The sequence below is a fragment of the Neofelis nebulosa genome, chromosome 2 (assembly GCF_028018385.1).
Source record: "Neofelis nebulosa isolate mNeoNeb1 chromosome 2, mNeoNeb1.pri, whole genome shotgun sequence".
NCBI classification, from domain to species: Eukaryota; Metazoa; Chordata; class Mammalia; order Carnivora; family Felidae; genus Neofelis; species Neofelis nebulosa.
Genome location: NC_080783.1, coordinates 6,050,420 through 6,122,138, shown reverse-complemented (window position 1 = coordinate 6,122,138; position 71,719 = coordinate 6,050,420). Strand labels below are relative to the sequence as shown.

The following is a 71,719-nucleotide window of genomic DNA, read 5'->3' as shown; positions in this document are numbered from 1 at the left end:
GCAACGAGGATGAGCCCAGAGAAGAGGGGTCCAGAGATGGGCTGAAGGGCTGGAGTCTTTCTGGAGACAGTTGAAGCAATATGGCCAGAGGCACTGCTGGCTGGAAAGGAGCCAGGGGACAGCACTCAGCATTCCTTCTCCCTGTTCTCCCTCAGGATCCCACTCTACTGACGTCTCCTTCTACTTCTGTACCATCGAGGTTCCCCCAACTGGCTCTTTCCAGTTAGTATTTGAATGGACTTAGTTCTCTCTAGTCTCAAATAAATTCCTCTCCTGACTACACACACCTCTCCTTCTTACTTCCAGTCCCATTTTTTTTCCCTTGGCAGCCTTTTAAAAAAGTTTTTAAAAATTTATTTATTGCGGTGTCTGGGTGGTTCAGTTGAGCATCGGACTTTGGCCCAGGTCATAACCTCATGGTGCGTGAGTTTGAGCCCGCGTTGGGCTGTCTGCTGTCCGCATGGAACCTGCTTGAGATTCGCTGTGTATCTCTCTGTCTCCCTCTCTCTGTCTCTCCCTCTCCCTCTCTCTCTCTCTCTCTCTCTCTCTCTCTCTCTCTCTGCCCCTGTTAGTGCAGAGCCAGATGTGGGACTTGATCCCATGAACTGGGACCTGAGCTGAAATCAAGAGTTGGATGCTTGACTCACTTAGCCACCCAGGTGCCCCATCCCCTGGCAGTGTTGAAAGGGGCGTCTACACCCTCTGTCACCACTTCCTCACCTCCCACTTTTTCCTCAGCTCTTACAAGGTCACTTCTGTTTCTACTACCATGGAGCCAGTGCGTTCCACTTCCACCCCATCCACCAGATGCCACATGTCACTTGCTCTGGAATTAATCTCTCTGGCATGATGACTATCCATATTTCCGAAGGTTAACTTGGATCCTTATTGTAGGACAAGCCTACGTGCTCCCAGGATATAACACCATTCCTTCCGCAACCGCCTCCTCGATGCGCCGGTGGACTGGGGTGGAGGTTTGGTGGGGTGACTGAGACTTCTCCAGTTTTACACTCTGGAAATTCCTGATACGTTTTGAAGAATGTTAGAGGTGGGGCTTGTCTCCATCCGTTCCCCTCCCACCGCTCCAGGGACGAGGGTTGACTGTGGAGTCTTGGACATTCCTATATTGGAGACTCAGCCCCACCCCTGCTGTCTCCTCCTTCATGTCTCAAAAGATGCGATGTCCCTCTTTCTATTTAAGGACATTGCCTCACCTGTGCTTTGGATCACAGCCTTTCTGGGAAGATGCTCCATAAGAAGGGTGACAACACAATGTATGATCCAAATTGGGACACTGTGGGGAGTGAAATATGGCACCAACTCAACTGGATGCTGTGACAACTGGCACATCTAAGGACAGTCCCAGGAAACTGGGAGGTGTGGCCACCATATCCAAAGGGATCTCCTCCTTTTTAGTGCCTACTGTCTGGTCTCTGAACAGGCTCTTTTCCTTCCACAAATAAGTCTGGCCATACTGTTCTCACCTTTGTGCCTCTGTTCTCTCTCCCAGCCTTTCCTTTTCCTCTTCTCATCCAAACTCATTGACCCCCTTTCAGTGTCTCATTTCTTTATCTCCTACTCTCTCCGCAATCCGGTGCAATTTGTTTTCTACTTCTGCTCCTTGAAACTGCATTTACTAAGGTTATAAATCACACCCTAATTGCTGAATCAAATGAAGACATTTTCATGCTTATCTTACTGAGTTTGAGACTACTGCTCGTTCCTTTTTTTTGTCTAGACACTCTCTTATCCTTAGCCCTTCATTACACAGCTATCTCTGAATTCTCTGTGACCCATGGTGGCTTTGCTATTAGGAAGTTAGGGATCAGTTGTGTGTATTACAGCTGTGTATTATGCAATGAATGCTTTTCTGACATGCTTGAACTATTGCCTTTGTCATACATTTAATTCTTTTTTAGAACTTATTTATTTAAAAATTTTTAAAGTTTATTTATATTTGAGAGAGAAAGTGAGAGAGAGGGCAGGAGGGGCAGAGAGAGAAGGAGAGAGAATCCCAAGCAGGCTCCTCACTGTCAGCTCAGAGCCTGATGTGGGGCCCAGACTCATGAATGTGAGATCATGACCTGAGCCAAAACCAAGAGTCAGACACTTAACCAACTGAGCCACCCAGGCGCCCCACATTTAATTCTTAAAATGTACTGGAATCTATCACAAAATTTGCTATTTTCTTTCACTGATCTTTTCATTCTTTTCTTAAATACTCTCCATATATAAAAAAAATCTTAATACATCCCCCAGAAATAAAAATTGTCTACATTATCTAACTATAATGAAAAAGAAAATCAAGAATTGTTAACAAACTACCAACAATAAAAATACAAACAGTTGGAGGGAGAAAAAGCCTTCTCATGCCAAAGAGAAGTCACAGTTTCAGTGCAACTATGTAGGAAATAGTAATCAGCCCACTTGTGGAACAGTTTAATCCAATAGAACCAAGCAACTGGAAGATGTCAGGAGAAAATCTTGGCATGCAAGGAGGCATTCTCTGTATTCATTAAAAGATACATTATGGGGCGCCTGCGTGGCGCAGTCGGTTAAGCGTCCGACTTCAGCCAGGTCACGATCTCGCGGTCCGTGAGTTCGAGCCCCGCGTCAGGCTCTGTGCTGACAGCTCAGAGCCTGGAGCCTGTTTCCGATTCTGTGTCTCCCTCTCTCTCTGCCCCTCCCCCGTTCATGCTCTGTCTCTCTCTGTCCCAAAAAAATAAATTAAAAAAAAACGTTGAAAAAAAAAATTAAAAAAAAAATAAATAAAAGATACATTAATTGGGACAACTGAGCTGTTATAAGAAATAAACCTCAAATTCCCAGCGCAAAAACTTAGAAAATAGTGATCAGAATACTGCATATGAAAATAGATGTAATTCAGCCAAAATTTTTCCTAGAGGTAAATTCATAGCATTCAACATGTTCGTTAACTTTAAAATGCATTAAAAACGACACCTTCGGCTCAAGAAGTGGGAAAACAGTAAGAACAAAACAGAAGGAGAATCAATAGAGAAAACAGAAAAGCGGAAGAGTGAGTGAAGAAATCTAAAAAATCTAATAAATCTAATAAACCGATAAAATAGAGAAAACAGTATTGATTCTAACAAAGAATAAATGAAAGAGGAGCTGGAGATTGTTAAGCGTTCTTGTCATACTTAATGGTTGTGTCAAGTATTAACCACGTCCTGCACAATACTTCTGAGTCAGGAGCACAGCACTTACTTCGAAACGTTGGTGGATTCATTGCTTTATTATGTCCAGGTACTAAGACCGGCTCCTGGCACATAGTTGGAGCTCAACAACCACGGCGATTTCACGTACACGAGCACCTGTAATTGTTACGCAGGGTGGTAAGTCCTGCCCACTCGAGCAGTCGTAGACTAGCTAAGGCATACAGTGAAAATGGAAAAAGCAGTGAGGGGGAAATCCTGGAAAAGCACGTGTATCTCTGACAGAGGAGAATGGAAAATCACCGCGTAGTCAAATAGAACGCCAAGAAGCCATTAGAAGCGAGGACGATCTACACAGACCGACCTAGAAATATGTCCATGATGTTAAAAGAAGTCAGTCTATTTGTACATATGCAAACACCAGACACACACACACACACACACACACACACACACACACACATGCCAGGATTCTGTTTTATATAAATGTGTCTGCCTATGGGTATAAATAGATCTGAATGAATTTAGGACACATTCAAGAAGGCAACCCACCACCTGTTAAGAGTGGCCATGTGCTAGGCAACAGATTGGGAGGGTGAAGTCGTGTTCCTTCCATTTCTTACTTTCTGTAACTAAATTTGAAACCAAGAAGGGGTACGGTGGGTGATTTTCAAAATAAAAGAACAGAAGTAGCAAGACGTGGGTCAGGCTCCAAAAAAGGAGCTGCTATTAAGCCATGCGACAGCCATGTGGGCCACCACCGGCTGCCTGTCCATGGGGGGTGTGGCGCTAACCACGCCCCCTCCCCAGGCTCTCGGGAATCAGGTTTGGGCTCCCGAGCTGGCCCAGAGGTCGGCACATCAGAGGCCCTCAGTGAAGGCCAGGTCCTGAGGGGTCTCGGCTTGTCGTCAGGAGAGCGGCAGAAACCCCACACGCGGGCAGTGGGATGTGGAAAGATCCGGCGTGAGACAGGGCTGTCCCCTCCCTGCGCTGAGTGTGGAAGTCCCTGCCCTCCCGGATCTCAGAGGCTCCTATAGCCTTTCCTCCCCGTGTCCCCAAGAATCCTGAACGGCAGGCAGAAGCAGGTTATCGATCGTGTGTGGACATTAGCAATCCCGTGCCTAAAATGACACGGGCAGGTGGTCTTCCCTCGGAGAAACTCAGAAACAATGAAAATTTAAAAAGAGTCTTTTTTTCCTTGCCTTTTACGCCACGTCTCATCACATGAGAGCCCTGGAGTTTTCGACACCAGAAGCTTCTTCCTCGGAATTATTTCTTCCCCTCAAATAAGACCTTAAAATATCTCATAGCAGCACAAAACAGAAAAATAAACCCACACACTCAGCAATTAAGCTTTTCCATCTCCTGTGAGAAATTGGAAGAGAATTAAAATTAAACAATTTATAAAGCCCCTTCTTCCCCGGCACAAGCCAGATGGGAGGTGCTGAGTATGTTCATCGCAGGGGTGAACCCTTCACTCCTGAAGGGATCAGACTTAACGGCGGGCTTGTGAGCTGGTCAGGGGTCGTCCGATCAGGCCACCACCGTACCCCGGGGTTCTGGCGAGCATGTGATCGAAGTGCCTTCCCGTTAGAAGGGAGCTGGCGAGTGGCGCACGGGGTTAAGGTGCACGGTGGGCGAGCGAGTGGGCTCTGAGATTTTGCAGATCACCCTCAGGATAACTCTTCATCACTGTCAAAATACAGGGGCAGGGGCGCCCGGCAGGCAGTCGGTCGAGCAGGCGACTCTTGATGTCAGGGCTGTGAATCCGAGCCCCATGTTGGTGCGGACCCTACTTAAAAAAATACACGGGCTTGTGTGTTGCATTTCATGCCCAACATGAGGCTGTAACATGGGCAGGGAAGCTGTCTTTATCTCTGAAGGGTTACCTTGAAGCTACTTGCTTCAAGATGCAGAGATAGGGGGAGCTCGCTTACACTTTCTCATTTTTTTATGTTTATTTTTATTTATTTTGAGAGAGAGAGAGAGAGAGCAAGCAGGGGAGGGGCAGAGAGAAATGGAGACAGACAGAATCCCAAGCCGGCTCTGAGCACACAGCACCGAGCCTGACGTGGGGCCCGAACCCACAAACTGTGAGATCCTGACCTGAGCCGAGATCAGGAGTCGGACGCTTAACCCACTGCGCCGCCCAGGCGCCCCAAATTACACTTGGTTCGTAGGGTTTCCCAGTATCCAATTTGTCCTCGAGTCTTTTATTTGTTGTTTAACTTTCCCACCAGGCCGTAACGGCATCAGCAAGAACATCTACTTTGTTAACTGCTGCTTCCTCCGCATGCAGAAGGGAGCCTGGTACCCGATCGTCCCGAGGGAAGGCTTTCTGCAGAAAAGGCATCTGAGCTGAGGTGGAGGGCGAGGAGCAGTGAATACAACCAAGGGGAATGCACAGAGGCTTCCAGGCAGATGGACCCGCACGTGTAAAGGCCCGGGGGCAGGTAGGAGCTTGGAAGAGAAAGCATCCGGGAAAGGCGGCGGGGGCCGAGACAGGGAGCACTGGGTCTGGAAAGGGGACCGGACTCCTCTGTGACTCCGCGTTACCCGTTCTTCCCGCACCTGCTCTCACAACGTTCACGGGCTGTGGCGCTAGCTGGCCGCCTGGTCCCACCCCCCACACACCCTGCTCTGTGGCCAAAGCCAACTTTTAAAAATTCAGACATGTGCAAATTCTGCTCTTCAAAATGTCCCATAAGGCCTTCTCGACCCACCACCCAAGGCCCTGCCGGGCCTGCCCGTCTCCCAGAACAGCCACGGCGATCCAGCCCGGCGACCGGCCGCCAGCTCTCGTAACCTACTAAGCTGTCAACAGAAGGATGTAATACCGACACGCAGGAGGATGGACAGACGGACCGATGGGGTAGAATGACATCCAGAAACAGACCACACAAGCACAGCCATTGGTTATATGATAAAGGTGACAGGACAGGCAAAAGAGTTGGGGATTAATAAACTGTTCAGTAAATTTTGATGCAAAAAATTAATCCTGACGCCTCTCCTAGAGCCCACATCAAAAACTCGCTCCTAGGGGCGCCTGGGTGGCTCAGTCGGTTAAGCGTCCGACTTTGGCTCAGGTCATGATCTCGCGGTTCGTGAGTTCGAGCCCCGTGTCGGGCTCTGTGCTGACAGCTTGGAGCCTGGAGCCTGCTTCGGATTCTGTGTCTCCTTCTCTCTCTGCCCCTCCCCTGCTCACGCTCTGCCTCTCTCTCAAAAATAAATAAACATTAAAAAAAAAAAAAAAACTTGCTCCCAGGTACATTGCAGAGCCACAAGTGAAGGAAAACGTCGTAACACGTTTAGATGAAAACAAGAGTGCATCTTCGTGGGCTGGGAAGAGTCACAGATTTGTTAAACACGACGGATAAAACACATTTTCACCCCAGGGTCAAACATCCAGCGGCCCTAATACACCCTGACTGATCACGTAGGTAAAGAGACACTAATTACATCAGCAGAGCGGCTTTTTAGCACATCTCTGGAGCCTCTATAAAAGGCACAGAAATCTAACACCGGGGTCCCCCCTCCGTGCCGTCAGTGTCCCTGGGGGGGTGAGCGAGCCAGGGGTACCGCGTGTAAAGCTCGGAGGACAGCGACTGTCAAAGAGATTTCGTGCTTAATTAGCCCAAAGAGAATTAGAATTTCCACGGCCCTTCGTCCCCAGCACATGTGCAACAGCTTAGTGCTTACAAAATTAACATTTACTCTTGTGAACCGTATAGAGCACCGGGTGTGATATCTATCTATCACTCCCTGCCCACCCCAAGTCCTTTTACGGTTCAGATATGCTCTTTGTTTTCCAGAACATGCTGCGGGCTCTTTAGAGCAGGGCAAAGTCTTCTCCTCCACCGCAACTTTCAGAAAAACCAACCGGTTTTATTTTACTGAATTTCCGCACCAAGCTATTTAGTGCACACATGTAGTTTGTGATTTAGCTGAGGCGTGAATGGTTCTTTAATCTACACGTCAAACGACCGTCGGTCCTACTCGGTGTTTTCTGCCTAAAACTCTTTGCCTGGAATTAATTTTGCCCCACCCGTCTTTCTAAAAATTATTATTATTCTGTTATTGCTGGTTTTGGTCTAGAGTCTATGTTGAACCTTCCGTTTCTCCTAAATGGAGTTTTTCTAGAAAGCTAGTTAATGAAGGTTTCATGATATAATACGAATCATGCTAGTCAATAGAGAACGAAAGCACTTTTATTGCCATGATATTTTGCTGGGTCTTTTCCAATCTCGTGTATAACTTCTTGCTCTTTCTGTTTCGCTTTTTTTCCTCCGTCTTTTGTTACAAACACTGCTCTATTTGCTTTCGCTTCTTTCCAACCTGGAAGTTTAAAATAGGATTTTAGGTTCACTAGCCTTTACGTTATAGCTTTTCGAAAAGATCTTGACGCTAAGTTCGGGTATTTTCATGCTGAAAAAAGACAGTAAGCACGTTTTCCTTTCTTTTGCGGGACATGAAGGTCATCAGGCTTTTTTTTACTTATTCCAGTGCCTCCCAATCTCCTGTGATTTTATCTGAGGTTGTAAAGTACATCCTATCATTGTGTAGATTTTTGCTATTAATTTTTCATTATTAATTTTATTTATTATTTGTTCTGATTTCAGATTCATGTGCAAATTTGAAAGAATTACCTGGGCCCCTGGGTGGCTCAGTCGGTTGAATGTCTGACTTTTGGTTTCAGCTCAGGTTATGATCTCACGGTTCGTGAGTTCGAGCCCCAGGTCAGGCTCTGTGCTGACAGTGCAGAGCCTTCTTGGGATTCTCTCTCTCTCTCTCTCTCTCTCTGTCTCTCTCTCTCTCTCCTTCTCTCTTTCTCTCTCTGCCCTTCCCCTGCTCATGCTGTCTCTCTCTCAAAAATAAACTTTTTTTTAATATAGGATAATTACTGTGAATTATCTACATATTGAATTGACCTCATCACCTACCCAGTTTCCTTCAACAACACTTCATCATGCTTAAATACAATTCTTCTGGAATCTTAAGAACGTTTATAAGTTATTATTTTGGAAGAGCATTATGATGTCACATTACAAGAGAGGATATGTATGAAGAATGTTTTTCAGCTTCTTCCTGGCAAATATCAATCACACACTCTCCAGATAAAAAATGATTAAGGGGTTGGGGCGCCTGGGTGGCTCAGTCGGTCAAGCGTCTGACTTCGGCTCAGGTCATGATCTCACGGTTCTCGAGTTCGAGCCCTGTGTCGGGCTCTGTGCTGACAGCTCAGAGCCTGGAGCCTCCTTCAGATTCTGTGACTCCCTCTCTCTCTCTGCCTCTTCCCTGCTCATGCTCTGTCTCTCTTTCTCTCTCAAAAATAAATAAACATTAAAAAAATTTTTTTTAAATGATTAAGGGTCACATATGACTGCTTTTTTTTTTCTTCCAAAGCAAGTTACTTTTATTAGATTGAACTGGCAAAGAAGTTTGTGATTAATCTAAGTTTTATTTTTTGAAGGTAATACATTACCTATTTGGGTTTTTCCTCCTCCCTGAATATCTGTAAAACTCTTTTACAGCATCTGACTTTTTTTTAAGTTTATTTTTATTTTGAGAGAGAGAGAAAGAGAGAGAGAGAGAGAGAGAGAGAGAGAGAGAGAATCCCAAGCAGGCTCTACACAGTCACTGTCAGTGCAGAGCCTGATGCAGGGCTTGAGCTCACAGACTGTGAGATGATGACCTGTGCCGAGATCAAGAGTCAGACACTTAACTGACTGAGCCACCCAGGCACCCCTACAGCATCTGACTTTTTAAAACTATAGTTCACGTAAGTCTGGGTGTTACCAGCTTGTCATTAAGTGTGTGAAATTTGGTTGGCCAGATTGCTCAGATTCAAGCCTTATTAGGTCTGAAAAGTTGGTTTAAAAAATCTTTTTCCTATGTTCAAATACCATTTCTGCCTCATTTATTCTTTTTCTTCATGGGCATATTGTTAGACTCATTTTCTGTTCAAATTCTTGCATGTCTGTGGTGCCTGGGTGGCTCAATCGGTTAAACATCTGACTCTTGGTTTCAGCTCAGGTCATGATCTCATGGTCTGTGGGATCGCACTCCATGTCGGGCTCTGTGCTGACAGCTCGGAGCCTGCTTGGGATCCTCTCTCTCCCTCTCTCTCTGCCCCTCCCCGGCTTGCTCTCTTTCTCTCTCAAAATAAATAAATACACTTAAAAAAATTCTTCCATGTCTGTTATCTTGTCTGTCTTTTCACTTCTGTATTCCCTATTCTGTGTTCTGATTTTCAAGATTTTCTTCCACGTGAATGAAGGTGCTTTTCTATTGGGAACAGATCTTTGTTCATTGCCTTTGATATAAGTTTTCATTTAGCTTTGATTCGCAGGCAGCTCCTGTACTTATCTTCCTGTAATCATCCTCTTGCATAATTAATATAAAAATAAATTTTTCCTAAACTTTCTTTTGCTTTTCAATAAATAAGAGAGATTTATATTCAGAGGGTGCCATCATCTTTGAGAGCTTTATGGGTGCTACATAATCACTGTGACTCAGCGTCTGTGAGAGGTCTCTGATTGCTGTGGGTCCCCCGAAGGCCGTTCCCAGCGGTGGGGCCAGACTCCGCTGTCTCTTGTTGGGGCTGATGGCACGGTCAGGTGGTAACTGCAGAGCTCTTAGTTTGGGGGTTCAAATTAACCTTTAAAGTAGAGGTCTCACAGATTGAGTTTCTACTTCTCCAGCTATTTTTATGTTCTTTGCATCTGCACAGACGCGAACACTAGCGTGTAGACTGTGGAACACAAACGGACTCGGCAGTTTGCATCTTTGCGCACCCGGTACGACAAGAAGAGGTTGGCACCTTGCTGAGTCCTTCCTGCTCTTGCTCCCCCCCCACCCCCGCCGCCGCCCGCGGAAGTCATTTCCCCTGGTTTTCAGGCTCTAGGAAACATCTCTCTCCCCAGCTGCTTTTTCAAGAGTTAAAACCCTTTGCCCTTGGGCATTTATCTCAGAGAAATGAAAATGTACATTCATGCACAAACCTGTACACAAACATTCCTAACAGCTTTACTCATAATAGCAAAAAATTGGGAACAACCCAGATGTTGTTCAAGGGGTGGGTGGTTACACAAGTGTAATATACCCGTGTCACCGAGGGAGGTGGTCCTCTACCTTGGAGGTACACCTGTACCAAGGAACACCGCCAGTGATGACAAGGAATGAACTAGTGACACACAAACAACCTAAATGAAACTCCAGACAATTATGCTGAGTAACGACATACGCACGGTTGTATACTATGATTCCCTTCATATAACATCCTTAAGTTGACAAAAATCACAGAAATGGAAACAGATTAGCGGTTACCAGGGGCTAAGAATCAGGCAGGAGGAGGAAGGGAGCGGGTGGGACTATAGAAATGCAACACGAGGGGCTCCTGGTCGTGATGAAATGTTCTGCATCTTGACCCCATCAGTGCCAATGTCCTAACTGCAACAGCGTGCTCTAGTTGAGGGATGCCACCATGGGAGGGCATTTTTTTCAACTTCCTGTGAATCTACAGCCAACTCAAGATAGAAAATTAAAAAAAAAAAAAAAGACCCTTTGCCTAATGCCTTTCAGAGACTCCACTTTTTGGTGTTTTTTATCCCCATTTTCATTGCCATTACCTTACACGTGTGCAATAAGTTATAACCAACACGAATATAATCTCGTTGAACGAGACTGGTTCATTGGGATCCGTGCCAACTACTCACTCTACCTCACATCATCATGCTTTTTTTTCTTTTTTTTTTTTTTTTTGTGCAAGATGGCGCTTTAGTAGATGTGCACCCTTCAATGTGCACAGAGATACGGTGTTCTCTCTCAAGGAACTGACGTTACAAATCGATCACAGAGTAGTTAGGGTACAAGCATCACGGGGATGGAGTGAAATGTGTCCCGTTCCAGGTCTGGGTGCCATGAAGCTGAAAGCCAGAGTTTCCAAATAGCCCATATCCTGAAATGGGTTGCCAACTCGGAAGGCTGCCTGAGGCTTTCAAGGGGATCTGACTCAGTCAGCCACAACGCCAGGCTCCTGGGGAATTTGGGCTGCTGCTCCCACCCTCTTCCTGAGGGCTGTTTCTCCCAAAAGGCTGGGGAAGAAGTGGACGCAAAGTCCATGTCTGGCTCTTCTCTGGAGGTCAAGAGGTAGAACGATGTCCGGAGAAACGTGTTGTAGCAGGGCAGGTAGAGAACCAGTGGGGACAAAAGCCAAAGGCTCTTTTCCCTTCTCCCCTGCCCTGAGGATGTGCCTGCGACAAGGCAAGGACTGAAGAATTTCAGGGAGCGGAGGAGCAGTGTGACTCAACTTGGCCGACGCTGTTCTGATTGGGCTCCACAGATATGGAGAGAAAGAGAGAGAGAGAGTTCAATAAGGTGAAAACCAAAGCCAGGTTGCAAAGGAATAAGGGAAGGCAGGAAGAGAACTGCCACCTTTTCTGTTCTGATGCTGTTTTTATGAAAGGAAAGGAAGCAAAAGAAGCAAAGACCGGGCAGTTGGATTTAGTGTGGTTCGTGCAGTGCGAGACCTGGATACCCGTCCTTGCAGCTTCCTCTGAGTTAGAGAAGGAGAAAGACGCCAAGCTAGAAAAGAGTGGACCAAGTCAGTTGGCCACACCGGACAGCCGTGGGCTCTGTGGTCTAAGCTCTGCCACCAACAAACTAGCTTGTCCTTGGACAGCTTAGGTAGCCTTTCTGGGCCTCAGTTTCCTCACTAGCAAATAAGTGTGTTACAGGGTTGGCAGAGGATTCCAATGAGATAAGTTGATAATCGAAAAGCGTGCCTGGCGCTGAGCACCCAGAGCGTGGTGGCTCTCGGCTTCCTCCCAGCGTGTCGGCCTTTGCGGTGGAGCAAAGGTGGAAGCTTCTGGCAACTTCTGATGGGGGGTGGGGGGCGCCTCCAGTACTGGAACGAATGCAGCCTTCTGATCCCTGTGCTGCTGTTGATTATCCAGAAAGCGTTTCCTGCGCATGAGACCGAAGCTGCACGAATCGATTCCGTCTCGCTCAGTCCTTCGAATTTTTGGCCTCACGGCAGCCGCGGAAGTATTGCCACGCTGAGAGGGAACTCTAAAGAAGTAAGAGAAAGAGGAAGAGACAAACGCAAGAAAACTTTTTACAAAATGTCTCCAGGCTTGGGGCGCCTGAGTGGCTCCGTCGGTCGGGCGACCAACTTCGGCTCAGGTCATGATCTTGCAGTGTGTGAGTTCGAGCCCCCGCGCTGGGCTCTGTGCTGATGGCTCGGAGCCTGGAGCCTGCTTCGGATTCTGTGTCTCCCCCCTCTCTGCCCCCTCCCCTGCTCACACTCCGTGTCTCTCTGTCTCTCAATAATAAATAAACATTAAAAAAAAATTTTTTTTTTTTTAAATTTTTTTTCAACGTTTTTTATTTATTTTTGGGACAGAGAGAGACAGAGCATGAACGGGGAGGGGCAGAGAGAGAGGGAGACACAGAATCAGAAACAGGCTCCAGGCTCCGAGCCGTCAGCCCAGAGCCTGACGCGGGGCTCGAACTCACGGACCGCGAGATCGTGACCTGGCTGAAGTCGGACGCTTAACCGACTGCGCCACCCAGGCGCCCCTAAAAAAATTTTTTTAATTAAAAAAAAAAAATAAAAAATGTCTCCAGGCCAAACACACGTCTGCCCGGCTGGGAGCCTCTCCGCGGAGCGCCGAGCAACGTTCCTGTCCCTCCTTTGTGGTGGCTCCCCAGAGGAGTGTAGGGGCAAGGCATGGAGCGGAATTGCAGGGGTGTGCATCTCAGGTTCTCCTCCACCCCTGGAGACACTCAGATCCAGATCGCTCCTCTCTCAGGCCTTGGACTCGGTGAGTCAGGTTGCTACAGATTATAATTAAAAAAAAAAAAAAATCTCGTTGCGTTCTTATCTTTGGATGAATACAGAAAGAAGTAGAAACAATCTACTCCATCACGCTCACCGTGCCTGAAAGCCAGGGAGAAGAAGTCTGAGTGATTGTTTTCCCCAGAATTTTGGACCCGGATCCACCTCTCCATCTGCCCCAGGTCACATGGGTGGCCCTGGTGTGTCCCCTGCTCACCCTAAAACGTGTGTTTTGTCCACTGCTTGGTAGCTGCAGGGGCAGCCGGTATGTGAGGCTCACCCACTGCTGACTCCCCTCTGTTCCCCACCCTCTGTCCTGCACCTCCAACTTTCTTTTGTTTATTTGATCCAAAATGTGATTGTTCCTCCCCATTCAGCCTTTTCCTCTCCCCGTCCCCCAGTTTGGCTTTCCCATTAAATATGGTGAAGGCTGAAGGAAGAAAACAGAGGAAGACACCCCCTTCGTGGCAGGTACGGCAGGCAGGGGAGGGCGCCAGACGGGACAGCCTGGATCTTCTCTCTAGAGTGAGCACACCTCCCAGGAACACCTGAAGTCAGGAGCCACAGGATGATCACAGAGCTATGTGGCAGGTGCCACTGCTGTTGTGGCCTCTGAAGCTCACATGTGCCCAGAGCCGGCCCTAGAGGGTCCTTAAACTGTGCAGATCTGGGACCTTGGGGCCATACTTGCCTGGTACCAGCACTGAGTTGTCGTTGATGTTGTTATGGCATAAAGTGTCTATTGGTTGGTTTTTAAAAAATTGTAATGGGGAGGGGGTAGAAAGAGAGAGAGAGAGAGAGAGAGAGAGAGAGAACGAGAATCCCAGGCAGGCTCCACACTCATCACAGAGCCCAACACGGAGTTCAATGCCACGATCCTGGCATAATGACCCGAGCCTAGATCAAGAGCTGGACACTTAACCAACTGAGCCACCCAGGCCTCCTACTTGGTTTTAGTGGACACAGCCATTCATTGTGGAGAGGAGTGTTGAGGTGAGCAAGCCTTGGAGTCTGGAAGCTTGTGTCCAGAATCAGGACTGAAGGTCTTTTGCCTGAGGGACCCACCCCCTCCACCCCTCCCTGCTCAGTCTAAGCTGCGTCACCAACAAACTAGCTTGTCCTTGGACGGCTCAGGTAGCCTTTCTGGGCCTCAGTTTCCTCACTAGCAAACGAGTACGTTGCAGGGTTGGTGGAGGACTCCCGTGGAGAAGAGGGGGGAGTCTTGGGGAAGCCGCCAGGCTGGTACAGGGAGGAACTGGGGGTTTGCGGGGACCCCCGAGCCCACCTGCCATGCGCAAATGGCCCGTGTTCCTCCCTTGCCCGTTTCAGTTAATTTCCAAAGCCTCCCTGTCCCGGACGCCGCTCGTAATGACCATGCAAGCCCCCAGAGTCTTGGCCTCCGAACCTTGCTTTTACATAACTGGGCACACCCATCGATTGGAGAAATAAGGCCTCTTTGTGTCTGTTTCGGATGTCAGCGGTAAGAGCACCCAGCCCGGAGTCAGGGGCAAGTTCGCACTCCAGCCCTCGCACTGACTGGGCGAGAGGACTTTGAGGAACCACCCGCCAGGTGCCCACACGGATTCCCATCCTGCCTCCCTCACTAGCTGGTTTTAAGGATCAAATGAACAATGTGCGTTTGCTTTCAAACACTAGAACATTCGACACACGGGACAGCTTTTTATCTTTATCTTAACCCTTGGTCCTTCAGGGCTCCCTAGTACCAGGAATATGGGAGAGAACATAATTTAAATTTTTTTAATGCTTTTTTTATTTTTGAGAGAGAGAGAGGCAGACAGAGCGTGAGCAGGGGAGGGGGAGAGAGAGAGGGAGACACAGAATGCAAAGCGGGCTCCAGGCTCCGAGCTGTCAGCACAGAGCCCGACGCGGGGCTCGAACTCATTAACTGTGAGATTGTGACCTGAGCTGAAGTCGGACGCTTGACCGACGACGGGGTCACCCGGGCATCCTGGGAGACAAAATAATTGAAAGCCTGAATATTAACGTGGGAGTTAAAATTAGACCTCTGCTCCCCAGACTGTAACAGCAGTGAGTCTGAGGGGTTAACTGAGGATCTGGGATCTTCTATCCCTAGGATTCTGTCAAGCAGGGCCTAGGGTGGCACCTTCTTTGACAGGGGCCAGCCCTTGCTCTCCCCACCCTCTGTCACCTTCAAGTGTCCACCCCTCCGTGAGTGGAGTCAAGATGTTCACAAGCAGCAGGGCAGAGAAGAAGAATGTGCCGTGTCTGAAGGAGGCCGAGACCCGTAGTTCTGGACCTTCCCAGGGCCTTTCTGGTTCTACTTCATTAGAATTCCCAGGGGCACCTGGGTGGCTCAGTCGGTTAAGCCTCCAACTTTGGCTCAGGTCACGATCTCGCGGTTTGTGAGTTCGAGCCCCACGTCGGGCTCTGTGCTGACAGCTCGGAGCCTGGAGCCTCCCTCAGATTCTGTGTCTCCCTCTCTCTCTCTGCCTCTCCCCCTCTCCCCCTCTTGCACTCTGTCTCTGTCTCTGTCTTTGTCTCTCTCTCTCTCTCAAAAATAAATAAACAAACAAAAAAAGAATTTCCAGAAGAATTTCCAGCCTCCGTGGACCGATGTCGACTTGCTCGAGAAATGGATGCTTGCAGGCCTGCTGATATCCACTCTCTGCAGATACTGGGGAAGATATTTCTGACATATCAGAATCTTCCTCTTCAAAACTGTATGCTATCCATGCTGAGTGTCAGTGACCACGAGCCTCCTCAAAGCTGTTGACCGACCAGGAGCCCAAGGACCCTGTCTCTGTCCCTGGAAGGGACCTTCTGCTCACTTCCACTCACCTGCAGACTTCTTCTTACCACTGCTTTGGCATCGAGATCCCCGTGCGATGAGGGACACACCCAGGGGGCCAAATCACTCATGACACTTCCTGCTCCTGCCCGGAAGTTACCCACGTCTCCAGGAGCCTCTCGCTCAGAGAAGGCACTCAATATGTTTTGTAGACTGAACGGATCATTTTTAACTTCATAATTCATATTAATATCTGGTAAGAAACATATTCCTTTAATATTTTTCTTTTTCAGAAATGTCCTGGGGGCGCCTGGGTGGCTCAGTCGGTGAAGCACCCAATTCTTGATCTCGGCTCAGGTCATGATCTCACGGTTTGTGGGTTCGAACCCCGCGTCGGGCTCCGCACTGTCAGCTCAGACCCTGCTTGGGATTCTCTCTCTCCCTCTCTCTCTGTCCCTCCCCTGCTCGCACTCTCTCTGTCTCTCTCAAAGTAAATAAACAAAGTTAGAAAGAAAGAAAGAAAGAAAGAAAGAAAGAAAGAAAGAAAGAAAGAAAGAAGAAAAGAAAGAAAGAAAGAAAGAGAAAGAAAGAAAGAAGGAAGGAAGGAAGGAAGGAAGGAAAGAAAGAAAGAAAGAAAGAAAGAAAGAAAGAAAGAAAGAAAGAAAAAGAAATGTCCTGGCTATCCTGCACATATATTTTTTTCCTACAAGTTAAACCTAAAATTATTTGGCCAAGTTTCAGAGATTCTGTCAGGCTACGGATTGGATCCTATCTAACATAGGTGAGAGTAACTAACTTTTTTTATAATGTTGGGTTTCTGTCCTATGTCTTTTATTTATTTAAGTAATCTCTACACCCAGCATGGGGCTTGAACCCACAACCCCGAGATCAAGAGTCACACGCCCTACCGACTGAGCCAGTCAGGTGCCCCTCTATGTCTCTGTTTAGCAGGTTTTTCTCTTAATATCCATCAGCAGAGTTTATATATAGTTTTCTTCGTATAAACCTTACACCTTCTTATTTATCTTATTTCTAATTATTCCGCCTTGTTGCTACCGTGAATGGAAGTTGTCTCCTCAATATTTTCTACCTGGGTTTTGAGCTCAGTAACACACTATCGATTTTTGTGCCATAACCGTACTTTAAATAAGCACACGTAGGGGCTGCGATCACAACACAGACTAGTTCTTGTCTCCCCCTGCCCTTTAACATCCACTTAGTGGGGGAAGCTTTTCCTTGGCCTGTGAGAAAACCCTTGTGGGTTATGTGTTTACTCTTCCGTGAAGACAGCCCCGGGGCCGCTTTTCGTGAGAAGACATAGTTGTGAATCAGAATTTCGGGTAGCCTGTCGCCTGGAATGTCCAAAACACTGACCTTGATTTAGAGAACATTCTCCTTTTCTTGACTAACGCTGGTAAATAAAAGCAGTGAAAAATGGACTCATTTTTTCAATGTGAAAGGAATGCTTTCAACACCTCCCCATCTAGGAAGACATTTGTTCCATATTTTTCACAGGTACACTTTACTACATCAAAGAAATCTCTTTCAAAATTTCGACTTTTAAAATAAAATCGTATTTGGGTGTTTTCTTGTATCATGATATTCTGAATTTGCCAAAATTATCAGAGTGTTTTCTCTTTTGACTGTAAATTATATAGATGCCTTTTATAATATCAAACCATTTTTGCATAACCGGTATAAATACAAATGTATCGTGTGGGATCATTTTTATCTATGTTTTCAGGTTCCATTTTCCAGTATTTTGTGTCTACAGCCATGAATTACATAGGCCTGAATATTCCTTTTATGTGATGTCATTGAATTGTATTAGTATCAGGCTATGATGACTTCATGGAATGAGTTTCGAAGTAATCCCCGCCTTTTTTTTATTGTCTAACTGAATTTGTATAAAATGTGTTTCTTAAAGTTTTGGTAGAATTAGCCTCTGACCACATGGGACGGACGTGTCTAAATTTTAAATATGTTAGCTTTTTTTAAAAAATAAAAGTTTATTATTTTTTGAGAGAGAGAGAGAGAGAGAGAGAGAGAGGGAGAACGAGGGAGGGGCAGAGATAGGATCCCAGGAAGGCTCCACTTATCAGCACAGAGCCCAATGCGGGGCTTGAACTCACAAACCCTGAGATCATGACCTAAGCTGAAATCAAGAGTAGGATGCGTAACCGATGGAGAAATCCCAATTTTATTCTATTGATATAAAAAGCACAACGTACAAAGGTTTGTGCATAAAGATATTTACTTGTAGAGAGGACAAACTATCGTGAAACATCTCTTAACTCTATGCTTACATCTGCAAAGACGTCCAAATCTGTTGAGCAAAACAAGTAACGTTGCTCTAGAGAAAGAAACAAGAAAGAAAAGGTGGACTATGGCCGTGTGTTTAAGCAAAGAGCATGGACATCTACGTAAACTTTGCCCAGAAGGATTAGCAGAGCAGAGGTTCTGTGACCAAGGGGCTGTAGGGCCAGAGACCGATGCTGCGATCCCAGCTCTGACGGGTACTAACTCTGGGACCTTGGGCAACTTCCTACCTTCTCTGTGCCTCAGTTTCCGCCCCTGTGAAACAGGGGTGAGAAGAGCCCCTGTCGGTGCCACTTTGTGGATTAGGTGAGTTCACCCGTATTCCTGGCACAGAGTAAGCACTTCACGAACGGCGGCATTTATTACTGTGAAAGTGTTCGTTAAGTGACATTATTCAAGGCATTTGTTTTTCCTTATGTGAGTACTTAATTTTATTTCAGCATGACTGTTTTGAAAAGTTGACAGGAGGAGAGAATAGCTGGCCACGAACTATTTTTTCAATCCATTACTGTAGCTTTTTCAAAATTTCAGTGGTTTACTTTCGTAACTGAAGAAACAAAGAAAGAAAATGCAGAGGAAAGGGGTGACCGACTGTATCGAGGGTGAGAACAGTCTCTGGGAACAGCGGAATCCCCGGGGCAGACAGATGTATTTGTGGCAGCTTTGATGTGTCTCAAAACCCAGCATTCAGCTGAGTCACAGCCTCGCTTGTAGCTTTTTGTCATTCTTCAGTTGGAATCGGAATCACTCCGACCAGAAACCATCGGCGGTGGCTCACTCACTTCCTGGCATCGTCATTAGGAGCCCACATAAGTAAGCATTCTTCTTTCCCAAATGCTGGGCTCCGGGACGGGAGCCCTGCGCCAGGATTCCTGACTGCAGGGTGACACGGCCTTTGCGGACATAGCGACCGGGGTCAGACCCCCCAGGCCCCGCCACTCGTGCACCTGATGCTCCGTGCTTTGGAGAATCGTTTCTTCCTTAGAGGGTCCGCTGGGACGATTTCACGAGAGCTATACACACGGCTCCCACAGAATTGCCCGGCATTGAGACCTCGCTCAACCCCAATAGAGAAGGCAACGGTGGCCGATCTCCAGGGCTGGAATGGCATGCAAGAAAAACAAACAAACAAAAAGGTATATTGGGAGAAATCATAACCTAAACGCTTTCGTAATTCATAGACATTGTAAATAAGAGGAAAAGACCAACAAACTTTTAAAAATGACTCGGTGGGGGCGCCTGGGTGGCTCAGTCGGTTGAGCGTTCGACTTCAGCTCAGGTCACGATCTCGCGGTCTGTGAGTTCGAGCCCCACATTGGGCTCTGTGCTGACAGCTCAGAGCCTGGAGCCTGTTTCAGATTCTGTGTCTCCCTCTTTCTCTGACCCTCGCCTGTCCATGCTCTCTCTCTCTCTGTCTGTCTCAAAAATAAATAAATGTTAAAATAATAATAATAATAATAATAAAAATAAAAATAAAAATGACTCGGTGAATCTCTTGTGCATCTCGGTCTCCACGGAAAACACGCAGAATAAACACTAATAGAAGGCGCAGGTGGCTGATAAAAGGAGTAGAGAAGTGACCCCCCTCCCCTTCACTCTCCAAATACCCTAGCTGGGGGCGGGGGGGACTTTCCCCAAATGCACTGATCTCTCCGCACCCCCTTCTCCAATGCTCCCCTGAGACAAGAGGACTCCTCGGAAAAGTGCAGAGGGGTGTCCCCGCTTCCTTTTGGGAGTCAGATGCCCGCTGGGCGTGATCACCCTCCACCCCTGCATGCTGAGACTCAGTGGACAGTGCCCAAACCAGGGAACGTGTGTCCCAGCCGCCCGTCCGTCCGTCTGTCCAGCTGGCCCTGCCCGGAATGCACGCAGGTAGCGTTGCTGAATTCTTAATTCAGCGAGAGCCCTTCAGCCCTCACACGGAGCGGCCGCCTCCGCAGAGGTGAGCTGTCCAGAAAAGACGTGATACTTTCGTCTCTCTGTATTTTTCTGCGTCCTGCACGCCATCTGCAAGGTGGACGTCCGTACTCTTTTGATAAGAAGAGAAATCATAATAAGGTCTCCAATTTATCCGGTATGAAATGCAGGCTAATAAGGCCGTGCAGGGACACAGAAGAGGCAGCGGCTGGCCTGGGTCGGTTGCCGGGGTCTGCCAGGAAGAAGGACATTTGAGCACAAAAATAAAATAAAAGGGTTCACCTGCGGGAGGAAGAGAGGAGAGTTTTCCGAAGGGAGCTGGGCTGTGCAAAACACACAGGGACCGGCTGTGGGGGAGGAGTTGACCTCTTGCTGTTTTGAGGCAGAATGTTGCCCAGGGAGGGGTGCCTGGCAGGGGGGCTCAGTCGGTAGAGCCTCGGACTTTGGCTCAGGTCATGATCTCACGGTTCGGGAGTTCGAGCCCCGGGTCGGGCTGGGTGCCGACAGCTCGGAGCCTGGAGCCCGCTTCGCATTCTGTGTCTCCCTCTCTCTGCCCCTCCCCTGCTCATGCTCTGTCTCTGTCTCTCTCTCTCAAAAATAAATAAACATTAAAAAAAAATTAAAAAAAACAACAACTAAAGAATGTTGCCCAGAGATTGAGACACACAGAGCTCTGTCTCCATGGCCAGAATCCACGTGTTAGAATGTCTTGTTTCACTGTTGCTCCCCCTACGACCTTCACCCAGGTCCCCCCGGATCAAGCCCACCTCGCCCCCTCCATCCGGCTCCGGGATCAGAGGGGCTGAGCCTCAGAAGGGAAGTTTCCTCTCTGGCCAGAAGGGGGCGCTGTGGCGCAGGGAGTTCGCCCAAGACTGCGGGCGCCGGTTCAAGTTCTCGTTTTGTCCTTTCCATAATCTGGGACATCCACGTGGGGAACGAGGGAGAAGGCTTTCATCACAGGTCTCCTATAGGATTAAATAAAGCTTTTCCACGCAAATGTTTATGAAGCAGTGGTCCGCAAAGGAAAAAAGGCCGGCGGATACGAGGGGTGGTTACTTCTTTAGCGCTTTCTTTGTGGGCGTTAGCCGCCTTGTTGATGACACCGCCCACGTCCTCCAAACTTTCATGTCCCAGGTACGTGTGGCTGTAGGCCTGCTTTGGTGGTCTGTGATCCTGCCCGTGTCCTGCTCCCGCCCTTTGGGCTTTGGGGGCCTGGTGGATTCTGCTCCTGACTCAGTCTGACCACCAGGCCGGGCTCTGGCGCCATTGGCCGCCAAGGAGGAAGGATTGTGGATCCCTGTCCCAGGTGCTCATGGGCTCAGTGGTCAGCATCTTGAGCCACGGCCTCCCTCAGGACCAAATGCCAGCAGAACCCTCCTTTCCTTTCTGGGGAAAGGCCCTGCCAGCTGCTTTGTTGTCTGGGCTCCAGACCAGCCTCCTGTTTTTGTGTCCACCACGGGACCCAGCCCATGCAATGGGACTTCTGTGTCACTATTGGTCTTTGCCCCGACTCTGGCTCAGAATGTCTCTGTACCGTTGTGCGGTCTGTGCACTGCACACCGCTAGGGGGAGCTGTTCATGCTGTAGTCTATGAGGAGCAAGGCAAGGCTGAGCAGCCACACACAGCAGCCCTGCTCTCTTGCAGCAATTACACTGTGATCCAGGCAAGTTGGCCCTGGCTTGTTCATGAAAGCTCCTGGCCTTTTCTTTTTTCCCCTTCTTTAAAATTTTTTAATGTTTATTTATTCTCTGTGAGAAACAGAGAGAGACAGAGCATGAACATGGGAGGGGCAGAGAGAAGGGGAGACAGAATCTGAAGCAGGCTCCAGGCTCTGAGCTGTCGGCACAGAGCCCGACGTGGGCTCAGACTCACAAACTGTGAGATCATGACCTGAGCCAAAGTCATGAGCTGAGCCACCCAGGGGCCCCTCTCCTGGCCTTTCTAGCTGAAGAAAGAGAAGACCTCAGGATGTCTCTGGATCTTGTTTTCCTCAACTGTGAAGTGAAGGGCTAGATTGGTTGATTTCGAAGCTCAATTACCTAGACATGCCAAACTGTACTATTTCCGGAGTTCTGGAATCTTGCAAGCCTAACTAACTTAGTCCACCGGTAACAAAGGGTTCTGGCCAATGTCTTTGATGTTACCAGATGTGTGTCAGGGCTCAGCCTCAGGATTCAAGATCCCAGCACTGTCCTTCTCCAAAGGCAGCCTTTAACCTGCTGTTGTTCCTGGTCCTGTTCTAGCACCTTCCACCCACCGTCACAGGAAGCTCTTTCTCAAGGCCTCAGTAACAGACATTTGTACCCTACAAGCTCATGCCTTCATGCTGCACCTGCTACAGAGTGGGGGGGGGGTGTCCCCATTCTATTCACAGGCAAGAAGGAGCAGGGAGGGCATGGAGACGGTTGGGAAGGTTCTAGACAGCCCAACTGGACTCAGAGAACTCATGGAGAGTACTAGTGGATATTATGGCCTGAAACCTGTGACCATATATAGGGCTATGTTTGCTCTTGTCAAGATGATTGGGGGTGCCTGGGTGGCTCAGTCGGTTGGGCGTCCGACTTCGGCTTTTAGCCTGAGGAGCCTCTAAAGGGTGTTAAGCAAAGGAGTGACCCTTTTTTTTTTAAGCTCTTTTTTAAAATGTTTATTTATTTATTTTGAGAGAGAACAAGCGTGAGCAGGGGAGCAGCAGAGAGGGAGAGGGAGAGAGAGAATCCCAAGCAGGCTCCACGCCGTGGGCGCAGAGCCCGAGGCCGGGCTCGATCCCATGAACCGTGAGGTCATGACCTGAGCCGAAATCAAGAGCCAGTCGCTTAACCGACGGAGCCACCCAGGCGCCCTGCCAAGGAGCGATCTTTAAAAGGGATCACTCTGGCTGCCTCCGGGACACAGGTCCGAGAGGGGCCGAAGGGGACCCACGAGAAAATTGGGAGGTTGTGCAGTCGTTCAAAGGATGGGTGGCCGTAGCCGACACACAAAACACGTGCATGGGCACTGGGGACACCGGATGCATCCAACCAGCCTGTGCAGGGCGCCTCCCGGGGCTCAGATGCCTGGGGAGGGCAGAAGTGTGGAGCCTGGTGCCCCAATGTGCTACAGGGTGCCTTGAGACCAGAGCCCCCCCTTCCCCCCCCCGGCAGAATCAGGAAGAGGCCAACTCAGTGACTTCGCTCCCTCTCGGCCCCACCAGCCCCCGCCCCCCGCCCCCCACCTCACAGGGGTGAGGCTGCTAACAGGCAGGGGGCCCGTCTCCACCACCCACACAGCCAGGGCCGTGTATCCGCGGTTGTCACAACAGTCAGGGACCACGCTGATTAAACCAGAATCCTCTCCGCGCGGCCTGGACTGGATCGTACCCAGGGGAACAACATCGTAGGACGCGGCCGCACGGAGCGCTCAGGGAAGATTCGTCTTTCTCTCCTTTGAGATGACGGCCGACCTGCCGCGGGCCGAACACACCGCATCCGGAGAGGAAGTGATAAAGCTCAGAGGAGCAGTGACCATAACCATGGTGACAGCCCTTGCAACCGGGAGGTCGCAAACACGAGGAGTGTTTACTTTGGAATTGCAACCGAAAAAAGAAAAGTCACAGTGACGACAAGCAGGCTGCGACCGCCGTCTCTTCTGGGCACAACTCTAAAGAAGATACAGATCATGAACCATTTCCCAGGGGCCGTGTGTAAATCCGAGATTTCCTTTTGACATCCCGGTGTAAGACGTCTTCAGTGAAGAAGATGAATAATTCAGGGTTTTTTGTTTTTTGGGTTTTTTTTTTGGTTTTTGGTGGGTTTTTTTGTTTGTTTTGGTTTTTGGTTTTTGAGCTCTTTATTTTGAGATCCTTGTAGATTCCCCTGCAGTTGTGAGAAATAACACAGAGAGACCCCATAAACCCTTCCCCGTTCAACCCCCGTAACCTTCTGCACAACTGTGATGTAACAGCACAAGCCAGAAATTGACATGGGCACCATGATTCAGTTTTGAAGCGCCACGTGGTTGCTTCTGAAAATATAAAAATAGAAAACTTCTGTATTCCAAAAACAAAAAACCAGAAAAAACCACCTGGGGGCCCCTGGCTGGCTCAGTCGGTTAAGCGTCTGACTTCGGCTCAGGTCACGATCTCGCGGTTGGTGAGTTCGAGCCCCACGTCGGGCTCTGTGCAGACAGCTCGGAGCCTGGAGCCTGCTTCGGATTCTGTGTCTCCCCCTCTCTCTCTGCCCCTCCCCTGCTCATTCTCTGTCTCGCTCTGTCTCTAAAAGAAATAAAAACATTAAAAAATTTTTTTTAAAAAACCATCTAAAATTAAATTACAAGGTAACAGGGAGAAAATGTTTTTACCTTAATCCTAGTAAGAAGTTTGTGTCCACAGAACTCATGTGTTTATAAGAAAAACATTAAGTGGCCCTTGGAAATATTTTGATGGCCTGTCAAATTATAACCAAAATGACTACAGCACAGTGATATCTAAGGAAATTTATGAGGCCGCATTGGATGTATTTACTCACTGAGGGAAGGTTCTTTTGAGGTATTACTGTTTGTCTCCTTTCTGATGGCTTTTATCATTCTCTTTTACAACTAGGAACCCACCGGTTCCTTCTAGTATATTGCATTGTAAATATCTTGTGTCTTTTTACGGATTCATTCATTCAACAAACATGGAGTCATCGTCTGCGATGGCCAATTATGTTTCCAGGGTTCGGAAAACCCTAGTTCAAAAATCCTGACATTCGAATTGGTCTCCCCATCTCGTCTCAACTACACTTGCCCTTGTTTTTCATTCCATCCCTTTCCAGAAGGACCATTGTAGAAGCTTCTGAAACTGTCAATCTCTATATAGTCTTTTCCCCACCTCCCTGTTCATTCTCTGCACCGCTGATCCTTCTAGGGACTGTCTTATTTTTGTTGTGGCCCTAACTTATCAATACAAGGGATGTTCAATTTTTTTTTTTTTTTCTTAAAAAAGACACATCTGATTATGCAACATTCTTTCTGGAAATACCATGTTCCCATGCTTCCTGTCCCACTCTGTACAGAACCAGTTCCAAACACTTTTGCAGCCCTTCGTGGTCCGGCCCCCCTCCTCCTGCCCACATTCTCATTCATCCACCTTCTCTCCAGCCCACCAGCTGGCTCAGACATCCCATCTTTGCACACGGTCCTTCTTGGACTAGTGTCCTCCCCTGGCTTCTCTGCCTGAAACAGTCCTGCTCATTAACCTTTTAGTCTAAACATGACCTTCTCTGCTGAATGAAGTAGAGTAAATTCCACTTAGTGGGCGATTTTATTTACTTGGAAATCACCAAATAACTACCTATCGATTGGGTTTATGTGCCGTCACGCAGTTTATTATGAGCAAAGAGATGTTTGTCTGTTTCCCATTGCTGGAATCTCGACACCCTCGTTCCGATGTGGCAACAGTGATGCCCTTGGTGCTGCAGGGAATGCACTTAGCATTTTCCGTTTGTTTTATGAATCCTTTGTTTTATGAATCTCTCCTTAAAGGAGACAACGCCAAATCTGAGAGCGTAACATTGCAAGGTTGCTTCGTTTTTCCTGGTATTTTTATTTACTTTACATTGATTATATGTATGTAGTTTAAACCCTTGTGTTTTCTTCCACAATTATTAACATGTTTTGAGCTTTTGACACACACTGCTGAATCTGTTTTCGAAAAGATTGCTCATTAGATCCAAAAATGCACGGCTTATCCACCACATCTTTACAAACTCATATTAATTACTAGGTCAGGAGGCCAAAATTCTTTTTTATCTTCAACGTTGCTTTTCTTTGATTCTTAGTAAGATTGACTGTATTGTCATCTGTTTGTAAGGTTCTTGTATTTCATATTTCTGAGTTTTCTAAGCTTTGCCTTTCTCCTTCTACTTAGTGGAATATTCCCGCTCTTCTCGTTGATTTAGAGGAACCATTTATTTATTCGCATTTCTAAATTTTTTCTCAATATTGTTTACTGTGAAAAATTTTTTCAGCCTGTAATGGGCTGTCCTTTCTTTTGGTGTGTTTGGCATATAATCTTTAGGTGAATTCAAATCTCTTTTCCTTTTTAATGCCTTCCATTGGGTTTAGAAAATCCTCTCTCCACCCAGAACCCAAGGAGCTATTTTGTGTTCTCTATTTTTTAAAATAACTGAGCTGATCAATCTGCAGTTTACTTCGGTGCATGGCAAAGTTACAAGCGGACGTTTCCCCCAAGCATCTTGCCAGTGGGTGTCATCCTTGACTGAGACATCTTTCGTTTCCCATTGGTGAGTGACGCCTTACTTCACATATGTTAAATACCGATCAGTTTTGTGAAGGATCACTGTTCATTGACCTCCTGCTGCTTCTTGTACCCGGTGATGCTCAGGGTCAGGTGTCTCCGGTTTACCACGTGGCATAAAATCCGGTAGAGCAAGTTCTCCTTCGTTTTTCTTTTTGTAGAAGACTTTCTTAGGTATTTCCACTTATTTACTTTCCCAGTTTCGGTCGGGAAAGTTACTCACTTTGAAACCTAGCATTTTCCATTTCAGGGAGCCCGGGTGGCTCAGTCGGTTTAGCGTCCAACTTCAGCTCAGGTCATGATCTCGCAGTTTGTGGGTTCGAGCCCTGCGTCCGGCTCTGTGCTGACCGCTCAGAGCCTGGAGCCTGCTCCGGATTCTGTGTCTCCCTCTCTCTCTGCCCCTCCCCTGCTCGTGCTCTGTCGCTCTGTCTCTCAAAAAAAAAAATAAATAAAAATAAAGTAAATAATAAACAAAACCTAGCATTTTCCAGGGCGATACATGACTGCTCCTTCTGAAAGCAAAACTATTTTTCAGTTCAATTTTTAGTTTTATTTATTTGGTCGCTGATATTTATCATTAAGGTTACTCTTAGCCATTGTATTTGTGGGTGCTGTTGTGCATGGGATTTTTTAAATTATATTTTTAACTGGTCAAATGCTTCTAAAAGGAAAAGTTACTTTGGTGTGCCTACAGCGATTTCAATTATGTTATTAGCTTCTCTTATTACTTTGTCAACTACTGAGTGTCCTCTTGAGTTTCTGATATAACTACTAGAAGAAACTGGGAGTGGAGAACGGGGGTATCCCCAGTGCCCGGCATTCAGCATGCCATCCACATGAAGTTCAAACCCAAGCAAAGCTGGCGCATAGTGAGTGACAGAGGTCAGGGTAGAGGCCAAGCCAGGAGAGAGGGAAGGGGGATGATGGGGAAGAGGCCTCTGTGGGGACTCTGTGGTCCTGGTGTTGTGTTAGGTGGTGGCGATGCTGAGGGAGCATAAGGCAGGCTGGGGGCAAAGTACAAGCTCGCACACCCCCTCCCCCGCAAGTGCGATGTGTGTGACATTCCTCAGGCACCCCAGGCCGCCCAAGGACAAAGGAAAGGACACAAAACAAATGGTTAAACTGGTTAGAGTCTCCATCGGTTTACAAATATCTTAGAAAATCACAAGAAAAAGGCAATCTTTTTTTTTTTTATCAATAACCTAATCTCCAGAAACCTACAGACTCAGTTTCCTGGAGCCCCAACGTCACCCTCCCTTCCATGGAGATGTGGGGAACAAAGGCAGAAGGAAATGGTAGATAAAATTGAGTTTCCTTATAACCTGTAGCCCGTTGACAAATACTTGAGGCCTGGCAGAGCAAAACATTTCTCCTCGGGGGAACTCCCTACTGTCTTAATGCTAATGCTTGGCTGGAGGGAAAAACAACCTTAGTGTGACAGTAGCTAGGCCTCTAGTAATCTGTATGAAAATCTCTTTGGAAAATTCCCTCTCGACTTTACGTCCCCCAAGTCCATGGTATATAACCAGTTACCATCCCAACCCCAGAGTAGCTCTTTCTGCCCTCAGGTCCTGTCCCCGTGCTTTAATAAAATCACCTTTTGGCACCAAAGACGTCTGCAAGAATTCTTTCTTGGCCGTCAGCTCTGAACCCCACCGTTACCCCAAAACCCCGTCAATTACATGAGCGCGCCCCATGTATAAAAGTTCACTGAGGGGCGTCTGGGGGGCTCAGTTCGTTGAGCGCCTGACTTCAGCTCCAGTCATGATCTCACAGTTCAGGAGTATGAGCCCTGCGTCGGGATCTGTGCTAACTGTGCACAGCCTGCTTGGGACTCTCTCTCTCCTCTTTCTCTGCCCCTCCCCCACTCAAGCTTTCTCTTTCTCAAAATACTTAAATAAATTAAAAAAAAAAAAAAGCCTCAGAACCCCAGGACCCCTGGGTGACTCAGTTGGTTAAGCCACTGACTTTTGGTTTCGCCTCGGGTCATGATCTCATGGTTCATGAGATCGAGTCCCAAGTCATGCTCTGTGCTGACAACTCGGAGCCTGCTTGGGATTCTCTCTCTTTCCCTCTCTCTGCCCCTCCCCAGCTTGCTCTCGCTCTCTCAAAATAAATACATAAACTTAAAAAAAAGTTCACTGAACTGTCCACTGTAATTTATGAACTTTGACATATGTATGTCTATAGCGTGGTGAACAGTGGTCCTCAAAAGGATGCATCTAAATCCTAACCCCCAGTCGCTGTGAATAGGACCTTATTTGGAAAATGGGTCTCTGCTGGTGTAATTAAGTTAATGATCTTGAGATGAGATCGTTCTGGATTCGGGTGGGCTCTAAATCTGCTAACTAGCATCCTTTTAAAAAGAGGAGCAAAGCATGGGGCGCCTGGGTGGCTCATTCGGTTAAGCATCTGACTTGGTTTCGGCTCAGGTCATGATCTTGCAGTTCGTGAGCTCGAGCCCCACACCGGGCTCTGTGCGGGGAGTGTGGAGCCTGCTTGGGATTCTCCCTCTCTCTCTGCCCCTCCCCTGCTCACTCTCTCAAAACTCAATAAACTTAAAATTATTTTTATAAATAGAGGGAAAAAGCGGACACACAGAAGAGAGGGTGATGTGAGGACAGAGGCAGAGACAGGAGTGTGGCATCTACAAGCCCCGGGGCACCGAGAACCCTGCCGTGTGCCTGGAGCTAGAAAGAGGCGCGGGAGGGTCCTCCCCTCCAGCTTTTGGAGGGAGTCCGGCCCTGCCGATAGCTTGGGGTCAGACTTCCGGTCTCCAGCGCCGTGAAAGGGTAAATATCTGGTTGTAGTAATGTGTTATGCCAGCCCAGGCCACGAAAACAATGCCATGCTTTAATAAAAACGTTATTTACACAAGCAAACAAACAAAAAAGCCAGTAAGGACGGGCACCGGCTGGGGTGTGGGAGCAGGTGCTCTGATGCATGGTGGTTGGGAACTTTGGGGGGAAGCCTTGAATTAATGACGTAATCATTAAACACGTTCTTTCACTCTGTTCCGTTCACAGGACCATGACCCAGGGCACAGTTACAGACGTCCACAAAGACTTTCACTCCAACATTGACTCACTCGGGGCCTTTGGGACCGCTCTTTCGGACGCCCGAGGCCCATCTTCTGTGCTGCAATCCTACCCCAGTTCTGCTTCTTCCCTCTCTTCAAGGCCACCGCCCCAGAGACTCACCTTTGGTGCTCCCTTCAGCCACCCTCTGCATGAAACAGCCAGGGGCCAGCCCTGCCTCCTGCCAGCCAGAGCTCCCGTTAGGGACCGAAGGCTCGCGCCCTCCCCGAATCCCTGTGTTGAAGCCCCCACCTCCGTGTAATGTTATGTGGAGGGGGGGGACCTTGGGAGGAAATTAGGGTTGGATGGGATCAGGAGAGCGGGGCCGTCACGGTCGATTCGGCCCTTTAAGAAGAGACGTGAGATCTCACCCCTCCCCGTCCTCCTCGAGCACACAAGAGAGGAGGCCATCCATCCATTTGGCAAGCGTTCACCTCCAACAGGCTGTGCTGGCTCCTTGACCCTGAACTTCCAGCCTCCAGAACTGTGAGACACAAATGCCTGTTGTTTAGACCCCTCGGCCTGTGGGACTTTGTTACAGCCGTTCACACTGACTGGGACAGCCCTGAGCCCCTGTCCGTCGGTCGGGAGGGGGCAGTTCACTGACAGGCTCCTGTCCCGGGAAGAAGCTTGCATACGTGTTCCTCTGCTCTCCCGCCTCAGCCCCATAGTGTCACCCCAGACACCCTTCCTGCCCCTCGGGAAGCCTGTTTCTCTCCGTTCCCATGACTGGGGACTTCATTCTGACCCACCCAGCCCACCTGGACTGTGCCCACACTCCGGCCTCTGTCCTCCAGGCCCTACGAGGGGGACCCTTTAAAACCAGATATCTCGGGGCGCCTGGGTGGCTCCGTTGGTTAAGCGTCCAACTCTGGGTTTTGGCTCAGGTCGTGATCTCACAGCTCATGAGTTCGAGCCCCGCATCGGGCTCTGTGCTGACAGAACAGAGCCCGCTTGGGATTCTCTGCCCCTTCCCTGCTTGCGCGTGCTCTCTCTCCAAATAAATGAACTTAAATGAAAAAGGTGTCTCATCGAGACTTACAGGCGTCATCTTAATGGCCATTTCTGGTTTTGTAATTTACACAATCACATGCTTATCTATTGCAGGTAAGTCTCTGCCTCACCTGACTGCCGTCACACACACTCACACGCACACACACACGCACGCGCGCGCGGGCACACGGCATTGATGGCAGAAACCGCTGCCCATCTCCAAGCGATCAACCACCTGCCTCCGTAAAGTCGGGCACCATAAACCACCCCAGCTTCAGAGCCTCGTGTGCCGTCGTCCAGAGGAAGTCATTCTGGTCTGACCCTTGCCCGCTCGCCTGGCCTCGTCTCCCTCTCCTGTCCGTTCAACCCATCCACACTGTCACCCCAGGTCATTCCCACAAATGCGCCTCCAGGCTGGTGCACCCCGCCTCCTACCTGGCACATACCTCTCTCTCCTGTTACATCAGCCAACTTGCCTCCTCGCACAGGAAGCCGTCCTGGCCCCGCCTCCTACCTGGCACATACCTCTCTCTCCTGTTACATTCGCCAACTTGCAGCCTCGCACAGGAAGCCGTCCTGGCCTCTGGAGGCAGAGCGAAGTGCTCCCTCCTCTACCCTTCCCTGGCCCTGTTTTCATACCTCTGCACGAGGCCGCTACTCTACCTTTGTGGGGGCCGCGAGCCCTGGGGGCACAGCCTGTGTGTTCCCGGTGCCCCGCACGCTGCCCAGACAAGGAGCCTGGAGGGAGGTGTGTTTTATGAATGGATGGGTTTCAGATTCACCCCGGTTTCTAATATCTGCCTGCCTCTCTGGAGCCCGCTGGGGTGTCTGTCATGCCAGCCTCCACCTCTGCATCTATAGCCCTCGGATTTCCACTATCAAAGGTTGGCATTTCTTCAAGAAATTTTTCATTCATTGGACAGACTTGAGTCATGTGTTTAGGACAGAGGTAGCACAAGGGCTCTCAGGACTGAGAGCTTGGGTTTGGCCTCGACTCCCCCTTGACCACTTGCCGGCTCTGGGAAAGTTATTTCCCACCCCCATGCTTGGGATGTCTCCCCCGCACATAGGCGGGTGACGGCAGCCCAGCTCCTAGAGTGTCCATAAGGATCAAATACAATCACGCGTGCAAAGCACGTAGCACAGGTCAGCAGCGCACGTTCCCGACTTGGAGGCACGGTGTCAGCCCCCCCGTAAGGGTGCTGAGTTCCTGGCTCACTGCAGAGACAAGACACAAGACGACCCTCTGTGTCCAGAAGAGCTCTGTGAGTTTCCGGCAAAGTCAGGTCGTCTTCAGCCTCTTCAGATGGGTACGGTGTCCGTTCTAGTGGCGACAATAATAATATCTTAGCAGAATGGCTGCCCGCTGAGGTGAAACACAGGCCCCAGGGGAGGTGCTTCCGGGTCCCTTCGAGAACACCTGCTATAGGTAGACAGGTAGGTGGAACCTGTTTGGTAGCCATACACCGCTGGCTGCTGCAAATTTGGGTCCTTCAGAGGGTCAGCCCCGTGGCCATATTCTCCCAAGGTGCACTCGGCCAATGGCTAAACATGGCGCCAGGGATGAGAGTTAGGCATTGCCCCGCTGGGCACCAAGCCCAGGAACCCCCATCAGCCAAGACTATAGTCCGAGGTTCTTCTTATGTATCCCTTCCTTCCCTCTACCTTTTCCCAGGTGTCAGACCTGCATCCATCAGAAGGCTCTCCCCACCTCCCTGCCCCTCTCCATCTATCCTTCCCAGGGAAATCTCTCATCTGCTATCCCCTCTTGGTTTCTGCTTCTTAAAAGACCCAAACAGCAGATCTACAGAGACAACGGTAAGGCCAGGGTGGTACAGCAGACCCAAAAGGAATCCCAAAGAGACCCTGATAATCTACTGACCAGTAGGCAAGAGCGGGAAAAACAAGTTGGGAGATTTTTGTATATATGTATTTATTTTTGAAAGAGAGAGAGAGAGTGTGTGTGTGTGTGTGTGTGTGTGCACTTGCGAGTGGGGGAGGGGCAGAGAGAGAGGGAGGCAGAGGATCTGAAGTGGGGCTTGAACTCATGAACAGAACCGTGAGCTCATGACCTGAGCTAAAGTCGGATGCCTAACTGACTGAGCTTCCCAGGCTCCCCTAAACAAGTTGGGATTTTTATCTGCACTTTGACTTACTAAGGACTCCTAATCTCCCAGTATAAACAATGAATGTCCAGTAAAATTGCCTAAATTACACATTTTTAAAAATGTTTATCTATTTTTGAGACAGAGAGAGACAGAGTATGAATGGGGGAGGGGCAGAGAGAGAGGAAGACACAGAATCCGAAGCAGGCTCCAGGCTCCGAGCTGTCAGCACAGACCCCAACACGGGGCTCGAACCCACAGACTGTGAGATCATGACCTGAGCCGAGGTCGGACGCTTAACCGACTGAGCCACCCAGGCGCCCCTATAATTGCCTAAATTATATAAAGTGAGTTTCTAAGCCTAAAGATATTCAGTACCTAGAGGCAATTTCATAAAAAGCATCACTATTTAATAAAATTATTACAATGTTATAACTCGATAACAAAAAATACCTGATTAATAAGTGGGCAGAGGAACTGAATAGACATTTTTCCAAAGAAGACATAAAAGTGACCAACAGGTGGATGAAAAGACGCTCACCGTCGCTCACCATCAGGGAAATCCGAATCAAAGTCACTGTGAGATCTCACCTCATACCTGTTAAAGTAGCTGTAATCAAAAAGATAAGAAATAACAAGGGTTGGTGAGGAAGTGGAGAAAAAGGAACCCTCGTGCGCAGTTGGTGGGAACGTTAAGTTGGTTCAGTCACTCGGGCGAACGATAGGGAAGTTCTTCAAAAAATGCAAAATAGGACTACCCTGTGATCCAGCAACTCCACTGCTGGGTATTTACCCAAAGGAAACGAAAACAGGACATCACAACGATAACTGAACCCCATGTTTACTGCGGCATTATTTACGATAGCTAAGATATGGGAACAACCGAAGCGTCCACGGATGGATCCACGGATAAAGAAGATGTATATAATAGAATCTTTTTTGGCGACGAGAAAGAGGGAAACCTTGCCGTTGTGTGACATCGTGGATGGACATTGACGACATTGTTCTCAGGGAGGTAAGTCCCAGACAGAGAAAGGCAGCTACTGTAAGGGCTCGCCTATTTGTGGAATCCAAAAACGCTGAACTTGTAGAAACAGAGTAGAATGGTCGTCCCCAGGGCCTGGGGGGCAGGGAGGTTGGAAAGAATGTTGGTCAAAAGACACACACTTGCATTTAGATGACGGGTTAAGTTCTGAGGACCTAATGCATAGCCTGGTGACTGCGGTTAAAGCTGCTCACGTACTTAAAAGATGTTAAGACAGTCGATCTTAAATGTTCCCACCACAAAAAAGAAATGCTAATTCTGTGACGTGACGAAGATGTTAGTAGACACTATTGAGGGGATCATATGGCAGCAGGTAAGTGTGTCAGATCAACACGTGCACCTTAAATTTCCACAACGTTGTACATCAAGTACATCTCAATGTTTTCCAATGATCACAGTGTCGAAAAAGACTCGACACTGACGTAGGAGTTGTTTCGCTCAGAGACCTAGGGAGTGTCCACACACCCTTGAAAATGCACCTGAGACTTTAGGGGCCATGAGAATCCCGAGGTCTATCCGTGGAGACCTCCGGGGATCTCTGGACCCCAGTTTCCTGATCTGAAATCTGTAGCGATGAAAATATATCCAAGATACTTTGTTAAGTGAAAATAAAATTCGCTGCAGACAGCATGTAGGGCTCAAAACCCATTTTTCCTCTCACTGATGTGTACCTAACATTATCTGCCTTCTCTGAGAGGCGTGAGTTTGAGGGTTTCTTTTACCTTGTATTTCAGACACTTCTGAACTCTTTGAGGTGTTTGGAAAAGCACATATATTACTTTTGTCATCATAGTTTCCAAACAAATTTCTAAAAAAAGAATGATACTAAATACATTTCCAACAAACCAATAGTCTGACCCTGCCTCGCATCTCTGGTGGCAGAGAGCAGCCTGACCACCTACCTAACGCCCGTCCACGGTGATTCCCCATCTCTGTCCGCTCGCGGCTCTTGGCCGGCTCTGTCCTGGCTACTCTTTCGCCAACCGCCCCGAGGGCTGACACGGCCAAGGGCATTTGAATGTCAGGTGCGTCCCCTCTTGACTGAGCTCGATGCCGCCGGCACACGTGCAGTCCCGTCCTGACACCAGAAGGCTGAATCTCTCAGCAACAAAAGCCCCAGCCTGTTCTTGAAGACTTATTTACTCGTTCATTATTTTTTAATTCAGACATTCATTCAGCAAATATTTTTAGAGCACCTCACGTGTAGGGGTTCTGTAGGAACAGAGAAATTAGCCATAAGAATTAAATAGAAAAATGCATCCGGCTGGAAATTAAGATAGCATGTTCCCAACCGCCAACAGCCGCTCAGCTAAGAGTTAGCACACGAAAAAGGGTGTTTCTCGCTAGAAGTGAAAGAAATAAATGCCCCTTAAAATAGCAATGAATTGACATCTTCACTTGTCAGTGATTAAAATAAAATGATAAAACTCATTGCTGGTGAAGAGATGGTAATCGAGGTCATTGGTAGCCACTGTGGGAGACCAAGCATCAACACGGGTGTGGCGTTTAGTGACATGTGTAGAGACATATTGATTTGTGTTTTTGCTGCTGAGTTTTTCCTTTCTCTTTCAAAGAAAATAGTCAGGCTGTATTGGTGATCCATGGCTGCATAACGAACATCACCAACTTAGTAGCGGAAGACAACACCCATTTAACAGTTCACGGCTCTACAGGTCAGGAGCTCAGGAGGGGCTCAGCTGGGTTCTCTGCCCAGGGTCTTATCAGATGGGAAACGGGGGTGGCTGCCAGTGCATGTGCCTTTCTGGTGGCTCTGGGGGTGAGCCCATTGGCAAGCTGATTCGGGTCAGGGACAAAACTCAATTCCTGGGGGTTGTAGGACTGAAGTCATCAGCCAGGGACCATTCTTGGCTCCTAGAGGCTGCCTGCAACCCTTGTCACGTGCTCTCCCTCATCTCCAAAGCCAGCCTCTGTTCCCCTCACATCACATCCCTCTTGTGCTCTTTCTAGATACATCCTAGCCTCCTGGAAGGACTCATCTGATTGGGTCAAGCCCAGTTGTTGAAAAAACATAAAATAATAGCGAGCAAATGAAATGACAAATAGGACAAAAGACTGAATTTTGGAATGATATTTGCACCGTATTTTTTGGCAGAAGATAACTGCTAGACCGACCTGCCTAGAGGTGAGACGAAGATAGCCTGGTCAAACTCTGGTCCTAAACACAAAACCAAGATGGCACAGAAGAATCGTTCGTAACGTGCGGAACGGTGGTTGCTTCTCTATCCCTCGGCCTGTCTCTTGAAAGTTAATCCCATTTGTGTCTGTCAGTTTGTCCCCGCACGCAAACACACACACGTGCACGCACACGCACGCCTTTGCCCAGACAGACCAACAAGGACCAGCAACTTGGCTGGCCGGCAGCATCTGGAAGGTTTCCAGCCCCTTCTGTCAATCCCCAAAGCGCTGTGCAACCTCACCAGAGGCGCGGTGTATTTCTAGCCACAGAGGTTCAAGTTTTCGATCACAAAGACGCAAGGGCTGTGGAGAAAGGGGAAGTCTGAAGCCGATGCCTTACGTGGGGGACCCAGCTGGGAGGATGTTTAGCAACCGTAGATTGGAGCTAAAGAACCACATCTCCTTCTCGCTTCCTCAGATGGGAAGGAACTGAGCTGACCGTGTGACGATGGTGTCAGTGCCGTCCGCGCGGGAGCCCCAGCAAGAAAACCAAGGAATTTTTTTCTCTGGATTTGGCGTCCTTCTCCCGAGGGCGCACTGCTCTGATTTCCAGCTCTGACTTCAGCCCTTTGCTCAATGATTCTACTTACGGTTCTCTTCCTGCTTGCGGCCCCCACCCTGCACATCCATACACCCACCCACGGGGGGGGCCGGTACGTGCACACACACCCGCATGCACCCATTACGTAGACTTACCCCAGTTGTATGCATATGCGTACATGCAAGACCAGACAGACGCACAGCTGCACAGACACTCAGATAAACACACTTACCCACACACGGGCACACACGTGCTGTCACACTCAGACACAGACTGACCCATCTATCCACATCTGCATATACACGTTCTTACAACGGTAAGTGCACACACTCTGGAACGCAGACATGCGTGCACAAATACACGCAACGTTCAGAGGCACACGTGTGCACGTGACTTCTTGGCAGAAATTCCAACCTACATGTCCCGTCGGCGGTGCATGTGGACTTTATTTCTCGATTGTTGTGGACCCTTTCCTTATTTTCCTGCATACTTAGGTAATCGTAGTTCTGAAGAAGTGAAAAATGCCAAACAGGCAGAGCACCTGAGCGGGGGACAGGGGAGCCCAACGCCAGCCCTCATGAAGGATGGGGGACGGGGAGGGGCAGGGAGCTGTGCTGACACAGACTTTGGGTTTGGGTCATGAAGCCCTTGGGTGGTCCTCGGTGGTCCTCCCGGTGCCAGAAGCAGGAGCAGACCCCACACCCCGGTTGCCCCGGTCTCTGCAGTGTTGAATGCCTTGCGGTCATGGGAGCCACATCCCCCATCACTACGTGTCCTCGGACCCAGCTACCTCTCTGGGGAGGGCCGCTTTTCCTGCATCTAGATCGCCCTGTGGTGCGTGGATGTGGTCCACGCTCCCCTACCGTGGAGATCCGTAGCGGCAGTTTAGGTAGCGACATCGAACTTCCCAACCTCAGGGAGGACAGAAGTCTTCCTCTCTACTTCGGCTGGACGCAGCTACACTTGGACCGGGGAATGCGAACAATCACAGTGGCTCCTGCACGAAATTCCCCTGTGTACATCAAGAGCGGGGTGGGTGGAGCGCCCGGGTCCCGGGGCGGGTGCCAGCGCAGGCTGGCGTCAGGATCGCTGATGGGTATGTTGCTCTGCAGTCCGTCTCGGCCTGGGCAGAGCCCCTGGAGGATAGGTAGGTTCTGTAATGGCCGTGCTTTTGTGGGACCTGTGCACTCATACTTCATTTTGCAGAGGCAGTTCCGGGGGCTCTACCTGAGAAGATAAGGCTGCTCTCGGGAGAGGTGCAGGCACCAGGGGCCCTGGCTCTCCTTCCGGGGGCTCACACAGCTTGTGTGTGGCCTGCCTTCCTCCCGCGACCTTCCCTTCGTGGCCCCTAATTCCCAGCTCAGGAGGACAGCTGGGCTAGTGTCACCCTCACTATTTCCCCTCCTCTGTCTGAGCCCCCAGGATGAGCAGGGGCCGACGGCATGTGCCAGGACCTGGCTGTCCTCCCCGCTCCACGTGGATGCTCGGGGTTGGCAGAGGTGAGCGGCAGACAGATCTCTCCGTCCCACAGGACCGTCTACTCCATCCTCCCTGCCTCATCGAGGGCAGGGCTGCTTGGAGCCAGGGAAGAAACCACCTAAAAATCTCCTTAAGAAGAATCGTAAAACTCCCTTCCTTAAGACGTGGGGGCTCCTGTTTCTACAATTTTTAACCTGCTTGACGAGCCAATGCCTCCGATGTCTATCTGAAAGTGTCCTCTAGGGTGGGGACCAGGTGAGGCCGGTGAGGCACCCCAGAAGTGGAATCGGAGGAGGCACTCACTCCCAGGTCGGGGAAGAGCAGGGTCACGACCTTGAGACAGAGGCCCCTCAAGTCTCTCACCCTGGGCATCTCACCTAGTTTCTTCTCTGGTGCTGTCTACTCCCCATCCCCGATCCATTAGGGGGCATCTGAGGGTGAACAGTTTGATGTCGAAGCTAGACTTTTATCTTCTCCTCCTCAAGGGGACAGAAGAACCACCCAAAACAGAAGGTACTCAGGTTCTGATAAACTGAATGCAGTTACCAGATAGCCCAGCAATTGCACTCTTGGGCATTTGTCCCAGGGACACAAAGTCCCAGGTGCCCTCCAGGGGGTGAGTGGTTAAGGAAAGGGAGACATGTCCGCCCCATGGGCCACCACTCGGTGATAAAACGAACGAACCACGGATGCGTTCCACACCTACAGCACATCCACTCCCGTTTGTGGGTCTTGCAGATGTCTAGAAGCCAAACTTTGTCAATGAGCAAGTAACGCCTCGTCCAAACACCAGGGACCAGCACCACTAGACCCGTGGGACACTGGAACAGCAAAACACATTTTCTCTGGAGGACATGCTTAACATTTGATCAATGTCTCCAGCAGTCCTTTGTAAAAAAAAGTCCTCTATAGGTCTTGACTTGTACATCACTTGTAAGGTGCTTTGTTTGCCTGATGATATCTGGCACAGGACTAGGAACGGGGGGCAAAGCAGACAGCAGGGAAAAGCAGAAGAGCATGGGACTTCTGAGTAATTGACATCTTCGCACAATTTTATTTGAGTCCGCAAAACAGAGAATTACCAGAAGCCCCAAGCAGCTGAGGGTAGGGAACAGAGCATCAAGCCAGTGCTGGGCTGAGCCTGACATCTTGGGGATCAGCCAGCGTGCTCTGTGCGAGCTTATTGGCCCAGCGCTTCCTGGTGGCTAGACCTTCTCAACCAGGGGTCCCGCAGAGAAAGCAGGACTGTGGATGCAGTCACGTGGCCAGCAGCCCCACTGGCCTGTCCTCACCCACTGGCCACATACACAAGTTGGGCTTCCCCATCAGGAGACCCTTTGGACAGGTACCGGCCCCCCAAAGCTGGTGCTACCTCTCTAGACTTTACAGCAGGAGTCATGGCATACCGCTGAATTTTATAAGCCATCAGTTTGAACAACATAACTTTTAGACATGTTTCTCAGGGTGTTACTCTGGGTCACAAAAATATAACGTGATCCAGAGAATAACTCCTTTCCTTTTTTTAAAAAATGGGGAAACCACAGCACAAACAAGGCTGCTTCCCCAGGTCACATGGAGAGGTCTGTGTCAGCCTCCAAACAGCCAAGGCAACTCAACCTCACCCAGGCTCATGACTCAGAAGTGGAAGTCTCTGCCACGAAACCCAAACCCAGAGTCCAAACCCTGCGTGTAAGCGGGAGAGCTTCAAGGGTCAAGGCTCATGGTCTCACAAGAGAAGTCAGCTCACAGAAGTCATCACAGGGAAAGAGGATGCTTTGTCAGTGAAACAAATAAAATGACAGAGAGAATGGCTATTGCGAGTATGACAGGGTTGCCAGTTTAATCGTAAAGAACCGGAAAAAGGTCACAAGATGTGTTTCCCAGAGAGTCTGCAAATTCCAGCAGGGTTTTCTTTTTAATTTTTTTTAATGTTTATTTATTTTTGAGAGAGAGATAGAACACAAGTAGGGGAGGGGCAGAGAGAAGGGGAGACACAGAATCCGAAGGAGGCTCCAGGCTCCCAGCTGCCGGCACAGAGCCTGATTGGGGGCTTGAACCCATGAACTGCAAGATCATGACCTAAAGTTGGACACTTAGTCGACTGAGCCACCCAGGCCCCCCTCCAGCTGGGTTTAATAGAGCAATTCTATGTATTCCAGCTACCAGTTTGCAGGAGAAGTGCTGGGAAGTGGTTAGATTCTGGATATATGTTGAAGGCAAAGCAGACATAATTTGCATAGGGTGGAGATGCAGGGGTGGGGGGAGAAGGGACAGCAAGGATGAGGCCAAGGCAGTGGCTCTTTGTCTCCAGATGTGTAGGGGTGTGTGTGACTTCACTGCCCCCTGTCCTGGAGCCCCTTCTGTCACAGGCTTCCCTTTCTTCCTCCAAAACGAGGGGAAAGGGGTGATGTTGGCTTTTCTTACAGAAGATGTCAGGAGCCAGTGACCCCCGCGCCCATGGCCACCCGGCTGTGAGTGTCCAGACCGAAGTCACCCATCAGCTACACTCATGCCCGGGAGCAGTTGATTAGCAAACGTTCCCACTGTCCAGTCCTGGTTGCTGCTACCTAGGAGATGTTTAGACGGACAAAGCACGGGACAGATGGCTACCGAGGGACAGCGACAGCTGGCCGTACTTTTCAACCCTTTTGTGGTTGTGACCCACCAGAAGAAATATCTTTCACATCACAAGCCAGGATGCACACTCAACACACACACACACACACACACACACACACACACACAGCCTTCTGTATTCTCTTCTCTCCCATTTAGGTTCATTTTTTTTTTAAATACAGCTCAAAACCCACTAACTAGACACACAGTTTTGCAAATCCCTCGTTCACACAACGCCGGACAAGAATATTCTTCCTGCCTGAAACTGAGGACACAGTCTGTGACCCCAGTCACCTGTTGAAGGTGCCCACCGTCCTTGGAGGAAGGTTGCAGAAGCAGAGGCAGGTAGGTGCCTTTAGGAGACGCTCTTGCCCTGCAGGTACTGAGTTTGCAAGAGAAATGCCAAGAAATCTGACTTTAGTCCTCCTGGGGTCCCAGGACCATGCCCTTGGGCTCAAGTCATCACCCAGCCCCGTGGTGGCTGCCGGGCTCAGATGGGGTTACATCGACCCCTCTTCTGGGATCGGAGCTCTGGGCGCCGAGTGAGCCACCGTCTTGCTTGTTGTCTCCTCTTGGGGTGGCCAGAGAACCAGCCCATAGGTCGTTTTCTTACCATTTTTTAAAGAGATGATCTCTATGGAGACACAGACAGAGGACAACTCAAACAACCAACGCAGAGAAAGGTCCCAGAACGTTACAAGGGCTCATACTGTCTTGGGACCAAGGCCTTCGGAGAATGGCAGCTACAATTGTCACCTTCCAACTGTCCCTTCCTTTCATGAAGGTCCAGCAAGGGCTTCATTCTAACCCATGTTTATCAGCCACCCGCCACTAACATCCTTAAGGACCTCAATTTAAATTGTTTTCACGGGGCGCCTGGGGGCTCAGCCAGGCAAGCGTCCGACTCTTGATGTCAGCTCCGCTCTTGATCTTGGGGTTGTGACTTTGGGCCCCACCCTGAGCCCTGCGCTGGGCATGAACCCCACTTTAAAAAAAAAAAAAGGAAAGAAAAAACTAGATTGTTTTTGTAAGTCAGACTTACTATATTTTGTAACCATTGATCTGTGTTTATGATCCGAAGTCCAGCCTTTTCTATAGGCCCTCCTATTCGTTGTGCTAACTTTAAATTTGTGACTCTTGAGTGTTCTAGGTACACAATCACATCATAGGCAACTAAAGATAGCTCTGCCTCTCTGGTTCTAAAAGCTGTATCTTTTATCGTTTCTAGAACTTCTAGAGCCATGTTAGAACACAGTAGCAGAATATGGCAGGAATCCATCTCTGATTTTATTGGAAATGCTGCCAGTTCCTCATCCTTAAAGCATAATATTGTCTGTTTGGTAGAAATTACCCAAAAAGAATGGCGGTTGAACTTTATTGAATGCCTCTTCAGCATCTATTGATATGTTTTCTACTTTTATCTTTTCTTAATATTTTTATTTGCCTTAAGTAATCTCTACAGCCAACATGAGGCTTGAACACCCTACCCGGAGATCAAGACCCACCTGCTCCACCAACTAAGCCAGCCAGCCGCCCCTCTGCTTTTATCTTTCATAGACTTCCCGCCAGTATAGTACCCTTGGAACAGCTCCCTGGAATAGGCCTTCAAGTGATGCCCTGAAATATTGTAACATATTTACGAAACCATGAGCAAGTGCTTTATTTAGAATGCTTGTATCCATGTTAATAATATGCCATCTTTTTTAAAGTATATTTTCCAGTGTTTATTTATTTATTTGGTGGGGGGAGAGGGGCAGGGAGAGGGGCAGAGAGAGGGTGAGGGTGAAAATCCCAAGCAGGCTCCATGCTGGCCACCCGCATAGAGCCTGACGTGGGGCTCAAACCCACCAACCGTGAGATCGTGACCTGAGCCGAAACCAGGAGTCGGACGCTTAACCATCGGAGCCTCCCAGGTGCCCCAATAATATATCATCTTTGACACAAGTACTGACATTACAAAATAGGTCATTTACATGAAAAAGAGTAGTATCAGACCCATCTTTGCCTGGAAGAGTTTATAAAGTACAAGAAGGCTCTTTTCCTTGAAAGTTTAAATGGCTTCTCCAGTGAAATCTTTTGAGTCTGGGTTTGGGGGAGGAAACAACGCTTTGTTTCTATTTTCTTTGGTTTGATTTTGTTTTGAATTTTCTCTTTGTCGTGAAAATTTTCTTCGTGTTTTTTCTTGGGTTAAAGTTTTTCATTTAATACAGGGGCAGGAAAGCGATGTCTCTTTACACAATCTCAAATTGCTTGGCATATCATCCTGCAGTCTCCTTACGTAGCCCACATCCACATGTTTGCCATTTCTGCTTTTCACGCGTATGATCTGTCTTCATGCGACTTACCAGAGATCTCCCTGACAAACCCTCCAAGAACCAGCTTGGGGGTTATTTATTAATTCTCTTTTATTCTCTTTATCTTTTCTTGTTTTTAAAAATACATGGATAAAAATATTCTTGTAAATATTTAAAGAACTCGGGAGTATTCAGAACAAGAAGGGGCAGCCTCGCTCCACTCCTCCCGCCCCCTCGATCCTGATGCCCCCCCCCCTTCCCAGGGGGATCACAGGCAGGGCTGGGGACCTCTCTCCTCACCCTCTTCTTAGCTGCTTTTTCCACACACGTTTGATATTTTTTAACACCGATGGTTCACACCATGCAGGCTGCTCTGATCTGCTATGTTCACTTAGCAGTACATTTCAGAGATCCGTTCACTTAATCAGCATTTATTAAGAGACAGCTATGTGTCCATTTCTGTTCCAGGGTCTTGGGATTCCTATGTGAACAAAACAGAGATCCCGGCCCCCACCCCGTCCCACTCACAAAGCTGAGACTCAGCTCTCTTTCCACGTCAACAGTGTATCACCAAATTCTTTTTAATGGTCCCGTGGCTTAGTTATATTTACCCCTATTAAAGATTCTCAGGTTTTCCCACAAGGTTGTGTGTGTGTGTGTGTGTGTGTGTGTGTGTGTGTGTGTTTGCTTTCTTTTCAAATTTTTATTTAAGTTCTAGTTACCATACAGTGCAAGATTGGTTTCAGGAGTAGAATTACTGATTTCTCACTTCCATACAAATGCCCAGGGCTCATCACAACAAGTGCCTTCCTGAGTACCCATCACCCCTGTGACCCATCCCCCAGCCAGTTCCCCCATCAACCCTCAGTTTGTTCTCTATTAAGAGTCTCTTGTGTCTTGTTTTCTTCTCTCATCCCCCCGCCCCCGTATGTTTGCCTGTTTTGTTTCTTAAATTCCACTGAGTAAAATCATACGGTATATGTCTTTCTCTGACTTCTTTCGCTTGGCGTACTACATTCTAGCTCCATGCACGTGGTTGCAAATGGCAAGGTTTCATTCTTTTTGCTGGCTGAGTCCTATTGCCTTGTATATACCTATACGCCACCGTTTCTTTATCCGTTCATCAGTCAGTGGACGTTTGGGCTCTTTCCATAGTTTGGCTATTGTTGGTAATGCCAACAATAAGCATTGTTGGTAATAAGCATTGGGGTGCATATACTCCTTCAAATCTGTATTTTTATATCCTTTGGGTAAGTACCCAGTAGTGCAATTTCTGGGTCACCGGGTAGTTCCATCTTTAACTTTTTGAGGAATCTCCGTATTGTTTTCCAGAGCGGCTGCACCAGTGTGCATTCGCACCAACGGTGCCAGAGGGCTCCCCTTTCTCCGCATCCTCGCCAACACCTGCTGTTTCTTGTGGTGTTGATTTTAGCCATCCTGGCAGGTGTGAGGCCGTATCTCCTCGTGGCTTTGATTTGCATTTCCCTGATGATGAGTGACGTTGGGCATCTTTTCATGTGCCTGTTAGCCCTCTGGATGTCTTCTTTGGAAAAGTGTATTCCATCCATGTCTTCACTGGATTACTGGTTTTTTGGGTGTCGAGTTTGATGAGTTCTTTATAGATTTTGGATACTAACCTTTTATCAGACACGTCATTTGCATATATCTTCTCCCGTTTCGGAGGCTGCCTTTTAGTGTTGGTGCTTGTTTCCCTTGCTGTGCAGAAGGTTTTTATCTTGAGGAAGTCCCAATAGTTCATGTTTGCTTTTGTTTTCCTTGCCTTGGGCAACGTGCTGAGCAAGAAGTTGCTCCCGCTGAGGCCAAAGAGGTTGCTGCCTGTTTTCTCCTCCAGGGTTTTGATGGCTTCCTGTCTCACACTTAGGTCTTTCATCCATTTTGAATTCATTTGTGTGTCTGGTGTAAGAAAGCGGTCCAGGCTCATTCTTTTCCAAGTTGCCATCCAGTTTTTCCAACACTGTTTATCGAAGAGACTGTCTTTTTCCATTGGATATTTTCCTGCTCTGTTGGGGATCAGTTGAATATACAGTTGTGGCCCCAAGGCTTTCACTATTACAGACAAGACTGCGATGGATGTCCCAGGGCATACATTTTAGCGCACTGGTGGATATTTCCAGGGGGTGGTCTCTAAGAAACGCATTTGTTGGGTACAAGGTCAGCATATTGTAGATTCTGATAAAGACTTACAAACTGTTACTTAGGCAAAGTTCTTTTTTTATTTCAAATTGCCAGATCGTTAGGATTTTTTTAACGTGATTATTATTTTTTTTTTTTTTACATTAATGCACCGGGATAGAGAACTTTGCCTTTTGTGTGTGTCACTTCTTATCTTTGTAAAAAGTATTGGAAGGCCCTTGGGGTAATAACCAGGCCATGTGTCTCCAAGGGATTCCCTCCCAAACCCTTCAGGTGGTTGTGGTGGGGGGTGGGGCGTACTTTCTGCAGTTGCGTGTAAGCTTCTGGAGCCTTCTGTAAGAATCTTTGTGCTGCCTGGGACCTGTCCACTGAGGGGGGTCCTCCCTTTCCCCATCAGGGACACCCTTGCTCCCGGTTACCTGATGACGACTGTTCTGCCATCACGGTGACCACGTGTTGCACCTCGGGCTGGAGGTGGCGGCAGCCTTCCCTTGTACACCTTCTTCTTGTTCTGGGCTGGAAACTCTGCTCGGCCAGACCCAGGGCCAAGGCACATCCCTACACCGCCTGTCCACGCTGACGTAGAGGCAGAAACACACTCTTTCCCAACTTCTGTTTCACCAGGGGGATCCTGGGGAAGCCCTCAAATTTTGCCACTTACATCCATCTATGGAATTGCAGAAATCACATTTTTCTTTGTTTCGCTATTCGTTGTTTCTTTACATGTTCAAGTTCACTGAGTCTCTTCCCCAGAAGCTAATAAAGAGATTCGTGTTTCTCTTTAAAACTTTCATCACGTGGAATTTTCCGGGAATATCTGAAATCATTGCATGGGTTTTCACGGAGTAGGGTTTCCTTTTGGTGGTATACAAAATTGTCATCTCTAAATGTGACACCATGGTTTCATTTTTCGCTTATCACAGGTGTGTGTATGTGATCTTTGATGGACTTATCGTGACCTCATAATGGCTTCTCCCGTGTGTGTGATTCTTTCCAAAATGCAGTTCGTGTCTTACTTTAAGGTCATGGATGCTGTGTTGCCTGGGACGTGAAAGCTCATTAAGGGCAAATATTAACATATCTTGGGTCAGATTGCTTGAATTCATTCATTCATTCGTTCATTCATTCATTCATTTTTGTTTGTTTGCTTATTTATTTATTGAGAATGAGTGGGGGAGGAACAGACAGAGAAGGAGAGAGAGAATCCCAAGCAGGCTCTGCGCTAGCAGCATGGAGCCTGATGTGGGGCTCAAACTCACGAACCATGAGATGATGACCTGAGCCAAAATCAAGAGTCAGAGGATGCTCAACTGACTGAGCCACCCAGGCACCCCAGATTGCCTGAACTTAAAACCCCAGCCCACCCCTTACTACTGAGCTCTTAATTTATTTCAACATTTGATAGATAGTATTTGTTGAGTACCCACAATGTGACTTGCATGGCTCGAGAAATAGAATCTACGAGGTCTCTGCTTCATAGAATTCACGCTGAGGGGCAGCGAATGGACGGGAGGAGGGAGATCACAAAAGGGTAGCAAAGCCGTAGTAGGTTGGATGGTGATTCATGCCATGAACAACTAGAAAGGAGAATAAGGGATGACAGGGACATGGGGACTGCAATTATGTATGGGGCTGATGGAGTGATACTTCTGCAGAGATCTCAAGGAAGTGAGGTCATCAAGCCACATATGGACAGCTTGGGAAGTGTGTCGCAGGCAAAGGGAATGCCAGCAACAAAGGGAATATTGACTCTTTTCTTTTTAAGTTTAATTATTTATTTTGAGAGAGAGAGCGTGAGTAGGGGAGGGACGGAGAGAGAGGGAGAGAGAGAATCCCAAGCTGACAGCTCCTTGCTGTCAGCACAAGGTCCAACTCAGGGTCAAACTCATAAACTGAGAAATCATGACCTGAGCCCAAACCAAGAGTTGGACGCTTAACCAACTGAGTCACCCCAGGTTCCCCAGGAATGTTCACTTGTGTTCTAAACTCGGAGGGAAAACACAAGGGAAAGTCAGAAGATTAACACGACCAGATTTGCATTTAGTTAAAAGATCAAAGTGTTTGTTATGTGGAGATAAGTAAGAAGATTCTGAAAATCCAGCTGGGAGACACCATGATACTTTTGGCAAGAGATGAGCCAGGGAAGGGATTGGGGATGCAGACAAGTGGACGAGGTTGAGATTTGTCCTAGAGAGAGATTTGGCTAGATGTTTGATGCTATATGGTGAGCCGAGTCCTGAAGAACAGGAAGCTGTAAAGCACTGCCCCCCCCCCCACTCCATCCCAGGCTTTGGTTTGAGAAACCGGGTGATGAAGAACATTCCAGAACCCCTATGATTGGCAGTGAGCTCTAAGGTCCCAAACCTGGGGAAGCCTGAGGAGAATGTTCCCGACACACAGGAAACCACAGGCCAGCAGGGCACCTTGACTCGGTACAACGAGCACGGTCCCAGAATGAGGCAGAGTCCACTCCTATGCAGGGGTGAGGGAAGAAATTTGGGACTTCTGGTCTCCACACAAGGGAGGGGAGAAGAAGTGAGAGGGAAGAGAGGAAGAAGAAGATGGAAAGGAAGGATGACAAAGTCTTCTCCCTGGGCTTCCTCCCCACCTCCTCTTCAGGAACAATCTGCAGCACTCACGAGCTTACAGAGAGAGTTCTTGAAGGAAGCAGCCAAGTGTCAAGATTGGGTGACGTGTAGAAGGTAGAGAAGGCCCTGAGGTGGGGAGGGGACTCAAGACTCTGCAAAACATGCCCCCTTTGAGTGCCAGCTTCGTGTGATTGCTGCAAAACTCCCACAGGCCAGGAAATGGTAGTGGAAACCCAGAGCGTTACGTTTGACCCACTCTTTCCACCCCTTCGAAGGGCAACCCGTCTCTGAGGGGACAACAAACTGGAATCATTATTCCCGAGTCCTTCCTCCCTCCCCACACATTACCCTCCTCATTCGTTCTTGTTTTTCTTACTTTTTTCCTTTGTGTTTTCTCCTTCTGGCCCATTTCTTCGGGAACAGTTCTTCCAATTTGTCCCTGATAGCAAGACAGACCCATCTGGAATGACACACCTACCTCTGCCCAGAACTGCACCTGGAGCCACGGCTTCAGAAATGAGGCGACCTCAGTCTCCACGTGGGGAGACTGATCTCAGACCAGAGGCTTGTTGTTGTTGTTGTTGGTAGGTGGGTGGGTGGCGGGGGAGGGGTGGTTTACCACGATGGGAGCCCCCGAAATAGCCTTCCCTGTTTTATCAGTTGATTCTTCTACAGGATTTGCCACGGAAATATTTGATCTGGGAACATCTGTTACCGTCTGGAACACACTTCTTTTGCCTAGTGCTCGACTTGGCACTTCTGGATAAGTGCCGTCTCACAGATTCTGTGACGTTGCTCAACATTCCCGAACAAACATCAGTTATGCTTATGGTGGGAATTGCATCAATCTGAATGCAAAATGGGCCAGCTGTCTTCCTCGCTGGCAGACTTCTTAATTATGGGGGCTCCATTACGCTGATACAGCAATACCGCTCGTTGTGGCTTTAGAAACAAAAGTGGTGTCACGAGGTGACTTCTGAGGCTCTTCCCAGTTGGTCTGGGCTTTGCAGGTTCAAAATATTAGCACGCAACATCCTGAACCACTCCTCAACTTGGGACCTTGCGTCACCTCCCTGTAGTCTATTGGTCTCCCTTCATCCGAACCCTCGCTGGAAGTTTCCATGGTGTAGGTCCCTCCCAACTGAGTAAATTAATTCTATCGTCAAGGTTCCTATTGTTAAAATAGAATCATAGAGACGTATGGGAGGGGTTTCATTTCAAGCACTCAGGGTGTGACGAAAATATTTCCAGTGTTTCTTTCTCCAAACTTCTGTGTGCCTGCTGTTTAAAATCTCTATGACTAGCATACAGAAATGGTCATATCTGAGATGTGTATTTATGCTGGTGGTCCTGGTGATAAGCATCATTCTTTTGAAAAACAACATGACTCTCTCTCTCTCTCCTTCTCTTTTTCTTCCTCTAAAAAAATGTTCAATTTGAGATCCAGTAGTCCTGTTCCTAAAAAATAATCCTAAAGAAAAATTTCAGCTGAAAACATCTGTATGCACAAAACACTTCTGGAAAAATTGTTTTTGATAATAATAAAAAGTAATATTATTGGGGAGCCTGGCTGGCTCGGGGGGTAGAGCGTGCAACTCTTGGTCTTGGGGTTGCGAGTTTGCGCCCCACGTTGGGTGTAGCGATCACTGAAAAATAAAATGTTAAAAAAATATCTTATCTAAATATAATTGCTTATAACTGTCACCACGAAAAGCACTCAGATTATGATCCTTGTCAGTACTCCACTTTTTTGATGCGTAATACATCGTTTGCCAGAATGAATGAGGTTGTTCCCTGCATATCGTACCTGGCAAGACCAGTCACTGGGCACAAGATTATTCTAGGATGATTAATTAATGATAAATGAGACGTCACATTGTTTGACATTAAATACTTGGACTCCCTGCGGATCTAAAGCTTCACGGACATCACTCATTCGGCCCCGCTGGGGACAGGGCAGGAGACATCCCCTGTGCCCAACGCTGCGGGATCCGTGTCTGCTACGTGCTTATTGGGGCTTGCGGTGGACACAGGGAACTCTCTTCTATAACAAGAACTGATTTCAGGTGAGCACACGGCCCCCCAGGCTGGCCCTACATGAATCAAGAGGATAGAAAGGAAAAAAACCAATCCTTTCAAACACATCCCAGGCAAACCACCACCTTCTCTCTCCTGTCCCTGCCCACCCCCTCCCACCTGCGTCTGCATTCTGCTTCCTCACCTCCCTAGACCCATAAGCAAGGTCAAAGAGGGTGAAAATGAAAAAAAAAAAAAAAAAAAAAAGAAACCATGGGAGCAAGGGGGCAGGATGGGCGGCAAATATCTTCAGCCTTGGCGAGCATTCCCCCTTCCAGTACATCGTCCAGATTGAGCGGATGCTACCAAAATGCTAAAGCAAGAGAACAGTGGCCAAGAAAGTGAAATAATACGCGCCCGTTGTAAATGATAATTACACAGACACTGGCGACGTAGAATTGGTCTGGGGTGACATCGGCTGATAAAAGCAGAACGTGACATTCAGTGTGCTGCACTGTGTTTGCAGTTTTAAAAAATGAAGATAGTGGGTTCTTTCGGTGCTATTATGATTTTTTAAAATCTTCTCATGATAGGGATTGGGATGAGCTACCCCGGAATACGGCACCTTGGCGTATGGATAGTTGAGGCTGAAGGGGTTTGATAAAAGAGCAGACGCAGAAAGGTCACTCTGACCTTCCTCCCCTTCTTCCCCGAAGCAGGTCACAGCACCCCACGTGCGGGGTGCACCCCTGTACGGGAGGAGAGGAGCGTCCTAGCTCCCAAGACACGGGGAGGCTGAGAAGAATCTCAACGAGCGAGCCTTGCTGTTTTGTCCCCATCGCTACACTTAGCTCATCCTCTGCCCCGTCACCTCCTCACACAGCTGCCCACCCTTCATCAGGCCCAGCACAGAAACACCCCGGTTGACCCATTCCTTTGGGTCTTCATTTCCTTGGGTCACTTAAAACTTATATTTAATAAGTGTGTGCTCTTCTTCTGTTGATCTGTCTCAGTGAGCCAAAATTTCAGACCCAGACCCAGGGACCCTAACTGGGTCGAGGGGGGACTCCTCCTCCCTTTCCCTTGTTTAAGAATGAAGGAGGGAGCACCTGGGTGGCTCAGTCGGTGAAGCATCCGACTTCGGCTCAGGTCATGATCTCACAGTTCTCGGTTTCGAGCCCCGCGTCGGGCTCTGTGCTGACAGCTCGGAGCCTGGAGCCTGCTTCGGATTCTGTGCCTCCTCTCTCTGACCCTGCCCCGCTCATGCTTTCCCTTTCTCTCAAAATAAATAAATAAACTTAAAAACAAATTTAAAAAAAGAATGAAGGGAAAACTGTCTTATGATGTATTCCGTAGACTTCTTAACAAATTATGTAATCAAATAAAATACTTGTACCCCCTTTTACACCTCTCCTTTCAAATGGTAGAAAGTGATGATACTTTGGAATGCCTCCGTCGTAACAACCAAATGCAGCGTGCAGACTTTATGGGGAATCTGATTTGAACAAACCAGCGATGAAAAAGAGATTTTTGAGAAAACTGGGGACATTTAATTACGGCATATGTACAAGATGATACTAAAAATTATTGTTAATTTTTTAAGGTGAGATAATGGCCATGGTGGCTACGCGGAAAAAGAAGGTCATCTCTTAGAGATACATTTATGAAAAAAAAACATGACGCTTGAGATTTGCTTTAAAAATTTTAAAAGCTGTGAAGCAGAGCCATGAGAGACAAAATGAGGAAAGTGATGGTAATTGAAATGGAAGCCGTAAGTGGGCGTTTGGAGGCTTACAGTTTTCAACTGCGGGGGGTATGCCTAAAACTTCCGTTGAGAAAAAGAAGAAACGGTCCTAACTTGAGCCGGCTCCAGCTACAGAAATGAAAATAACTCAATATCAGAATAATCTTAGGGTTCAGAGCATTCAGTCAGAACAGTTCAAGATTTTGTTGGCACTGAAAACTGGGATTTACTGGATTCTTTTTCTGTGTTCCCATTACTGTTTGCGCTGTCGATCCATGAGTTTTGAGGCTAGGGATGTGTGGTTAGTGTTTGTCCTGGGAAATGCCAAAATCGCCTTGACTTCCTTTAGACAAATCAAGTTGACTTTTACCTATTGCCTCCTTGACTTGATCAACGTGTGACAGTAGAGAATCTAAATACCAGCGAGTTGTCAAGGGATTCTTTTTAAAAAATATGTATATTTTTAAACGTGTATTTATTTTTTTGATGGAGAGTGCAAGCAGGGGAGGGGCAGAGAAAGAAAAAGGCAGAGGAGCTGAAGCCAGCTCTGTGCTGACAGCAGCGAGCCCCACGTGGGGCTCGAACTCACGTACCGTGAGATCGCGACTTGAGCCGAAGTCAGAGGCTCAACAAACTGAGCCACCCAGGAGCGCCTAAACTTCCATTTCTGAGTAAGTTCTGAGATGTGACGTACAGCATGGTGACTGAGTTGTACACCCGAAAGTTGCTAAGAGAGTAGGTCTTGAAATTTCTCACCAAGCACACACAGAGATGGTAACTAACGATGTGAGGCCATGAACGTGCTACCTTACCTTACCGAGGTCATCATTCTGCAATATAGAAGTATATCAAATGATCACGTTGTGTGCCTTAAACTAACACAATGTCACATGTCGATTATGTCTTAATAAATCTGGAAAGAAAATCCAGAGATTGTGCCAAACGAGCAGAGAAAGCTGATGTCTCCAGATATCTTTGAGAAAGCGACTTCGAGAAAGAACGCTGTACTGACTTCTGAGTTTCCTGGTAACCAAGACCAAGAGAAAAACACAGATGATGCTCAACGGTTGAAGAGGAAATCAGACACATTTATCTGTGCTTGTAATGAAACCATACTTCTGATGAAATCCGTCAGATTATTCCTCGATATGGAGTAACACGAAAAGGCAGTGTTTTCGGTAGCTGTCTCATTTGAGACACGGAGACACAACTAAAATGATAGCCGCCTTAATTAATTTTCTACAAAGTTTGAAAACACGTTGTTCATCGCCAATCAGGAGCGTGAGTTCTGCGGAAGGTGAAGAAAATACGCTCGAGGCATTTTGTTTTCTGAAGATCTAACTACTACGAATAATCTGGAAGAGTCGACAAGCTCTGTGTCCACGCCGGGGCTCTGGTGAAACGTGACCAGGGGCCAGAGAAGCAGGGCTGCTTCCCCAGGTGTATTCTGGAAAACCACCCGTTCCGTCCAACGTTCCCGGCTGCCCTACCAAAAAGGTGTCAAAGCCAGGTATTGAGATGGGTTGCTCTAACCAAGTTAAGTCGCTTCCTTTGCTACAGGATACGCCCAACCTGTAATACACTGCCACGTGTTTTGAACGTCCAAGGGACATAGCGTGTGCCGATTTCCCAACGTGATTGACCGTGACCTCTTCCTCCCCCTGTTCTGTTTTTTGTTGTTAAACACGGTGTGCTTCGTGACCTCTTTCTCCTCAACGCACGGTTCGGAAAACGCCGGACTGTGGTAGCTGCTGAAATGAGGGCCACAAGCTTTCTATAACCAACCCCGAAACCGTGGTTCACGTTGTGTCATTCAGAGGCACACTTACAGACTCCCCGATTCAGATGGTATCGCTCCCAGCAGGTGCCTGATGGCCTGATCCGTCCTCTCTCACCCTCCCCCTAAAAGACCCGTGACGGCGCTCGCAAAACTGCAAAACTCCAAGTGCACCGGCAGCTAAGAATATCAATTAAAGCTTGGCCCCAGTCTAGGAGGGATTTCTGCCAACGCTAGTGCCCATGAGGACAGACTGAGGGACTCTCATTAGCTGATGCACCATGTGGTTTCTGGAACAGAGCTCTGAGGTCAGACGAGAGGGAGCCAAGCCCTTCCCAGAGGCGTCAGTAAGTGCCGGGCAGTGAGTTCCCGGCAGGATGCGAACTGCACCCCAAGGTGTTCCTTCTCCTAACCACGGACAGTCCTGCTAGTCTGTGTTTTTTAAAGGGCGCACCCCCCCCAGTGAAGCAACCTGCAGCTTCATCTGGAAGGTTGGATGGCCCAGGTGAGCACCTACGAACACCGGAAATGGGGCTAATGGCCCTTCCTCCTGCAGAGGCCCTGAGAAGGCCATTCTCTGAGCCCCGGAGTGGCTGGGGTGGGGACCTTGGGGACCAGCTCTAGTGGGCTTCCACGGCTTGGTTCTTTGTTTCCTTCTTCTTCACGGCTTTCTTTAAATTCTGGTTAGTTAGCATAGAGGGTAAAATCGGTTTCAGGAGTAGAATTTAGTGACTCATCACTTACACACGACACCCGGGGCGTATCACCTGTTTCCTCCTCAGTACTGTCACCCGTCTGGCCCATCCCCCACTCACCTCCCTCCATCAACCTTCAGTTTGTTCTCTATCGTTTAGAGTCCTTCGTGGTTTGTTTCCCTCTCTTTTTTTTTTTTTCCTTCCCATACGTTCATCTGCTTTGTTTCTTAAATTCCACATGAGTGAAATCATATGGAATTTGTCTTTCTTGGGCTGATGTATTTTGCTTGGCATAATGCACTCTAGTTCCCTCCGTGTTGTCAATGGCAAGGTCTCATTCTTTCTGATCGCCGAGTAGTATTCCATTATATATACATCTATACACACACACACACACACACACACACGACGTCTTCTTTATCCATTCATCATTAGATGGACATTTGGGCTCTTTCCGTACTTTGGCTATTGCCGATAGAACCAGTATAAACATCGGGATGCGTGTGCCCCTTGGAATCTGTATTTTCGCACCCTTTGGGCAATCACCTAGTAGCCCAACTGCTGGGTCGTAGGGTCATTGTACTTCTTTCACTTTTTGAGGAAACTCCATACTGTTTTCCAGAGTGGCTGCACCAGTTTCCACCCCCACAGCTCGGGTCTCATGCTGTGGAGGAATATCATTTTAGTAGATACGAAGTCAGTCAGGAGACATCAGGTTTTGGACAGATGGGAAAGTATCTTACAACTTAGAGTCAATGTTAGTAAAATTAAAGACAAGGGCATGACAAAGTAGCTAATGCTATTGTAGGAATCATATTGCAATAAATATAGATGCATCAAACCAACATTAAATGTGAGTTGTTGCCATAAAACTTCCTTAGAGGCTCCTGGGTGACTCAGGTGGTTGAGCCTCTGACTCTTGGTTTGGGCTTGGGTCGCGATCTCATGGTTCATGGGTTCGAGCCCCACATTGGACTCTGCATCTCCAGTGCAGAGGCTTCTCTCTCCTTCTCTCTCTGCCCCTCCCCTGCTTGATCTGTCCCTGCCTCTGAAAATAAATAAAATGAAAAAAACTCCCCTAAAATAGAACAATGGAACAGAAATTTTATTTATTTATTTTTTTTTAATTTTTTTTTCAACGTTTTTTATTTTTATTTTTGGGACAGAGAGAGACAGAGCATGAACAGGGGAGGGGCAGAGAGAGAGGGAGACACAGAATCGGAAACAGGCTCCAGGCTCCGAGCCATCAGCCCAGAGCCTGACGCGGGGCTCGAACTCACGGACCGCGAGATCGTGACCTGGCTGAAGTCGGACGCTTAACCGACTGCGCCACCCAGGCGCCCCTGGAACAGAAATTTTAAAAGATGGACAATTATATATATAGGCACACACAAATACAAGAAAGAAAGATTTTTAAAAATGGTCTTAGACAAAATAATATGAAGGGAAGATCATTAAACAGGAAAGATTATGGTCTTAGACAATGTTGGGAAAGACAGGTTGGAAAATATATAATTACGATAAAACCATAATGATCATGAATATTTATGTGTCAAATAAAATAACATTGACAATAGTATTTAAAGCATAGACTGCTAAAAATCTAAGACGAAGTTCACTACAAAAATATTTGGAGAGGCGCCTGGGTGGCTCAATCAGCTAAGCGTCTGACTTTGGCTCAAGTCATGATCTCACGGTTGGTGAGTTGGAGCCCCACGTCAGGTTCTGTGCTGACAGCTTAGAGCCTGGAGCCTACTTCGGATTCTGTGTCTCCCTCTCTCTCTCTGCCCCTCTCCCACGCTCACTCTTTGTCTCTCTCTGTCTCTTGCTCTCAAAAACTAAATAAACATTAAAAAATTGTTTTAAAGAAAAAAAAATACCTTCTTTCAAAGGTCTAAGGGATTTTTGTAAAACTAACTATTAATAGTTATAGGATAGGAAAACCTGTGCATAGAAAACCACCGTGCATAGGAAAACCTTGAATTACAAAAGTGGCTACATGGCATGAAGTTTGCAATTAAATTAGAATTTGAAACTAAAATTTAAACTACACAAAACAAAAATAATTAGAAAACTTTAAACACACTCCTAAACAGTGCTGATTAGGAAGGATAGTTCCTCGCAACTACCAAGAGCTCTAACTTTTTGCCAGTGACTTTGACGCCTGGAGACCATTCATTCATTACCACCCACAAGGAAGGATGCTACATTCTTGAAAGTCACGGTTTCAGAGACTCTAAAATGGCACCAGGAATCTCTAAAACAATAACGTGAGTGCAAAACAGATTTCAGTATACCATGGAAGCAAATGCTCCTGTTTTTCGGCTAGAAATTAAAAAAACAAAGGACACGAGCCAACTGGGCCCAGTGACTGAGAGGCGAAATTATAGGTGAGTTAAATCTGCTTCTTTCCATTTCGTGATTCTCAGATTTTGGACAATGATTATGGAATTACGAGCACAGCCTGGGACCCAGGAGGGAGGGGAGTCCCCAGTATTGCTGACTCCCACTGAGGCAGTCCCGGGGTCCTCTTGCAAGAGCTGGGGAAGGACACTTCTAGAACAAGGGGATGAAGTTCCCAGAATAGTGGGTGTGAGCAGCGCCTTGGGAAAACTGCCTAGGACCATTATCTTGACCCTGGACTTCCCCATGGTCACGTGGCCAAGAAAGCACAGATTAGACCAAAGTCGCCCATTAGTCATTATTCCAGGGAAACAATCCCTCTGTGGGACAAATCGCAGCCTGCTGCTCATAAGACAGAGATGTTTCCCTTGTCACAACAAGCACTTAGGTGTCAGTGAATAAAAAGCATGTGTTAATTCATTCCCTGGCAATCAGTCATTTGTTTTCCATTTTATTTTTTTTTTAATTTTTTTTTTTAACGTTTATTTATTTTTGAGACAGAGAGAGACAGAGCATGAACGGGGGAGGGGCAGAGAGAGAGGGAGACACAGAATCGGAAGCAGGCTCCAGGCTCTGAGCCGTCAGCCCAGAGCCCGACGCGGGGCTCGAACTCACGGACCCCGAGATCGTGACCTGAGCTGAAGTCGGACGCTTAACCGACTGAGCCACCCAGGCGCCCCTGTTTTCCATTTTGCACAAACCCGAGACTCTGTCCCCCCGCGCCACCCGGTGAAGCCTTCGTTTCTGATGGGAGAGGGAGACAGTTTGTCAGCCGGCCACCTTGACACTCTGGCGACTTGGTGGGCTTTTCCTTCGTGTAAATAAATCAGCCTCGTCACCCATCTGTGGCCCCTGGAAGCCATGAGTGGAGATCCACGCAGGAGGTTTAGGGGGGAGCCCGCTGGGGTCAGCGCCGGAAGAGGGGGGCAGGGGGGAAGCAGGGGCCCAGCGGTGCCGTACCATGTGGCGAAAGCCTCAACTGACCCCGCAGGGAGGCCTAAAGACGGGATGGCTCCCAGAATATTCTTCAGCATGGCAGAGCCCGGTGCCCAGAGGCGAGGGAGAGAAAACTTCAGGATGGAAAGATACCTGCACACAGAAACAGGAGCTGTCGGGGAAAGAAGCTGACGGGGGCTCCGGGCCGTGAAGGGTGGAGGGGGCGCTCTTCTCTACTGTGCACACGGAAGCCCTAAATCTGCCCTCCTTGTATTCTGCGCTCCGTTCAATGGTGCGCCCATCGTCCTTCCATTCAAGGCCAAGGCCATGGGCAGCTTCCGCCTCTTGGCTCGCCCCCCACGTCCAACGCATCAGCAGTTCTTGCTGGCTCTAACTCCAGAATGACTTCTAATTTTTCAAAGGCTGAGTGCCAACTATTTTTTTTTTAATTCTTTTAAACATTTTTTTAAGTCTATTTCTTTGTTTTGAGAGAGAGAGAGAGAGAGAGAGAGAGAAGGAATGAGTGGGGGAGGGGCAGAGCAGGAGAGAATCCCAAGCAGGCTCCACCCTGTCAGGGCAGAGCCCAATGCGGGGCTCGACCCCACGAACCGTGAGATCACGACCCGAGCCGAGACCAAGAGTCGGACGCTTCACCGACTGAGCCACCCAGGTGCCCCGAGTGCCGGCTACTTTAAAGCTAACTCTCATTCCGCCTTCAGCACCCCCCGAAACAGCCCTGAAGAAGGAGGCAGCTACGAGTTATTCACTGCCGTATGTAGGACAGAGCAGCCTGGTGCGGAGTGTGGCGGGTTTCTGGCCCCGTGAGTCTGATCTGCGTCTCTGTCCGGCCCAGTGGTCTCTGTGTTCTGCTCATCTACGTCTTGACTGTGCTCTAGCACATAATCTCGGCTGTTTAGCCAGGAAAACAAACTCCTTGATGGCTTCTAAGCTCATGCGTTCATTTATCAACCCAACAAAAAATCAGGAAGTGCCTCCTGTGTGCCAGAGACAGTGCGTCTATGTGCTGATGGGATTATGTCTTCCGGGGCGTCAGGGAAGAAAACCATGAGGAGAACGCAGAGCTCCTTGAGCGGGTTTGCATGCGGGAGACCCAGGGGTGTTAACAGGGCCCCGCTCGGGGAAGGATCCAAAGGGAGTCCTGAAATATAAATAGGAGCCCTCCAGGTAGATGGGGTGGGGGCGGGGGCAAGGTGTTCCAGAAAAAAACAAGGAGCCACACGCCATGAAAACCAAGGGTCCCCGAGGGAAAAAACATGTGCATCCCGCCAATTCCTGTTCAACACCCTTTGGACCACGTTGCCTGCTTTGGAGATTTCCTTCCAGAAGAAGAGAGCGTCACAGAGTTAACGTTCCTGCCTGTCTTGACCCTCCCCAGGGTTCCAGTGAAGGTGGAGGGGTTTATCTGATTGAAGAGTTGGGGGACAGCTGCAGGCAATCCCTGCCCGGCCCAGATGCCCACCCCCGGGCTCACTGGCCTCTGCTTGAGGCACAGAGCTTGGGGCTTCCAGGACCACCTCTCTCTAAGGGGGTGTGGGCTGCCCAAGCTCCCGGGGGCTGCGCGCACCGTCCAAGAATTGAAGTGCCTAGCTGGGCTCAGTGTCAAGAATGTCGCTGTGGCTGCACACCCAAACACGTTACGGACTGAACGTGTCCCCCGTACGTGCGTGTTGAAACTCTAAATTCCAACGGGACAGCATTAGGAGGTGAAGCCTTTGGGGTGAGTAGGTTTACATGAGGTCACGAGGGTGGGATTCTCATGACGGCATGAATGTCCTTTTTTTTTTAATAGCTTTTTTTTAACTTTATTTTTTTTATTTTGAGAGAGAGAGACAGACAGTACATAAATAGGGGAAGAGAAGGTGGGGGGGGGGGGGGGGGAGAGAATCCCAAGCAGGCTCTGCGCAGTCAGAGGGACCGGAGAAGAGGGACCAGAGATCACTCTCTCTGCCGTGTGAGGACAGCAAGCAGGCAGCCTTCTGCAAACCAGGGAAAGGGTCCTTCCAGACACCGAGTCTGCCAGCACCTTGACGGTGGACTTTGCAGCCCCCGGGGCTGTGAGCAGTAAATGCCTGTTGGCAGAGCCCCCAGTCCGTGGGACTGTGTCCTCACAGCCTGATCTGAGACGGCCCCGCTCTCTACGACCAGCTGTGTTGGCACCAGGGGTCCCTCTTGGTCCCCACCTGCTCCTGGTTGGTGTCTCTCAGTTGTTCCCAGCTCAGGGTGTCACCTCCTGGGCTCCGCCCCCACTAAGAATACCATCCTGTGTCCCCCTTCCTGAGGCTCCTCAGGGTGATGACCCCTTTGCCCCTCGTGGCATCGTGAGTGGGGAGAAGCCCTTATTGGGGAGCACTCATCAGGAAGCCCTCTCCCTCCAATGCTCTCTTTCTCCAAGTGGGGGAATGGAATTGAGGCATGGGGACTTACTCAAGGTCACACACCCCGTGGGACCGAGGGCATGTGACAGACCTGTAGCACGTCCAGGCACATAAGGCCCCGAGCTCAAAAGACCCCTGTGCTTGGTTTTAACGGTCTGCTGTTCCCACCGTGAAATACTTTAAGAATTTCTGAACAAGGCCCTGCGTTTTCTCACTGGGGCCTGCGCGTGTCGTTGGTCCCATGGGCAGAACCGAGCTCAGGCGCCCTGAGTCAGCCTGGTGCATTTTCCAGCACCCCACCCTGATAGCTGAGTGCTGGTGACCCTGAACTAACGCATTTCCCTGCTCTGATATTCATAGCTAAAAAGCAGAGGCCGCAGCAATTTCTTCCTTGGCCTGAAAGCCCCCGTTGAGTGACATCCCAGATTTCCCCCAGGCAAGATAACTGCTGCATTTTCTTCCTGTAAAACCGACCTCCTGGGACCCCTGATTGCTATCCGAGCTGAGGCTACAGGCAGCTAGCATCAGAGTCACTGAGAGTCAAGTGCGCATGATGGCCGGGAGAGGAAAAAAGGTCAAGACAACCCGGAAAGGCTTTGAGAAAATATACAGGGCAAAGGGGACCTGAGTGCTAAGAGAGCTGAAGAAATCAGGAGACTCAGAGGGGCGCTGGGGTGGCTCAGAGAGTTAAGCATCTGACTCTTAATTTCGGCTCAGGTCACGATCTCACGGTTCGTGAAATTGAGCCCCGCGTCAGGTTCTGTGCTGACAGCACGGAGCCTGCTTAAGATTCTCTCTCTCCCTCTCTCTCTGCTCCTCCCCCGCTCGCACTCTGTCTCAAAGTAAATAAATAAACTTTAAAAAAAAAAGGAAGAAAGAAAGAAAGAAAAAGAAATTGGGGAACTTGCAAGCCTAAAACGTGAGCCCCAAACATCTCCACCCCCTTTACTCCACATCTCTCCGTGGAAACTGTGGGCTGTGGCTCTTTTTAAGGTCACATTGGTGAAGAGCAACCATGCGTCTCTTGCCAATCCAATGGCGGTGCTTCTGAGCTACAGCGGTTCATCCGCAGCCGAGGACAAGGAAAAGGGTGTCTTCAGGAGACTGGAATTTGCCACAAAGAATAGATTTTCTTGACAACTTCTTCTGCACGGGTTCCCCATATCCATGAGATGCCCATTTTCTCCACCATCTTGGCCTGCGTGCTTGTTCTTGCTGGATTATTAAATTGAGAGCGGATCCCGTGCCTCACTGCGAGGGGAGCCCTCACCCCACCGGCCCAGACCCCCTAAGCTCCCGGGGTAACTCACAGGAGGAGAAGACAGGCTGGTCCGCGGAGCCCCGCGGAATGTGTTCACGCTCTGTGGCACCTTCCACAATCTGGGGTGGGATTCTGGTCCAAGAAGCGAGATTATCATGATCCACGTTACAGAAGCCACCATTTTAGAATACCTGCCTTTCAACTGACAATTAGTGCAACCTTTTGGGGAGTGAATCAATGGGAAAAATTAACTGTTAAAAAAATGCAAGCCCCCTAATTGCAGAATAGAACTTCCAGAAAGAAGTCAAGGGTCTTAAATAATTCCTGCTCCAGGTGGCCCTTTTGGAAGATCCAGGGCTTCCTAAATGATACATATCGGGATCACTGTAGCCTCAACAGGGAAACAAACCATTCTGCAGGCAAAGGTGCGGGAGGACGGTCGGGGTCTTCGACTGCCACGGACATCAGAGATACAACAGTGGCAAAGTCAGTTACTGACGTGCTTGGCCAATCAGCTACCTTCCCTGAGGGACATATTGCTAGATCCCTGGCTAAGACTCCAAGGAAAATGAAAAATGTTGCCCGATATCACCCATTCCGTTCCAGTTCTGTTTCGATATTAGAATGCTCTACTGGGATTGTGCTCGGTTAACATCAGACCTCTGCGGGGTCAGCTGCGGAGGGCTGCAATATTTCCTGTGGAAGGGTTCTGTTTTCTGAAGTCATGGGAGTTTCCAAAGCAGCATGTTGATGTACGACTCGCAGTCTTTCCTCCCGAATTATCAGGGAGCCAGGGCCCCCGTTGGGGGGCTCCCAGAGCTTTCTGACCCTAGAAATGAGTTCACGCCGAGGCCCACAGGTTGTTTGGCCCCCCGGGGCCTGCATGGGTATCTTAGTGGCATCTGTCTTGAGGCTATTGCGTACTAGACCCATGACAGCCGTCTGCTGGCCGGATCGCCTTTGGATAAAGAACAGGCCGGAAGGCAGGACGATGCCCTGTGTGGTTTGTCCAGGGGCACATGCAGGGTCAGGTTGGTGGCGAAGGTCGCTCGCTCCGCCTGTCCTCGGGTGGAACCCACCAGCACTGTGTCCCGTGCCCTGTCATCGTCGGACATGCTTCTATGGAGCCACTCCGTGGTGAGCAAGAGGACAGGAACCCGGCTTTCAGCAGCACCCCAGCGACGTAGACACCCCAAAACTAAGCAGGACGGCAACCGCCAATATTTGGGGCAGGCACTGGGCCACCTGCTGTTACACTCTTGGCGTCTGACGTGAAGACCAGGAAACACGAAGGTGGATGAAAAACAAGGTGAGTGAGGCCCGCAGCCAGCACATGTCATCAGCAGCGGGACAGCAGTGCCCGAGGCTTCCCCGTGTCGGCTCTGGTCCCCGAGTTGCCCTCCCCTGTCTGGAGCCACCACCCTCGGGAATGAAGTGTTTGTACCTCGTGCTCCCCGAATCGCTCCACAACGCAGGCGATCAAGGAGGAAGGAGTCGTCCAGGCTCCTCCAAATGGATGATGGGCTGATGGAGGGCATAGAGCCTCTAGTCACCAGTGACTTTCCTTCCTTTCTTCCATTCCAGAGCTTTTCTTTCTCAATCTCATCCCGTGCCACAGAATGCGGCCCAGACTGTGAGTCAGGGGAGCGAGGGACAAATGGGGACCTGACGTCTCTCTTTGGTGTCCCCATTCCTCCTTCCTGAGCATTCATCTGCCGTGCCGAGGTGACAGCACCCCTGATCCGTCAGAAAGCATGCAGCCAAGGGCACGTGAGTTACTCGAAGGAAGTGTTACGTTCAACCAGAAGCGTGGTATGTAGCAAAGACACGATATGGGCCAGCCCAGGCTGAGCAGCCCTAGTGCTATGCCACCAGCCACCAGAGCTCCACCAGGAGCCCCAGATGTAATTTCCCTTCTTGAACATCTGGCATGTCACCTTCCAACTATAAGCCGCTGTACCGGCTGGTTTGCAGAGTCCCTCGGAAAGTGAAAAGAGAGCCTCTTGTTCAAAAGGCAGTAAGCATTTCAAGACAATGACACCAGAGCATTAAACCAAATGTAAGGCCTCTGTGGGGACTGTATGCGACTGTACTGTACCCATAAAACTGGCCATGGCCACCAGAAGAGTCGATGGTGCTCTACTGGTCAAGAGACACATCAAACTGAGTCCCCTGAAAAGAAAGCCTGTTTAAGTCCTATAATACAGTTTCTGCACCACTGGGAGCTGCCATTCAACATGTGTTGAATAAATGAATTGCCCATGGCATGAGCTAATGGCCGATATGGGAACGTAATGTAATTTCTCCTCCAAACACCAAATGAAGGAAAGAGTAGGGTAAAGCCAGCTGTTACGGGGACTTGAGGCAGCGTCGATAAATCAACCAAGTCTAGGTCTCCAAAAAAGTATAAGCAAGAACAATGCTTTAAAATGCATTGAAGACACAGGAGAAATAGTCCTAATGGCTGGATTGAAATACCCATGAGGCTCAGGGGAGTTGCCTAAAATTATGATTACAAGTCAAGAAGTAATAGGAAGTATGAAACATTGCTTCATTGGCTCTTTGGACTTTTTGCCCCTGGTTGAGCCTGGCCAAGTGTTTAAAACATCTCTGGATTCACTCCCAAACCACTGGACCAGCGCCATTACTGAATGAGCCCTGGATTCTGCATTTTTCACAAAGCTTCCAGGTGGCACTTACATACGAAGAAATTTAAGACTCCCTGGTGTAAAGGAACTGTCGATCCTTGACCTCATATGTCCTAAGGAGTATTTCTGCCGACCTGTTAAAAGATTTTTTTGCTAGGCAAAGATGAGAAAACACGTGCCCCAGTGGACGTTTGGAAGAGAAACTTTGGATGGTGCAGGCAGAGAGGAGTAGCGACAGAGCCGGATGTATGTAGAAACAATGCTCTGGAGTAGCTTGACCGTCTCTTAGCTAACCCCCAGGTCTTTTCCTCATGGCCCAGGCACTCCTTGAAATCATTCCATGCCTTGCTCTGGGAGAAATACTTAATGCAGTCCTAAGAATACTATATTAGAAGAGAAGACAATGGCCATGTTCAGTCACTGGTTCACCAGGCTGACTTACTTCTATGCGCCCACGTCACTCATCCAATTTAGGGGTTTGTGTGAACCAGGTAATTTCTAAGACTCAGCTCTAATACCCCAGCATAGTAGAAACCATGTGATCATGTAGAAAGGACACTGGACCAGACCTCAGAAGACCTGGACTTAGTCTGAGCTCCTCCTCCAATCAAGTCTTGGATTTTTTTTTTTTTAATTTTTTTTTTTTAATTTTTTTTTTTTTTTTTTTGGGACAGAGAGAGACAGAGCATGAACGGGGGAGGGGCAGAGAGAGAGGGAGACACAGAATCGGAAACAGGCTCCAGGCTGCGAGCCATCAGCCCAGAGCCTGACGCGGGGCTCGAACTCACGGACCGCGAGATCGTGACCTGGCTGAAGTCGGACGCTTAACCGACTGCGCCACCCAGGCGCCCCTCAAGTCTTGGATTTTAAGTAAGTCCCTAATTTATCACTTTTGAAATTTTGAAATGGGCATGAAAAATTTATTACCAAGAGATTTTTGAAAATTTAATGAGAAGAGGTGATCGAAAACATTCTGGAATATTTGTATCAAGAAAATGTCAGACGCCATGCCGTGTTCGTGAGTACAAGCAATGCTCCAGGGAACATCTTCGGTGCCTCGTTGGCTGCACCTTTGTTTATTCCAAGAGGCGGTATTACCGGATAAAAGGCATTATTCCAAAAAGTGGAACTTGGGAGTCGATAGATATGAACATTTTTAAGGCCACTGATGCATACTGCCAACATGCCCTCTGCAAAAGTTGTTCAAATTTACCTGAAACGAGCATCGTATATGAGTGCTATTTCCTATCACTCTGGTCGACATTGAGTACTATCTTTTACTTTCACATTTCCAAATGTGGTCTTGTTGCTCAAATTAATACTTCTTAAGTCTCTAGTGGTGTTGTGCTATCCTGTAGCTCCTGTTTTCATTTTTTCTCTGATTGTCTACCAGCATGGCCAATGCTCTCCGAGGATGCTATTTGACACATCACGTTTCATGCATCTCTTGACACATTAAAGAAAAAAAAAAAAAAAAAACCTTTGAATTTTGTGATAGTCAAAACATTTGAAGCATGAGCTCTGAGACAGCTACCTTCCCCCAGCCCCGTCTACATTCTCTAAAATATATTTCAGAACAGTTTACATTGCACGGATACTGGAGGCTTCTCAAATCTTTAAAACAGTAGTCACGTGTCGACCAGGCTAGCCTATTTTCTTTTCTAGGCATTTTCTAAGGTGTTGAGGATGCGATGGGCAAAAAAAAAAAAAAATGGGCAGGATTCCTACCCTTGTGGTACAAATATGGTCTAGTGTTCTCTGTGTTAATTGTTTCTCAGAGAAAGATGTATTCGTCAGCCTTTTCTCTTGATTTATTAACATGCGCATTTGTATTCACGATTTCCTTCCTCCTATTTTCTCATATTTGCTTTCCTGAATTTTGTTCTAACATTCTTTCCTGAATGCTTAGTGTCTTTATTTTAATTTTTCTTAGTAGATACTAAAAGAATTTTAGGCTGTAAAATGGGTCCTACGTATAACCCAAGTTCATTTGCAGACTTTTTTTTTTTTATGAATTTCACTTTTTCTGATTCTATAAGTATCGATCTTTACATTTGTAAATCCTTGCATGCATTTATAGCAAAAAGTTTCTCCTAACTGGAGAACAAGAAAATATGTTACAGTTTTCAATTTTGAAAACTCTTTGCTACCTTAATTAAAGTTTATTTTAGGCTACATCAGATAAGGACTGAATTCCTCTTTACAAAAATAATTTTAGGTCGCTAACTGCGGGTTTGGCTTATCACATCAGGGTCACCAACTGTAGGTTTGGCTTTTGGCTTTGTCCAGCAAAGCTGAAGGCAGCAGAGAGGGTTACTCAAGACTCCGTGCTAGTCAAGAGAGGTGCGAGGGGGGCTAAGGGAAGTCTCCTTCTCAAGCTCCCGTATTTATTAGACATACGTTATAAGGGAAAACACTGCGCAACACGTCAGCGGCTACGAGCTGGTAAGAACGTATAGAAAGCGCGCAAAAAAAACAAGGTGTTCCCAAGACTACAAACAAGCAGATGCGGAAAGCAGGGTGGAGAACAAGATAAGATATTCCATGGATAACACGGTCTAAGGAATTCGTGAGCACAGGCGGGACCCAACCCCTAAATACACCTTAACTGGGGCGCCTGGGTGGCGCAGTCGGTTAAGCGTCCGACTTCAGCCAGGTCACGATCTCGCGGTCCGTGAGTTCGAGCCCCGCGTCGGGCTCTGGGCTGATGGCTCAGAGCCTGGAGCCTGTTTCCGATTCTGTGTCTCCCTCTCTCTCTGCCCCTCCCCCGTTCATGCTCTGTCTCTCTCTGTCCCAAAAAATAAAAAATTAAAAAAAAAAAAAAATAAATAAATAAATAAATACACCTTAACTAGATACTGGTCAGCTGTTTTCAGCAGGGCCAGAAAGCTGTGTAATGGGTTCCTTATTATCTCCTTAACCAAGATAGCTATTTGATTTCCCACATATCCCCCTTCTGTGTTTGAAGACTTTTGTTCATGGGAGTTGAGCAGGACAATCAGTCGTCATTCATGACGTCTTGGGGAGGCCACTATGGTATCTAGATCATTCGGAGGGCTATGAGAATACAAAAAAAAGATCAAGAGGCAAAGAGCTCCAATAATCCAAATATGTAAACTGAGGCCATGGGGCCAGTTGGTTGGATTTAACCATTTCACATTGTCAGATAACTGCTGTTCAACTTGTATCTGCATTTCCTGTTGAGTGTCTAAGAGTTGCTGATGCAGCTGGAAAGACAGAGCCTTAACCTCAGATTGTAAGTTGGTGGAGAAAGTTCGGTGGAGGTGTTTTTTCACCAAATCCCAGGAGTGTTGAGACATGGTGTATTGTAAGGGAGTGACCCATATTTTGTCATGTTGCCGTTCACACTGTGTGTTTTGGCAGTCCCCCATCCATTCGCTGCGCCTGCCGCATACAGTCCTCGCGTGACACCGTTGTCACTCTGTGTTTGAGTCATCATTGCCTCGGTGACATTAGTCATTATGTGATCGACTACTTTAGCAGCGTGGACAGACTCTGTCCGGGAGACCGCTGCAACAGAGGCTGTGGTAAGATGACAGTCGATGAGATACGGAAGACAGTGAGTCATCCAACAAATCTTGTAGGTCTCTGCTTAGAAATGGTTTGGGCTAATTCCACGAGACCATTGGACCCTTCCCAGGGCCTTGTTAGATTTACTGGCAGCCAAGTTTGAGGCTGTCTTTTTAAGATAAACATATGTGAGATAGAAAGTTCGGTGATATTATAATGGCTGAGATGGGCTGTGTACCAAGCTGGAGGAGGTACTTCAAAAACATAATATGGGTTGTCAAATGTTATTTTAACTGCCTTAAAGAAAGGGGTGGGGGTGGGGTCTATGATTTGAGGCCACTACAGTGATGAAAAAGCAGCAGCAGTCTGCGAGAAGAAACAGACGAAGCAAATCATTGCCTTAGTAGAGTTTTGGGAAACCACAGCTAAATACGCCAAAAACCTGTGTTCTGGGGTTGGTGGCGCTCCGACACGGCACGTGACTTCGATGTCATGATGATCCTGTAGTAAGTTGTCCCCAGGTGACATCATTTGCCTTGGTCATTCATGGGCATGGTCTCCCTTGTGGTCCTTGTGAGGACAAACTGGCCATCTGAGCGGAGGGTTGAGGGGCTGATCCTTCCAACTCATGGTACGGCTTAGTCAGATGGGCAGGTGCCCAGTGAGGTGCTGATGGGAGAAGGACACATGCATATCCCGTCCCCATGGTTTGTAGGGCCCTTTCCACGAATTATCACCTTGTATGTCTTTAAGTAACACCTTGGTTGGTATTGGAGCCTGTAGATGGAGTAAAATGTCGTGCGGCAGCTATGAGGCCAAAAGTTTACTGTGTATGAGGCTTTATAGAGTGAATTCCGAGGGGAAGCATTATGTATGTTCCCCCTTTTTTGTTTAGGAAGCATTCGTTCTAAAGTGCATATGTACGTTCTAGAATAGCTTGTCCGGTAGGGTTATATGCTATGCCCATAACGTGTTGTATATTCCAATTTTGGAAGAATTCCTGTACCATGGAGGAAAGGTATCCGGGACGTTGTCAGTTTTAATTGTTGAGGTTTACCGGCTTGTGAAAATGCATCGTGCTCTCTCATCATATCCCCCCTGAACAATTTTGACCCTTAAATATTTAAGGTTGTTGAAGGTGGAAGGTATCATTTTCTGTAGCTTCTTCCTGCTGAGTAGGGGTGTAGAGACGTCCCTACCTAAAAAATGGCGAATGATATTTTTTGCATTTTCTCCGGTGGTGAGTAGAGGCCGTAATAAACCCTGAAAAGGTGTCTATGAACACATGGATATATTTGTGACGCCCGAATGGGGCATAATGTGTAGTATCAGTTTGCCGAAGCTAATCTGCATTTAGACCTCTGGGGTTCATTCCCCATCGCTTGTGTCCTGATTGCTGTTGACAGTCAGGGCCAGCGGCAACAATTTGTTTAGCTCGAGTAACCGTGAGATGGAATTGCTTAATAAGGGACTTACAATGTTGATGAAAAAAGTCATGAGATAATTGAGCAGTTTTGAGAGCCATGGTCTGCAACCTTACTTCCTTCTGTTAAAGGTGATCTTATGTGAGTGACAAAAAGAGCGTGTGTTCACAAGCCTTCACAAGTGAGGCTTGTGAAGTTAAAACTCACGACAGAAAGGTATCCTTTAATTCCCGAATAGAGGCCTGGTCTATATTTTGTATCACATAAATTGCATATTGAGAATCTGCTCCAAGAAAGAATTCTTGAAGACGTCTTTGGTGCAAAAAAGGTGAATTTGTTAAAGTACGGGGACGGGACCCGAGGGCAGGAAGAGCTGCGTTGCAAGTGTGGGGAGTGACCCTTTTATGGAGTCAAAGTCAAAAGGGAGTTTCCAAAGAGACTTTCACATGCTGACTGAAAGCCTAGCCTAGCTATTGTCAAGCTAAGGGTGTTCTTCCCTCTGGCGAAGCATTAACATTAAGACAGTAGGGAGTTCCTGGACTTTAGACCGTTGATGGGATTGCCTTTTTCTGGTAAACGTGTGGCGACTTACCAGTTTCACCCTTTGCTTTTTGTCCTTTCTGGCTTTGGGGTAGCTGGGAGGGCCCAAGGAATATCGTACTTGTCCCACCTAGGAGGGGGCGTGGGCTAGCTTGCACTTTGCCCTCAGCTTGCCTCTTGCCCCCTCCTCGTATCCTCCCTGAACAATTTTGACCCTTAAATATTTAAGGTTGTAGAAGGTGGAAGGTATCATCTTCTGTAGCTTCTTCCTGCAGAGTAAGGGTGTAGAGACGTCCTTACCTATGGGTCAATGTTGATCAAGTGGGGAAGGTAGAGGGGAGTTCCAAAAGGCAGTGGCAGCTGAATCGAATGTGGACGGTAAGCGGGTATCTCTGTAGGTAAGGATCATCTGTGGCTGAGAAGCTGTTGTAGCGATGGGGTCTTGGCGCCAGGCAGAGACGTGGGAGAAAACGGCAAAACGTAAGTAGCAGAGCTGGAAAGATTAGCCCAAATAAAAGTCCTCTGGTAGCTGACAAAAATCCTCCAGTCCAAGAGTTTAGTTGTTAAAGGGAAGAGGGATGGTTAAAAGTGCCAATTTGAGTATTCACGTCAGTTGGAAATGCAGAAATATCTGTGGGGTCATCCGGAACGTATGCACAGCATTTTGTTCTTATGAGAGCGGACGTCCCCCCTGGTGCGGCAGTTAAAAAGTCTAAAGCCATTCTGTTTTGTAGAACTGTGTTATGCATTTGAGTTATTTCAGTATTTGTTGTATGATGTTATTTTGAGAGTCATTTAAGGCCTCCGCTGTGTTTTATTTAGTAGGCAATCAGGTAGTTAATAAGAGGTACGTTTATAGAAGAAAAATAGAGGTTAATGGTTAGGGCAAATTACAAACCCCGTGTCTCCCAGTGCTGCCAGTGAGATATTTAGATGTCAGGCTTGGAGCCTCCTCAGATGAGAGTGGGAACAGGCAGCAGGAATTAAATTGGTCTTGCTGATTCGTAACTCAAATGTCCGTGGTGATCCTTTTGAATGGCCCATTGTAAGAAGGAATGGGTACTAGAAATCGGGGAAAGGAGAATGAAAGAGAAAGTTACAACCAACCTAAGAGAAGTTCGAGGCTCACGGGAATGAGAGGGCGTACTAATTTGCTCACTGGTTTCCAGAAGGGGGAACAGGTTTTCTTTTAGATATCGGAGCCCATGAAGAGTGCCCCTCTAACTTTATTGCGGTCGGGGTACCTAATATGACCGTGTGGGGGCCCTTCCATTTTGGAGTTAAATCCCCTGTTGTATCAGACTTTCAATCCTTTAAATAAACCACGTCTCCTGGGTTTATATGGGTGGGTTTCTGGTAACTGTCAGATCAGGTTTAGGGATGAAATGGTTTGCACGTTTAGAGACTTATGAATTAACCCGACCTCAAGTGAATAATTTAATAAAGCACCATAGTCTTTATCTACTTATAGGTTTACGGTGAGAAAAGACTTCTTATGTATAATTGTTGGGAGAGCCATCACATTTTCCAGGCGTTCAAATAATCTATAATCTATGCCCATGGGGTTTGTTACTATCATCACAGAGTAACAAGCAAGAAGGTTGTCCATACCTGTGATATAGTGACAGCATCTCTTAAGTTTACTTCAAGTTGTCTAGTTTGGGCAAACAGCAAACATTTAAAGACGATTAGAACTAGAATACAACATCTATAAAGGTACGTTACTGAAATATAATTTCTTTCTAAAAACCCCCATTTTCAGCGATCGTTAAATCAAAACTAATTCCTTGGTAGAATAAGTCCAATTTTACCTTGGCTTCATTGTTTACATAAGCTCAGCAAGAATAGCGGTTGGTCATATAGATCTTTAAAATTTTTTTTTTTTAACATTTATTTATTTTTGAGACAGAGAGAGACAGAGCACGAACGGGGGAGGGTCAGAGAGAGGGAGACACAGAATCTGAAACAGGCTCCAGGCTCTGAGCCGTCGGCCCAGAGCCCGACGTGGGGCTCGAACTCACGGACCGCGAGATCATGACCTGAGCCGAAGTCGGCCGCTCAACCGACTGAGCCACCCAGGCACCCCCATATCGATCTTTTAAAATTTGCTTTGCTGGAACTTTTTATAAGGAACCAAATCGAACTTTCAGGAGCCTCTCCAGGCCAGAAGCCAAGCCAAATACTTGCCAACAGACATGCCCGCAATACCTGTAGATTTGGGCGAATTCCTCTTGACAGGGTCCCCAAGATGTTCTGAGGTTCCTGCACCTGCCAGGAAGTGACCTTCTTTATCACCTGGTGAGGCTGCTGGGAACTCGGTAAGCAAGGGATCAGCCCAACAGTTCCAAGGGGCTCTACTGACTTCATGTTACATAAAGTCAACCTTAGTTCCATAGAGCTGTATGGTCATATCTGAGTCCATGCGGGTCTCTCAAAGATGACATTCCAGACAAAGCCTGGTAAAATAACCATTGTTTCCAATGGTGTCCTGTTATGGGAAGAGCAGATTCTTATTGAACTTATGCAGATAAGTGTAACTGCCCTGAAAAAAAAAAAAAAAAAAAAAAAGAACACTTACTGAGAGTTTTTGAATTTTAGAGGGTTTAGGGAGAGAGAAACTTTAAAGCTTCTTGAGAAACGAATACTTTATCCTATTTTTGTGTATCAGGGACATCTTAAGAGAATGTTTCCTTAATCTGGAAGAGCAAACATTAGAGAACCAGCAACACCTTAACACAAGAGTCACAAAGACGATACTCTTCCTCAGTTCATTTTGTCCCACGTTCCTAATTCTTGTTCCGTTTGAATGCAGCTTTTTAGTTCTGGAAATGTTTACCCATTTTAGCATTAATCTTACAGATGCCAAATACCTGTATTTGTCCTAAAAGTCCTTTTGATGAATCTCTTAGGAGATGAAGCACCTTCAGATGATGTAAGAGCATCAGAACAATTAAGTACAAACAAC

General features: G+C 47.9%; 1 long non-coding RNA gene across 1 annotated transcript; it reads left to right on the top strand.

Annotated features, from left to right (window-relative positions):
* The first annotated feature begins 33,229 nt into the window (after positions 1-33,229).
* LOC131495543 (uncharacterized) lies at positions 33,230-41,750 on the top strand. Its single transcript, XR_009254005.1, has 2 exons — positions 33,230-33,489; positions 35,495-41,750. It is a non-coding gene; the product is annotated as an uncharacterized LOC131495543 (long non-coding RNA).
* The last annotated feature ends 29,969 nt before the right edge of the window (positions 41,751-71,719 follow it).